Source organism: Thalassophryne amazonica, chromosome 11 (genome assembly GCF_902500255.1).
Source record: "Thalassophryne amazonica chromosome 11, fThaAma1.1, whole genome shotgun sequence".
NCBI lineage: Eukaryota > Metazoa > Chordata > Actinopteri > Batrachoidiformes > Batrachoididae > Thalassophryne > Thalassophryne amazonica.
Window position 1 is genome coordinate 27,030,650 of NC_047113.1, and position 72,089 is coordinate 27,102,738.

At 41.8% G+C, this 72,089-nt stretch overlaps 3 protein-coding genes across 4 annotated transcripts in view; 1 reads left to right on the plus strand and 2 right to left on the minus strand.

Moving 5' to 3' along the window:
• Positions 1–1,113: 1,113 nt before the first annotated feature.
• On the minus strand, positions 1,114–22,732 carry rad9a (RAD9 checkpoint clamp component A). 2 transcript variants are annotated; one of them, XM_034181165.1, is made up of 12 exons: positions 22,491–22,732; positions 22,305–22,375; positions 18,057–18,130; positions 17,880–17,928; positions 16,471–16,585; positions 16,193–16,292; positions 15,892–15,998; positions 13,248–13,354; positions 11,212–11,276; positions 10,984–11,079; positions 2,058–2,295; positions 1,114–1,743 (listed from the first exon to the last, which is right to left on the minus strand). In XM_034181165.1, exons 1-12 carry the CDS (start codon positions 22,522–22,524, stop codon positions 1,627–1,629), a joined length of 1,173 nt encoding a protein of 390 aa, XP_034037056.1. In that variant the 5' UTR covers positions 22,525–22,732; the 3' UTR covers positions 1,114–1,626. The 2 variants fall into 2 exon arrangements, with proteins under 2 accessions (XP_034037056.1, XP_034037057.1); XM_034181166.1 differs by lacking the exon at positions 18,057–18,130.
• Positions 22,733–26,088: 3,356 nt separating this feature from the next.
• On the plus strand, positions 26,089–54,164 carry zgc:113229 (uncharacterized protein LOC550612 homolog). The gene is made up of 7 exons (XM_034182148.1): positions 26,089–26,462; positions 26,599–27,559; positions 27,655–27,773; positions 44,314–44,785; positions 44,914–45,007; positions 45,135–45,322; positions 53,787–54,164. Exons 2-7 carry the CDS (start codon positions 26,633–26,635, stop codon positions 54,036–54,038), a joined length of 2,052 nt encoding a protein of 683 aa, XP_034038039.1. The 5' UTR covers positions 26,089–26,462; positions 26,599–26,632; the 3' UTR covers positions 54,039–54,164.
• Positions 54,165–60,693: 6,529 nt separating this feature from the next.
• Positions 60,694–72,089, minus strand: part of p2rx3a (purinergic receptor P2X, ligand-gated ion channel, 3a) — a 17,036-nt gene continuing 5,640 nt past the window's right edge. The window contains exons 7-12 of the mRNA XM_034181401.1: positions 72,076–72,089; positions 68,450–68,586; positions 68,265–68,358; positions 64,549–64,614; positions 64,383–64,460; positions 60,694–61,389 (exon numbers count right to left, since the gene is read on the minus strand). The exon at positions 72,076–72,089 is cut by the window's right edge and continues 128 nt beyond it. Of these exons, the coding sequence (XP_034037292.1) occupies positions 61,273–61,389; positions 64,383–64,460; positions 64,549–64,614; positions 68,265–68,358; positions 68,450–68,586; positions 72,076–72,089 (506 nt within the window). The 3' untranslated portion in view covers positions 60,694–61,272. The remainder of the gene's footprint in view (positions 61,390–64,382; positions 64,461–64,548; positions 64,615–68,264; positions 68,359–68,449; positions 68,587–72,075) is intronic.

A 72,089-nucleotide genomic window follows, 5' to 3' on the forward strand; every position in this document is an offset into this window, starting at 1 on the left:
GCAATCACATGCAAATAGAGGAAACACCTACAGAATTTCAGACAGACACAGAGACTGTTGACTCAAACAGTCCTTCAGCACAACACAGAGCAGTGAAACTCGAGGCTGAGCCTGAGGAAACAGCGAGCGCTATTCCAGAGAAGACGGCACCTGAAAAAGACACAGTGGATTACGAAGAAAGCGTGGAAAATGTGAAAGAAAACACAGGAGAAGGTGACGTCTTCATCATTTCTCAAACAACAGACAGGCCAGATCCTGCTGAAAAACCTCAGGTCCAAAACAAAGACGACTGTGATGTCGTAAAGTGTGAGGTCGAGCATATTAACAGCAAGCTAAAAACTGGACATGGCAGCAGCCAGTCCTCTGGTGACATCTGTGTCCGCAAGTCACCCAGGTCACGAGGGAAAAGGACAGCCCGTCGGCTCTCTGAAGATCTCTTCACTGCTCCTCAACACATCCACCATTCTCAATCTATCTGCAATTACACAAACAAAAATGAGCACAGCTCTGGAACTACAAATCAAAACCAAACTCACGCAGGTGATTCTCAGGATACAGAATCAGTTAAGACGAAACAAGAAATCAACCCAACAGTGCTTGCAGAAGGTAGCTCTGACCTGAGAGGAGCGCAAGAGAAACAGAGCCTGCTCGACCCCGCTAAACGTTTTGGTCTCTTCCGTAGGCTGAGAGAAGAGCAGCCCAAAAAGCCCAAAGGAACTCCAACACCCAAAATGCAGGTCCCCAAAATACTGATTCAGGACTTCAGTGATGTGGGTGTGATGGAGAAACCGGCTGAGGTGGCAGTTGGCGAAGAGAAAAAGAGCTCCAGGGAGAGGAGGAGGAGGCGAAGGGAACAAGAAAGACAGCAGAAAGAGAAGGAGAGGTTGAAAAAGAAGAGAGAGAAGGATCTGGAGAACCAAAAGGTGCAAGAACGGAGAAAACCACAGACAAGAGGAAAAAGTTTTCAGGTGCAAAGAGAAAGAAGCTGCACTGACGTGCACCACACTGACTTACAGACGCTTCGACATTCTGCTTCATACACCGAATCTTACTTCTGATGAATCTTTGTTATGCTTTAAATGTCTGAAGTGTAAATAATAAATGCTAACGTGCTATGAAAAAATAGCTTTGTTTTATTTGGAGCGATGACCACATGTTTAACAAACTTTACACAAAAAAAGCGCTTCATACTCATTTTTTCAAAATTCCATAATTTCAAGTCTCCATTAACATATTAAATTAAAAAAAAAGTGGAATAGTCTGGAGATGTTACGCCTGAGCCACACCGTAGACCAGGGGTGGCCAAGTTCGGTCCTCGAGAGCCACCTTCCTGACACTCTTAGTTGTCTCCCTGCTCCAACACACCTGAATCCAATGAAAGGCTCATTAAAAGTCTGCTAACGAGTCTTTCATTGGATTCAGGCATGTTGGAGCAGGGAGACAACTAAGAGTGTCAGGAAGGTGGCTCTCGAGGACCGAACTTGGCCAACCCTGCCATAGACCATTTTAAAAAAGTCCCGCTTGACAAAGTCACAACAAAATGTAGAGCAGGAGTTTGAGTTGTCCATTTCTGTACTTCAAACAACTCCAGACAGCACAGAGGAACACAAACACTCTCCTCATCCATCAGTCCGTTTGAGTCTCATCTTCACTGTCACTGGCCAGCACTTCCTGACTTGTCATGGGCTGAGTCGTCATCTGCGACGCTGGGGGCAGCACTGATCCAAAGAACAGGGAACAGAACTGTAGGATGGAACCAAGCAGTGTGGAGAGGCATGTATTAGACAAAGACTTTTTAAAAATCTTGATTGTAACACAAAAATCTGTTCATGCAAGCACAGGCACCATCAACACATTTGCCACAGGAGGAGTCAGTGAGAAGAAGCTGTGTGACAGATATTCTATTTTAACCTCAATCAAAAAGGAGGTCATTTGTGCAACTCGCAGTTAGCTTAACAGCCACTGCTACTCTCTATGTTCGCATCTTAGCTAGATGAATAATTCGACTTCCAAACCACAAGACCAACAATATGCTGTAATATAAAAGTTAGACTTGCTTTTTTATTTGGTGGTCCAACAGCATCAGCCATCTCGTCCTCATCCTCCCCTTCACTGGCAGGCCTTGTCCTATGATTGGCTACTGCAGATTGATTTGAATACACGGAATCAGAAAGCTGAGGTGTACACGGGTTGGAAACGAAAGGACCTGTTGCAATGCTTGTATCCATGGCGATAAGGTAGGAGTCCATGTCATCATTCATAAACTCATCAGGAGGTGGGGGTGTGCTGGACGCTCTGAGAGGCAGAAGGCACATTTGGGAGTGTGATTCAAGAATGAAAAACAAGATCAAATTTTTGGTCATATTTGTAAATTATACACGTGCACAAAAATACATACAGAAGGATAAACACAATGAAGCAATTAAAAACAGTCAAATTAAGAACAGACAACTGCCTACCAGCAGAAATATAATAATCCCCCCGGAGACTCTTAATCGGGAATAAACGGGTATAGATCATAGTTGGATGTTTTTTTGTGATGGCATACCAGCATCAAGCAAGAACGCATCAGTATTTACTGTGTGTAGACGTGACAACAAACACTGAATGAAAAGTGTAGATACCTGTGTGTGTGTGTGTGTATATATATATATATATACACAAGTACACATAAAGTGTTGGGAAGGTGTCGTAACACGGACCCACAACAGGGGGCGCTAATGAACGGACAATGGATAAGGAAAGGAGTAACAATTTAATGTTGCACAAGTACACAACGTAAAACAAACAAAGGTTCTGCCAATCACACACAAGAGGATTGCGGGCAGGCTCGAAGATAGGAGACCTCAGATGAACGAAGAGCCGGGACCCACACCGCTTCCACCACCAACGGCCTGAAGAACACCGAAGCCGCCAAGCCCCGAGTCCCCAGGTGGTCTCTGTCCTCCGTTGTCGGCCCTGGTACTGCTGGCAGAAAAAACAGAAGGTAGTGAGTGTGAATCCTCACACCCAGCAACCTTGATTATTGATTCTTGTGGAGGGAGAGCCTCCACCTCCAATCATACACACGTGCAGCTCCGAAAATCCAGTCAAGGAAATACCACCAGGAAAAAACAGCTGCAAAACAGATCAGATTATTTTTGACATATAAGTCAGCAGAGAGATTACCTTGTATTGTAGGAGATTTCTCGGCGAGGAGGTGGAGTCGCCACCCGGCCTTTATGGTGATGGTGATGATGAGATGATGAGTGACAGCTGGTGTTGAGGATGATTGACGGCTGTCACTCCCAGTGGTTCTGGCGCCCTCTTGTGCTTGAAGCCCGCACTCCAAGCAGGGCGCCATCCGGTGGTGGTGAGCCAGCAGTACCTCCTCTTCGGCGGCCCACACAACAATAAAGGCAATGTCTCCTTACCCAAAAATGTGCTACTTTGTATGTTGCATAATTGTATTGTGTACATTTCTCAGTTTAGAAAGACGTGACAAATGTTTGAAAAATGCATTAAAAGTGTCCAAAATTGGCATCACCCACAGTGCACTAAGGGCGTAGGAAGTGCTGAAAATCCCAGGCATTACTTGATCAGCATTTAAATTAAGATTTCACCTTAGAACACATTTTATTGCTATTCAGTGCTACTATCAAGTATTAAATAGTGTGTGGGACCACAGAGTATACCACAAACTAAAAGGTTACAGCTTCTGTTGGACAGCAGGACCACAGATTAACCAGGTGCTTCTCTGCTCATAATAAAAATTTTAAAAACAAGAACAATCAGAGATTTCTGATGTCTACCAATCCCGATCTGGATCACCTCCAAAATTCAGTGGAGTCTTCCCTAATATCTATCCGTGGTGCAAATTTGGTGAGAATCCATGAAGAAGTTTTTTGTTTAATGTAGTCCTTCAAAACCTATATAAGGTGAAATCTTGATCCAGAATCCATATCCGGATCATCTCCAAAATTTAATGGCGTCTTCCATGCCCTTATATCTATCTGTGGTGCAAATTTGGTGAGAATCCGTGGGGTGAATAAACATCAAAAGATGCTACGCTACAAACAACTACAGACTACGTAGGCTGGATCCTTATTCCCGTTCCTCGCCTCACCTCTTCTGTTGGAAAACCCTTCTGCATCATCAGCAGGTATCTCAGGGTCACAGGTGTTTCACCCCTTAACCTGTACACCTCGCCTGAGTGGGGCTGCGGAGCCTGACTAGCCTTCGCCTGCAGAAGGGTTCCAACTTTGGGCCCTCATTAGCCACAGCCACCTTGAGCTTGACTCCGCCATGCTGGCTATTTCCCTGATGGCTTGCTTCAACTGTTTCAACTCCAGACCCACTCTCTGGAGGAAGTAGCGCACCGATTTTGCTGGAAATCCACGGCAGCCTACGTCAATTGGGAAAAAAAGTTGTATGCCACCCCTTTAATGCTGCTTCATCCACCAAGTCCTGATACTTGGTCTTTTTTAGATGGTGGGACGTGGCTAGCCTCTCCTCCCAAGGCAGTCAGCTCTGCCACAATAATGGTTTTTGTTCTCCTAGACAGGAGGACCATATCTGGTCGAAGGGTAGTTACCACCACGTCCTGAGGGAAGACAAGTTTCCTCTTCATGTCCACGCTTAACTCCAAATCGAAAGCCTTCTGCAGGATGCAAGATAGGTTTTTGGCTGCTGTTCTGCTCTTAGGGACCTTGCCGCCCTCTCTTAGGAATTTTACGCCAATGGATGGCGGACTATGGTTGTTGTTCGTCTTAATCCTCTGGTTTTCCACCCACTTGGCGATCTCCATGACAACCTTGTCATGTCTCCACCTGTAGCGTCCTTCCGCTAATGCTTTAGGACAACCAGTCAAAATGTGGTTCAGAGTACAATAGGCCGCCCCACATTGCTTGCAAGAGGGGTCCTCCTCTGCACCCCAGATCTTTAGGTTGCTTGGGGTTGGCAGCAGATCAGACACTGCTCGTAGGAGGAAAGACAGCTTCCCCTGGTCAGTTTGCCATAGCTCCTTCCAGGACAGTTGACGCTCCAGTGCCTGGTCCCACTGGGTCCACCGGCCTTGGGAGGCTAGCCCTACTGCCTTCACCTGGCGATCCTCCTCTGCTGCCTGCCGGACCCTCTGCACCACCAGTCCTCTTTTGGCTTTCGCATTAACTTTACTCCATCTCTTGCCATCGTGGTTCCCAAGACCCAAACGGCCTTGACATACCACACCGACGATCTCCTGATGTCTCAAGTGTGCTTCTGCCTCAGTAACTGTCTGCTGAGGCCTCCACTTTCTGCCACACTTGATGTTCTTACTTGCGTACCTCACTTTCCCATCGTCAGATGAGCGGAGTGTGCTGACTGCTCTCACCTTGGTGGCTTTAAACTCTTCAGCCACCGATGTTACTGGTAGGGAGAGCTTTGAGGTCTTGCTATAGAGATTGACTGAGCTGAAAGATGGAGGGACGCCCAGCCATCTCCGCAGGAACTTGCTGCAGAGCCTTTCCATCCCCTCTACTTGAGACATGGGGAAGTCATAGAGCGAAAAGGGCCACTGTAGTCATGGTATCATCCCATATTGGAAGCACCACACCTTAAACCTCCCAGGCAGTTGGCTATTGTCAACCGCCTTCAGCCATGTGCACAGCTGGACTTTGGTGCTAATGAGGTTATCGCCGTCCTTAAGGGAACTGTCATAGGCCTTTCCAAGGCACCTGATTCCCTGCTCCTGAATCCTTGGGATATCCACACCTTGAATGCTAAAGGTATTTCCTTTCGGCTTCCCTTTCAGGATAGTAAGGCTCCTCAACTTCTCAGGCTTAAACTGCAGTCGGGCCCATGTCGCCATCCTTTCCAGTGCACTTAGGATCCATTGTGTTCCTTGGATTGATGGAGTCATGACCGTAACGTCGTCCATAAAGGCCCGGCAAGCAGGGTGTCTTATGCCATCATCTGCTTTCAGGCCCCTACACTGTGCCCCTCCAAACTCAAGCAATAGACTCATTGCAGCTATGAAGAGGGCCACTGAAATTGTGCATCCTGCCATTATGCCTTTCTCAAGCCTTTGCCATGAGGTGGTGAAATCATTCGTAGAGAACCTCATCCTTAGCGCGTCCAGATGTGACATGGTAAGCTCAACTACCTCTGCCAGTACACGGTAGTGGTCCAATGCCTTCTGGAATATCTGATGTGGAACACTTGGGTAGGCTTTGGCAAGGTCCAGCCATACAATGGAGAGGGTTTTGTTATTACTCTTGACCTCTTTAATAAGCTGGCTGATCGCTGCTGTATGTTCCAAGCAGCCGGAGTAACCTGGAACCCACCTTTTTGAACACTTGGGTCGATAAACTCGTTGGCAAGCAGTATGCTGTTAGCCTTTTGGCAATGATGGACCAAAATATCTTGCCCTCTACATCCAGCAGAGAAATCTCTCGGAACTGATCGAGCCTCTCCGAGTTTAACTCTTTGGGCACGAAGCATCCCTCAGCAAGTGTCCAGAGCCCAGGTTCCTGCTTTTTCTTCCACAGTGTCCTTAAGAGCTTTGCTAACCTCTTCAGAAGCTGTGGGCAGTTTTTATAGATTTTGTAGGTGGTACCTGATGGCCCTGGCGCTGATCCTGCTCGTGCTTTTTCAACTACCGCTCTTACTTCATCCACGGTGAAGTCTGCCATGTTGAAAGGGGTATGTGGCGAAAGAGCAGGCAGTGGGAAAGGGCATTCCCCCAGGGGGGCGTCTCTAAGGGGGTCGCCATGTGCAGCTGTCGTAGAATCTTCTACCTCTGCCTTCAAGCATTTCAGTGTCCCGCTCTTTTGTTTTCCTAGGAGCTCCGCTGTAAATTGGAAAGGGTTATTTACAAAGGCTTTCCTCTTTCTGCGCTTCTCCCTCTGCTTCTTGCGTAATATCTCCACTCTGTGGAGATGGACCAGGTTTTTCCGGACCTGTGCCCTGACTTCATTCAGGGCTGTCCTCTCCACTATGTTTGCTTCCCGCCATCTTTTCCTAAGTTTCTTCAACTCTCCTCGCAACTCTCTAATCTGTCTCTGCCTTCTGCTAGGGCGTGATGGTGGTCTAAGAACCTTCCCTTCATTCACGCCAAAAATGTTGTGGCATGCCTGGTACACCATTTGGACCATGGTCTCGATTTTGTGAAGTAGTTTATTTCTTAGGTAATCCTTTAAAGCTGATATAAAGTGAAATCTTGATCCAGAATCCAGATCACCTCCAAAATTCAATGGTGTCTTCCATGGCCTAATATCTATCTGTGGTGCAAATTTGGTGAGAATCCGCAAAGTAGTTTTTTTTTTTTTTTTTTACGTAATACTTTAAAGCCTATATAAAGTGAAATCTTGATCCAGAATCTGGATGTGGATCACCTCCAAAATTCAAAGGTGTCTTCATGGCCTAATATCTATCTGTGGTGAAAATTTTGTCAAAATCCATGCAGTAGTTTTGATATAATCCTGCTAACAGACAGACAGACAAAAAAATAAATGCTGATGATTTTATTACATCCTTGGTAGACATAATATGGGTAAATCAGAGGTCAGGATCCTCACTCCTAATGATCAGTTATCCACCCCTTCACAGAGATTCCTCTTCAAGCTCTATTTAGAACATCTTAGAATTTAGAATATCTTAGGAAAACATTTATTTCTGCCCACCAGATCCAGATGAATTGTTGGATTGAGATAATTTCATGCTGGCTGCTGTCAAATGCCTTGTTTTTTCCTATTTTCACAAGTAGGCATGTCACCCTCATTGAAGACAAAATTTCAAACTGTCACATCCACTCCCCCCAGCCCCCCCAAAAATCCTTAAAAAAATTTAAACTGGTCAAAAATCTGCAGATTTTGAAGGGAAACTGGCAACGAAATAAATGGCAGCACTTGTCTAGTCTATTAGCTATTGGGGGTCACAAATATAATTAATTTGAACATCTGATTCTCGGATACTACATACTGCCAAGGTCACAAGGGAAAAAGGAAAAAAAAAAAAAAAAAAATCACCCGTATTACTTGTCCCCTGGCCCATACTCTGAATTCTTAGATGAATTTGGTGAGTTCATCATTAACTTGTCAACTAGTGCAGATAACATTCTGATTATTAGTGACTTCAACATTCATATAAATAAGCCTTCTGATCCCCTCTGCAATTTGTGTAAATTATGGATGTAGTAGGATTCCAGCAATGCATTCAGGATTCGACGTACATTAGTGCAAATAACCTTAACCTTGAATTTGGTTCTCGCATGTGTTATTGCTGTCACAAATATTGACATCATGCCTTTTGCATCAGTGGTATCTGATCACTCACTTATGAGGTTTACAGTTCTGCTGCCATGTTTAGTGGAACAACAACCTTATTTATCACTACGGCGATGCATCAACTCCTCAACTATAACTGAACTCGAAGCGAGACTGCCTGATATCTTAGCTTCATGTTTGAAAAATGCCCAATCAGTAGACAGTCTTGTGGATAGTTCAAACTCAGCGCTCAAAGCTACACTTAACATGATTGCGCCACCTTTATTAAAACCATGCCCCTTAAAACAGTCACCTTGGTTCAATGATTACTTGCGTGACCTCAAGCATGAGGCTAGAGGTCTACAACAGAAATGGTGTAGTTCAAAATTAGAAGTATTCCTCCTTGCATGGCGTGATGCTAGCTTAGACTATAAACATGCACTGCTGGCTACAAAACAGACCTATTACTTTGATTTAATCAACGAAAACAAGCATAACTCAAAGTTCTTGTTCGTCACCATGGCAACACTTATTCATGGACAACCACCTGTAAGTCACTCTCCTTTTACAGCACAAGATTTCCTGGATTACTTTGAGAAGAAAATAGAAGACATTACGTTGAGCATATCCCAGCATGCCTTAACCCAGCCACTACACCATGCTATTGAGGTGGGCGCCATTACTGAGGTATTATCTAGCTTTACAGAATTTGATAGTCTCTCACTAGGCGTGGTGACGAAACTCGTAACATCTACAAAAAGTACAACCTGCTTATTTGATCCGATACCAACAAAACGGTTTAAGGACCTGTGGCCCACTCTTGGGCCAACTGTGCTGGAAATTATTAATCTCTCATTAACTTGTGGATCTGTTCCTAAATGTTTCAAATCTACAGTGATTAAACCATTACTTAAGAAATCTAATCTTGACCTAGTGTATTGAAAAACTATCTGCCGATAGCAAATCTATCATTTTGCTCTAAAATTCTGGAAAAGGTGGTTTCACAGCAGCTCATGATCTATCTTACTGAGAATAATCTTTTTGAGCCACTGCAGTCTGCTTTTAGAAAATATCATTCCACAGAGACAGGTCTCACTAAAGTAGTGAATGATCTTCTAAGCAGAGGGGGACTCAAATCCTGCAGTGCCAGTCGTGTCCCCCTGCTTAAGCCAGTACATGTCCAGGCCCATCTGAATTTTGCCAGAGAGCATATGGATGATCCAGAAGAGGACTGGGAGAATATCATGTGGTCAGATGAAACCAAAATATAACATTTTGGTGAAAACTCAACTCTTCGTGTTTAGAGGAAGAAGAATGCTGAGTTGCATTCCAAGAAACCCATATCTACTGTGAAGCATGGGGGTGGAAACATCATGCTTTGGGGCTGTTTTTCTGCAAAGGGGATAGGATAACTGATCCGTGTTAAGGGAAGAATGAATGTGGCCATGTATCATGAGATTTTAAGCCAAAGCCTCCTTCCTCAGTGAGAGCACTGAAGATGCAACGTGGCTGGGTCTTCCAGCATGACAATGATGCCAAACACACTGCTCGGGCAACAAAGGAGTGGCTCTGTAAAAAGCATTTCAATGTCCTGGAGTGGCCAAGCCAGTCTCCAGACCTCAACCACATAGAAAATTTGTTGAGGGAGTTGAAAGTCCGTGTTGCCCAGCGACAGCCCCAAAACATCACTCCTCTGGAGGAGATCTGCATGAAGGAATGGGCCAAAATACCAGCTACAGTGTGTGAAAACCTGGTGAAGACTTACAGGAAATGTTTGACCTCTGTCATTGCAAACAAAGATTATTTTACAAAGTATTCAGTTGAACTTTTATTCTTGACCAAATACTTATTTTCCACCATAATTTACAAATAAATTATTTAAAAATCCTACAATGTAATTTCCTGGATTTTTTTTTTCTCATTTTGTCTCTCACACTTGAAGTGTACCTACGATGAAAATTACAGACCTCTCTCATCTTTCTAAGTAGGAGAATTTGCACAATCAGGAGCTGACTAAATACTTTTTTGCCCCATTGTAAGTCCAGACTTAAGACGCACTTATTTTCCCTTTTGTATGGCTAGCATACTGGTATAGTATGTTACTATGCTTTTTACCCTTTTAAATTCATTAATTAGTAAAGAGAGCGGGCTGTGGCCTCAACTTTATCTAAAGTCTGGGTCTTTTAGTGAAGCTTACGGCTAGTGGTTGGCGATCACCTTAGTATTTTTTCTGTTTTTCTTGTTGCTTAATGCTGACAAATTATACTGTATTTGTTATTTTTCTGATGCCTCATTCTGTTTTTTCTCTCTGTTTAAAGTGCAGCTCCATTCAGAGATAGGAGTGGTGTCTTCTTCTGCAAGCCTCCCGTCCTGTGCACCAGCATGGATGCAAAAAAAAAATTCCTGTATATTCGTTTTGCCAGTTGTGTCGGTAGCATGGCCCAGGCAGAGGGTCGCCCCTTTGAGTCTGGTCTGCTTGAGGTTTCATCCTCAGAGGGAGTTTTTCCTTACCACTGTCACCTATGTGTTTGCTCTAGGGGTTAGTAAGGTTAGACCTTACTTGTGTGAAGCGCCTTCAGGCAACTTTGTTGTGATTTGGCACTATATAAATGAAATAAAATGAAACTGTTTACATGTGGAACAAAGATGATGAATGCCAAAACATCATCTTGACAAGTCTTTTTTTGTATTGACATGGGAGATTATGGTTTATAAACCGGATAACACTGGTGTCCATACACACAAGTTCTCTGGTTGTTACCTTCTGGTGTTTTCTTTATGGCTGGTATCATCAGAAAGTGTAGCGAGGACAAAGTTCACTTCCAGGACACTCTCTGTTATTGAAAGCACCACAGGACTGACACACACGCACGCACGCACGCACGCACGCACGCACACACACACACACACACACACACACAATATGTACACGTCATTACACATTTATGACAAGTAATTATCTGTATAGCATGTAGGTGACCATACTTACTTGCCTGGCTCATCAAAATATAAAGAAATGGGGAGGCCTGAGGACTCTGCAAACAAGAGAAAACCCTAGGGAAAAAAATTACACATCATTACATGTCAAACTTTGATAAAAAAACAAACAAGACAGACAGACAGACAAATACTTTATTAATCCCAAGGGAAATTGTGCATTATCTGTGCTCCAAGGATAAATAGAATTAAAAGACATAATAAAATGGAAGGAACAAAGCCCACCACAGAAATAAATAAATAATAACTAAAAACTAGCTGCTAAAACACATTCTCCCTCCTGCCCCTCCCAGCAGAGGCCTCATTAAGCAGCCTAATGGCACGCGGAACAAATGAGTTCCTCAGTCTCTCTGTAGAACATCTCAATGACCGAAATCTCAAGCTTACTGAACTTCTCTGGATGGAGAAGACAGAGAACAAACAAACAAACAAAACATGAAATGAAATCAACACATCCTAAAGTCCTGTTTATATGATTGCCGTAAAACATATTTTGATGACTGACCATGAGATGCAGTGGTTTGGCTTTACAGAAGGCAACATGTTAGGTATAGACACAATCATGCACAGAAAAGATTGGTGCATGCACAAGTTTTTTATATGAATGGATGGATCGTCCATAAATGATCTATCCACTGAATGTCCCAAACAATCTATTGATCCTCAAAAGGACTCCTCTAGTCGCTGAAGTTTTTTTGTGATAGAAAAGTAAAAGAGAAAGAAAGGTTCTCTCTGGGGTTCAAAAACTGTTAGCCACTGTGGCTATTTGTTAGCAATTTCAATTAGCTACATGGGATGTTTATGAGCTACACATTAATTCAAAAGAAAACAAAACTGCAAATATGCATGCATGCATGAGTGTAAATAAAAAAGACAGCTCATAAACTTTAATATAAACTGCTATAAAAAAAAAAAAAATCTTGGTGGCATTGCACCCCAGACATGTTTATTTTGACATTAGTTCTCTCTGTACTGCTCTGTAGTCGTGAGGCTCCTCTGTGCCTCACTCAGACTGTTTGATCTCTGTTGCTTCACCTATCGGTGTGACAGGTTGTAGTTGCAAGTGATAGTATTTTATTATACTGTGTTATATTGTGTATTATTCATGTTCCTGTTGTTATGTGTGTTCTCCAAAACATTTTGATGAACATTAATGTGGGGCCCTCATGTGACTTTGGGCTGCTGGTCTTCAGCCCAGTCATCTGTGTTTAATCCACCCCTGTTTCTGGTTACTGATTGGAGCTAATCCTTTCTACTCTTTACTCACGGGTGTGAAGCACCTTTTCACTCAGTATTTTGAGAAACTATGAGATATGTGAGGAATTAATCTGTATATTTTCTTTGCACAATTCCACGTGCTGCACTGTGGCTGAAAGCGCTCTGTGTCTACAACCACAGCCCATGTGCTCCATTGCGCATGAACTCACCCACATTACCAAGTGTGTTTGTGAGCTTGTAATAAATAAATAAATAAATGTGCAACATTTAATTGTTCCAATGACTGTATTTAACCAAACTGGTAAATAGTTATGCTGTGTTCTGTCTGTGAAAGTACACAGAGCTCTTTACACACAGAGAACGGCTCTCATCAACCATGAGAGTGACACATACACCTGTGTGCGTGTTTGTGTGTCTGTACTGTTGTCAGGTTTCTTTCCAGTTTCCATGCAGCTGCTCAATAACCACAAAGCTAACTTAATGAAACAAGTGTGTTAAACAGTTTAGCTCATTAAATATGCCCAAAGGTTCCAAAGATGATTTGTTGTCGAGGAGTCAACGTCGACTGTATTTACGCCTCTTTTGAAGTAGAAGGTGGCATGCAGGGAGCACACAGAATGTGACAAAAGAAGATGCAGAGGACAGGGTGAGATATAGACGGATGATCTCCTGCGGCGACCTCTAAAGGGAGCAGCCAAAAAAAAAAAAAAAAAAAAAAAAAGGAAGACTTTTCTTTCTCCGCTTTCTTACTCTTCTGGTAATCTATAGCTCTGCCTGCCTGTTTGCCTCTGTGTTCATCCATTGTCTTACCCGTAGCTCTTTCAGACAGAAGGTGATACTGGTGTGAGTTCGGACAGAAAAATGTTCAAACTCATCTGAAGCCAGGCACAGCTCTGTCAGCATAGCTTTTGACTGCTCTGTGAGGGAAAGAGGCAGAACAAATGAACAGTAAATGAAGGTGTGAGCAGAGAGACTGCTGCGCCTTCAACAGGATCTTCTTGCGTGTAGACTGGAATTTGTGGTTCCACCACATGAGGGCACCACTGGCTTCATGTTCATATCCTTAAGAGTGTGTAAACATGCAGAAATGTATTTTACAATATAATTTTTCAAAAACCGGCACTTGCATTTTACACAAGCCTAAAAATCATGTTGGTTAGCAAAAGAGTCAATTTATGGTTTTGATTTACTGGTAATTATAGTGCCAAACTTTCCACAGAAGAACATTTCCAATCATTGATGTTTATTGATTGCTAATGCTGTGTTTATTTTTTTTTTTTGTTATTATTTTTTTAACTTCCTGCCTGCTTGGGCTTCATAGTGGCTGACTGACATTGGCACACACTCTAAAGGGTGCACCATTTTGAAAAGTTCTAATGAAACTTTTAATAAGACAGAATACGTCTTGAGCCTAATATCTGTAGATGTGACCCTTAAAAATTCTACTCCAATAAAACAGGCGTGTACTCAATGATAAAATTATTTAAACAAACAGTGTAAAATTCTACAAATTAATAAAAATAATTAGTTCCAGCACTACAAAGCAATATTGCAGTGTGGACTGTTTTGATCTGTAAAAAAGCCTTAAAAAACAAAACAAACAAAAACAAAATACTAGAGCACCATGCTCATAAAGCGCAAACCTCCGCCAACACTAGTTGACAATTCCACAAAATTTTTACCTTGGAAAAAATTTTCAGATCAGATCTGGCTCAAACTTTGTCAGTCGATGAAAGATACCATCCTACATAACACTCTCAAATATGAAAGAAATTCAATCTTTTTTGAGAGTTATGAATTTTTTAAAATGTGTTCATTGTTAAAGGATAATGATTTTCCAAGGTTTTTCCTGACTTTGACTTTCGATCATGAAAATGGAATCATTTCTTGCCTATCAGGAGATGAATGTTAAGTAAAAATTTCATAACGATATACAGCAGTGTTCAGAATAATAGTAGTACTATGTGACTAAAAAGATTAATCCAGGTTTTGAGTATATTTCTTATTGTTACGTGGGAAACAAGGTACCAGTAGATTCAGTAATTCTCACAAATCCAACAAGACCAAGCATTCATGATATGCACACTCTTAAGGCTATGAAATTGGGCTATTAGTAAAAAAAAGTAGAAAAGGGGGTGTTCACAATAATAGTAGCATCTGCTGTTGATGCTACAAACTCAAAACTAGTATGTTCATACTACTTTTTTAGCAATCCTGTGAATCACTAAACTAGTATTTAGTTGTATAACCACAGTTTTTCATGATTTCTTCACATCTGCGAGGCATTAATTTTGTTGGTTTGGAACCAAGATTTTGCTCATTTACTAGTGTAAATGGGGTCATTGTCTTGTTGAAACACCCTTTTCAAGCGCATGTCCTCTTCAGCATAAGGCAACATGACCTCTTCAAGTATTTTGACATATCCAAACTGATCTACCTGGTATGCGATATATAGGGTCTTCTCACAAACTGTCTGCGGCCCTTGGACTCAAAAAGAACAATTTTACTCTCATCAGTCCACACAATATTCCTCCATTTCTCTTTAGGCCAGTTGATGTGTTCTATGGCAAATTGTAACCTCTTCTGCACATGTCTTTTATTTAACAGAGGGACTTTGCGGGGGATTCTTGCAAATAAATTAGCTTCAGACAGGCGTCTTCTAACTGTCACAGCACTTGCAGGTAACTCCAGACTGTCTTTGATCATTCTGGAGCTGATCAATGGGTGAGCCTTTGCCATTCTGGTTATTCTTCTATCCATTTTGATGGTTGTTTTCCGTTTTCTTCCACACGTCTCTGTTTTTTTTTGTCCATTTTAAAGCACTGGAGATCACTGTAGATGAACAGCCTATGATTTTTTGCACCTGCGTATAAGTTTTCCCCTCTCCAATCAACTTTTTAATCAAACTACACTGTTCTTCTGAACAATGTCTTGAACGTCCCATTTTCCTCAGGCTTTCAAAGAGAAAATCATGTTCAACAGGTGCTGGCTTCATCCTTAAATAGGGGCCACCTGATTCACACCTGTTTGTTCCACAAAATTGACGAACTCACTGACTGAATGCCACACTACTATTATTGTGAACACCCCCTTCTCTACTTTTTTGTACTAATAGCCCAATTTCATAGCCTTAAGAGTGTGCATATCATGAATGCTTGGTCTTGTTGGATTTGTGAGAATCTACTGAATCTACTGGTACCTTGTTTCCATGTAACAATAAGAAATATACTCAAAACCTGGATTAATCTTTTAAGTCACATAGCACTACTATTATTCTGAACACTACTGTATGAAAAAGTACGGGCTCCAGGCTGTTCACACACAAACAGGGGCGATAACATAACCTCCTCCAACTTTGCTGGCAGTGGTAAAACAAACAAACAAAAAAAAAACAAACAAACCTATAAGTGAATCAAGGTAATCATTAATATGGAAAGTTGATGTGGAAAATTACCTGCTTCTTCCTCCACATGGTTTCTGACCCACATTCGCTCATCACTCACAGACAGAGTCACCTCTTCCAACGATGGAGGAAATTGCATGACCATGTCCACTAGCAGCCTGAGTTCAGAAAAAAGTAATCTGTTAGAGGAGCAGGTGGACAGAACAGACACTGAAGAAAGCAAAACTCTGCACATGTAGGATACATGTAGGTGTTTAATGACGTGTTAAACTGATATTTGCCATGTAAATTCCTTATACAGACTGACAGCATTTTATTGCTTGTAAGAGACTGTGGACATATTTCTACAAACCTGGGCTGGGCATGGAATATGTTGGGACAGCTGTCCTTATCAAACACTGCCTGTAAGCTTTCACTGTCCTGGAAAGATAGGTTATGTGTCTTCAGCAACCCTGCAGAGGACATACACACATACATAAACAGAAGGATGCAGAAACACAATCACATCTTAAACTAAATTAATGTGTTGTAATAAATTAAACAATAAATCTGCCACGTTCAGGTCACTGAGAGTGAAAGACGGTAAAATGACCCATGTATTGTTGCTGGTGGATGTGATGAGGTCCATACCATGTTTACAGTGCAGGGTGAAGGTGAGGCGATTCTTCAGTTCATTCTGCTGTATGTGACACTTCTCCACTGTCTTCTCTAGAGATGCCAGAGGCCTAAACACTGCCTGCACACTCTGAGTCAGACAGAGCGGGACACGTGAACAGAATGTACAAGCACCTACATCCATTGTAATGGAAACTACACTGTATGACTGAGTGTCTGAGAGCTGTATCTCAGCTACAATTTGCTATGAGGCACAGGGGACACTTGAGTCTAAATTCAATCTGTTGTCTTGTGCTAAATCCTCAAATACCTATGCCCTTCCTAACGCAACTCCATATGTAGTACAAAGAGAATGATCATGGGGTAGCCTCAAACCAGACCCATAATTTGCTTAATTAGTGAAAGGATCTGATCCCCCTCCAATCCATGGCCATTTCCTCTTGGGCGAAAACAGGCCGGGCCAATCGCAACAGTTTATCTTATATGGTGCAAGGTTTGTGGAATGTCTTACTGAGGAGCGCCAACATCAGCAGGTCTTTTGTAAAGTGATTTTTGCTGCAATGCATTTTTTTATGACTACAAATGCTATAGACTTTCAGGTTTTTATGGCAAAAACAACTGCCATTCACCAGCATACCTACTCCACTTCTTGCTATCTTTGCATGTTTGTTGACACTAGTCCAGTTGTCGCTCTGCCTACGTCACATACTTCCCTGCTCTGATGGGTTCTATGTCTGTCTAATAGCATTCAGAGTCAGTTTGGTCTACATCCGTTGGTCCTGCCCTCTGGAAATGAAAAGTGAATGGAGATGTACCAGGCTAATTCCCAGTTTCAGAACTAGTCTGGCTGTCTCAGGTTAGGCAAGAGTGGCCTCAAATCAGGGACCTTTATGTTGGGAGGTAAGAGCACAAACTGCTTGCTCCAAGGTAGACAGATGTTTGACAAGGCAGCAAAATGTTAATAAAGAAATCCTTTGGAAACAAAATAATATCAACCCTGTCTTGCTCTTAGGTTCCTGGTCAGTGTTCCAACAGCATGGTATTGTTTGTGTCTAAATGTGCAGGGAATTTCAGCAAGTAATCTTAATTTTTCATTTCATGAATGTAACTTTTGCTGTATGAACTCTACTCCAGCATACAGATGTAAAGGGGGAAGTGCCAGCTCTGAAAAAAACTGTAAAATGATAACCACAACGGTACGCTATGGAGGCTGCAGAAAGCTTGTGTTTGACACTTAGTAGAGGAAGTCGACTCATATGCATTTATTAATCAGATGCTCATGAAAAGTCTTCAAGAAAACTTCAAACATACAGATGCATAGACTGCCTTATTTAAAATGACACATTTTTTTTAGATTATCATCGAAGATGATGTTATGCATTTGAGAGTCAGAAATTATGTAAGCCATCTTTCTCTTAGCACACCTTGATTGCCATCTTGCAACGAAAATTGTGCCCACTGGGGATGGTGTACCTGCACAAGAAAGGGAAGCAAAATACAGCTTAAGGCGAGAAGAAATGACACACACACACACACACACAAAAGGTGATTTTTTTTTTCTTTCAATGACTCGCCATGTCACACAATCACACATTCTGCACCTGCTGAAGAAAAGTGGTGCGAACAGGAAGCATGCATATGCCGACCGAGAGGAGTTCACAGACCGCAGGGCCAGCTACAGGAGAGAAAACAAAACAGACATCACTCTGATTCTGGGTCTTTATACGGGCTTCCTGTGTGTCTCAGAGAAGAGCTGCTGCTGCTGTGTCTACAAATCTCAAAGGTTTTGGATAAAAATACAACCCAAGTTGTCTCGTCTCAACTCTCTCAGCCTCTCAGGGCTGACTCTGACGATACGCTTCACAGACTTGCCTCAAATTTGTGCTTGGAGTTACATCCTTCACAGACAGGATGCCACAGACTTTGTATTCTAAATAGGATCAAGAAATTAATGAACAAACCATAATTCTCTGGGATGGCTAGATGACAAAAGCACCACTGAAAGCCCTACCGGATGTGACGTATCCTGGAATTGCCCAAACACAGAACCTGCGCACTCTATTTCTTTGTGACTGATTTATATCTCACTGTTCTATATTCATTTTGAGTTTTCATTTTGGAGTTTGATTTTGTACAGCGATACAATGATTTGCAAATCCTCTTTAACCATTATACAATTGAATACACCCCAAAGACAACATATTTAATGTTCAAACTGATTAAATTTATTGTTTTTGTGCAAATATTTGCTAATTTTGAAATGGATGCCTGCAACACGGTTCAAAAAAGCTGGGACAGTGGTATGTTTACCACTGTGTTACATCACCTTTTCTTCTAACAACACTCAATAACAGTTTGGGAACTGAGGACACTAATTGTTGAAGCTTTGTAGGTGGAATTCTTTCCCATTTTTGCATGATGTACGACTCAGTTGTTTAACAGTCCGGGGTCTCCGTTGTCGTATTTTGCGATTCATAATGCACCACACATTTTCAGTGGGCGACAGGTCTGGACTGCAGGCAAGCCAGTCTAGTACCTGCACTCTTTTACTACAAAGTCACGCTGTTGTAACATGTGCAGAATGTGGCTTGGCATTGTTTTGCTGAAATAAGCAGGGACGTCCCTGAAAAAGACGTTGCTTGGATGGCAGCATGTTTTGCTCCAAAACCTGGATGTACCTTTCAGCATTGATGGTGCCATCACAAATGTGTAAGCTGCCCATGCCATGGGCACTAACACACCCCCATACCATCACAGATGCTGGCTTTTGAACTTTGGGCTGGTAACAATCTGGATGGTATTTTTCCTCTTTTGTCCGGAGGACATGACATCCATGATTTCCAAAAACAATTTGAAATGTAGACTCACCAGACCACAGCACACATTTCCACTTTGCGTCTGTCCATTTCAAATGAGCTCAGGCCCAGAAAAGGTGGCGGCGTTTCTGGGTGTTGTTGATGTATGGCTTTTGCTTTGCATGGTAGAGTTTTAACTTGCACTTGTGGACGTAGCGACGAACTGTGTTAACTGACAATGGTTTCCTGAAGTGTTCCTGAGCCCACACGGTAAGATCCTTTACACAATGTCAATTTTTTATGCAGTGCTGCCTGAGGGATCGAAGGTCACGGGCATTCAATGTTGGTTTTCAGCCTTGCCGGTTACGTGTAGAAAGTTCTCCGGATTTCTTGAATCTTCTGATTATATTATGGACTGTAGATGATGGAATCCCTAAATTCAGTCTTTTGTTGCCCCGTCCCAACTTTTTTGAAACGTGTTGCAGGCATCCATTTCAAAATGAGCAAATATTCACACAAAAACAATAAAGTTTATCAGTTTGAACATTAAATATCTTGTCTTTGTGGTGTATTCAGTTGAATATAGGTTGAAGAGGATTTGCAAATCATTGTATTTTGTTTTTATTTACATTTCACACAACGTCCCAACTTCACTGAAATTGGGGTTGTAGTATGATTCACTTCAATTACCATGAACTTTGTTTTAACGTTATTACATTTTCAGATAACACTCAAAAAGTATGTACTGAAATGAAATTAAGTCTCATGTAATTTCAATCTCCATAATAAAGCACTGAAAGTATAATTCTCATCTAATGAAATTCCATCCTACGGAATATTTGTTGGCCTGATGTTCAGACACTGACTTCTGCAGCTACATGCAGGACTACAAGACAGATTATGTTTCTGACATGTACACCTAAGCGATGTGCATGTCGTCTTGCACCCACACACCAATAGCTCTGCACAAGCAGTAGGGACTGCTTCCATTGTCATGAGGATCACTTTCAGGTTGCCACTTTCATCAAGACACCACCCACTTTCCTCCAGAGTAGGCGATTCTGGTTTTGCTTGATTGGCCTTCAGGCATGCCATGGACTGGTAGTAGCTACAAAGTATGTGGAATGTCAATGCGTCATGAGTTGGAGGTAGCTTTTTATGCAATAGGCATATAATGAAAGCTTGTGTATGCAAAAGCTGGATACACAAAGTTTGTAAATAGTTCATTTGCACCCTTAATTCTTTTGTCATGTTGGTGTGAATATAACTACGAGTGGCTATGGATCCAGAACATACAAGTAAAACAGCATATTAGCATTACCATACTGCTTGACTGCAAATGTTGCCTTGAAGTTAAACAACTACTGCCTATATATAATGAGAAAGGAGGATTTGCAAGATATCTAACGCTCAGGTCAGACAACCAGAACCATTGTAGCTATACAGGTCATTCAGGAGAACATGTACATTTATAGGCATGTGAGGAACTGTTCATATCTAGTGGATGTGAAAGTGAAATACCACAGATACAAGTATAATCACCAATTGCATTGATTTCAGAGAATTGAATAACACAGCAGCGCCGAAAGTCACGTTTATGTGTTCTGTGAATGGAGATACTGCAAATGTTTGTCTTTCAATGTCTCCATTGTGAAATCCAAAATGACACCTAAAGCTTTGGTCCAGTTGCTCAGCTTCTTGCTTTTAAATAAAAGAGCATGAAAAACAGAACTAGGGTATCAATTTTTACACTTTTGTTACATTTTGGACGTTTTATTATTTATCTTCTGTATTATCATGAGATTCTTTTTAATCATAGTCGTATTTTTCCGTGAAGGGGTATCTTCATAATGTTGGTGTAACTAGTGCAGTGCCCAAAGGAAGACTGTATTCTGATACAGTCACTTGCCCAGTTCCGGATCATTGCCAGTTACGGATTACTGCTGTAGTTTTTGTGCCGCCGTTTCTCGTAATCAGCACGAATAAGGTAATACTTGGTACCAATGGAAAGATTGATGTTTTGTCTACAAACGACCACAAGCTCGACCGGATCCAGCCGTCCTTCTGATCAGCAGAGGAATCAAAACATCCCGGTGTCTGCGGTGTGCGTGTTTTTTCTGACTCACTCATTCCTGCAAGTTTTAAAGTAACGATCTCTAAAATGTAGCAAAGGTGAGTTAGCCGTTCGGTGTTTTTGGTTCTAGAGTGGGAAAATACTTACTTACTTGGGTAGAAAATGTCAGTGTGCTATGTCTTGCTGTTTAATTGCTGCACGCATTTATCTCCGACGCGAAAATTTGCCAGTTTCGGATCACTGAAGCAGCAGCCTCGTGTCTGTAGTTGTGAGTCATGTGTACTTTGGGGGTCATCTCGACATCATGAAAGGACATGAATGTGGGGGCTTTTACTTTTTAATTCGGGAGAAATCTCACCTCCACACTTCATTTTTCGCTCGTAAAAACGTATAACGGCGCTTTTCAAAACGAAGTAAATTCTCATTTAATAAGTATTATTTCTATCATTTTGTGTTCAAAACAAATTCTCGGGCACAGTGTGTATCATTCTGCATTAGAAGAGCTCCAGCCAGATGCCAGGAATGAACCCAAAGTGAGGCAGAGTGTCGTGATCCGGAACTGGCAAAAGTGATCCATTTCTGGCAAATGTTTGTGCCACACTTAATGTCGCTTCACACTTTAAGTAGAAGCGCTACTCCACCCAGACTTTTTCAGCTAAATAACAGCAGGACTTTAAAAAAGGTGATCCGGAACTGGGCAACCGTCTGTACTTTAATCCCCTATTGCTCTTGGTGTGTAGCGAGCGCCTTGTATGGCAGCACCCTGACATTGGGGTGAATGTGAGGCATAATGCAGTCCATTTAGAAAATTGGGAGCTTAAGTAGATTTTTCATGGACGGTCGTATGAGGCTGTGTTTGAAGATGGGATGTACAAAAAGGTGTATTTACTCTTACATAGTTTTAACAGACAGAGTGTATGTTTGCTAAGACATGACTGACAGTGAGATACAAAGAGTAACTGTGTGTGAGATCTGCTCACCCCTTCAGCCTGAGGCTCCACATAAAGTTCGTCACCTATCCTGGACAAAGAATGGATGGCTTTGGCCAGCACTACACACAGACACATACACACCAGTCAAAACTAAAGCAAGCAAGTACGTACGTGTATGTACACACAAACTACTGCTGTTTTGTCACTGTCCAAAATTCAGAAGATATTTGCTACCTTTCACGTTTCCACCTGTTACGACGCCGTCCATCTCTGCTAGTTTAGCTAGCAAAGCTAAACTTAGCCTAAACGAGCGGGAAGGTTCTAACAGCTTTCACATCAAACTGAAATCCTCCGCTTAGAACTGTACTCATATTCCGTTACAGAAGAGCTGATTTTGAAAACTATTAACTCCATTAGCTTCTACATGCACCGACTCCATGATTGTTTACGCCGCCATTACTCGCTTCCGCTCTGAAAACCAATCAGACGGACAAAAACGCAGATGGGCGGAGTTTAGCCTTTACGCCGCCGTGATGCTAGTCTTTAAAAAAAATGCAGCAGTAATAAAAAGTGCAGAAATAATGTAAGAAGAATGTAAAGTATAACATTATAAAATCCAACAAATGAACAAAAGATAAAACAAATTGAAAAAGGTTTATGTAAAAGTTCACATTTTTCATCAAAAATCATATTCATTAACATTAACAACGATTACACATTAGCTTGACATCTAAATGCTTCAAGATTATAACTGTAAGAGAATATCATGATCAGAGGATCTTTGCAAATCCTATTTTTAAACTGTGCAACATGTCAAGTCCATATGGTGACGCAATTTTTGCAATTTTGCCTCTATTCACCGCCACAATGGAGTCAGAGTGAGACCGTAACTGGATGAACAAAATATAGGGATTATTGTTGAGACAAATCATCACTTTTGAGAACTGCCTGCGATCAGATGTACGTCGGCTACTGTACTGTATTTTTTTAATGATTGATGCAAATGTAGTTTGACTTATTCAGTCACTTGGAAATGTATCTATTCCCTGACATGTTTAAAGAAAAGTAGCTACAAAGTTGATTTTTAAAAAAAATATATATTTACAATAATAATTCTTGCATTTAGTTGTTCAATTAATACGTTTGGGCTCTGAAAATGGAGGAGCTTGCAGAGATCTCAGTAGACCTGGGTTTAACTCTTGGTAACTCCACCTGTCTGTGTCCTTGGAGAAGATATTTTATCTACATTGTCCCAGTTCAACCATCTGTAAATGACTGCAAGCCTTGGCTGTAGAAATAACTGTGATGGGCTGATGTCATGTCCAGGGGGTGTCATTGACTGTCCTCCGCTTCATGCACAGCATCCTAGGATAAGCAAGGGCACCAGTGGGCCTTGGGTCATGCATAGGACTTACTTTTACTTCTCATATTTAGTTTTTCCTAATACGTATTTCCTTTGAAAACAGAGAGACGGTGTATAATATGTATAGTGTATAGTTAATGCGACATTTTTTAGACTCTAAACACATTGTACTGTGTATTGTGGTATTGTATTGTTATTTTATTGTATTGTACTCAACAAGCTCATCAGGAGAGCTGGCTCTGTCCTGGGGGTTGAGCTGGAGTCTGTGGTGGAGGTGTCAGAGAGGAGGATGCTGAGGAAACTACTCAGCATCCTGGACAACACCTCCTACTCCTTGTATGCCACACTGACGTCTTGTCAGAGCACCTTCAGCCATAGACTGAGACCACCGAGGTGCACCACAGATTGCCACAGGAGGGCTTTCCTACCTGTGGCAATCAGACTGTATAACCACCCCCCCCCCCCCCCCCCCTTTGAAGGATGAATACATAACAGAGCTATTCAGAGTTATTCGGTTATTCAGAGTAAATCTGTTGTACTTATTCTTTAAAAAGTTCACTGTTTACTGTTTCTGTACTCTGGCGAAATCATTTCCTTCAAGATAAATAAAGTTCAATTCAATTCAATTCAAATTTATTTATATAGCACATTTAAAACACAGCTGCAGCTGACCAAAGTGCTTCATATACCACTTAGCCAGTGTTGAAAGCCAGGGAGAAGAGATGGGTTTTCAGTCTGGATTTAAACTGTCGCACAGACTCTGAGGACCTGACAGTCAGCGGAAGATCGTTCCAGAGTCGTGGTGCTGCGACAGAAAAGGCTTTATCACCTCTAGATTTAAGCCTGGCTTTAGGAACAGCGAGGAGAAGCTGGTCAGCTGACCTCAGAGCCCTACATGGAGTGTACGGCTGCAAGAGCTCACTCAGATACATTGGGCCTATACAGTGCAGACACTTAAAAACAGTCAGCAAAACTTTATATTTAACACGAAAGCCAACAGGGAGCCAGTGTAAGGTGCAGAGCACAGGGGTGATGTGCTCATGCTTCTTTGTTTTAGTCAAAAGGCGGGCTGCAGCATTCTGTACTCTGCAGGCGCTGTAGGGAGCGCTGGTCCAGCCCAACGTAGAAAGCATTACAGTAATCCAGACGTGATGTTATAAATGCATGGATAGCTCTTTCAAAATCAACTTGAGTAAAAATAAGATTTAATTTTGGAAAGAGTCCTCAGCTGAAAGAAGCTGGCCCTGATGACAGAGCTGATGTGCTTATCAAATCTGAACAATGGGTCAACTATCACCCCTAGATTTTTTACAAAAGGGCGGCAAAAAGTGGACAGAGGACCAATAGCACTGTCTTGTCCTTGTAGAGGGTTACTTTGCCCGAACACTAAAATCTCAGTTTTATTTTTTATTAAGATTCAGAAAATTACCTCTCATCCAGACTTGTACATCATTCAGACAGTCTTGTAGTATTTTTACAGCAGCCAGGGTATCACAGGAAATTACAGGAAGGTAAATCTGAATGTCGTGTGCAAAACAATGAAAGTAGACATTGTGCTTTTTAAAAACAGACCCAAGAGGGATCATGTACAAAGCAAAGAGAAGTGGTGCTAAAATTGAGCCCTGGGGCATGCCATATTTAAGAGGAGACACAGAGGAAGAGCACATTAACAGAAAAACGTCTGTTGGAAAGATAGGACCAAAACCAATTTAGCGCAGAACCCTTAATACCTATGTGCGTCTCGAGGCGAATCACAAGGACACTGTGGTCCACTGTGTCAAAGGCTGCAGATAAATCTAAAAACAGAAGAACCGCAGAATTCCCAGCATCAACAGTTAAAAGAAGGTCATTAAAAACTTTTAAAAGGGCTGTTTCAGTGCTGTGTCTTAATTTAAAACCAGACTGAAACTTCTCCCCTATTTCATTAAGATCCAAGTTGATCTTATCTTACAGAAGTAACATTACAAAAATTAGGACACTGTCCAAATACTTATGGACCTGAGTGCATCTGGTGACCTCCAGTGGTATTTTGATTTCTACAAGACACAATAACTAGGTTTAACCTGAAGCTTAAGTGCAGTTTAAACTTCAGCCTCTAAGGACACAACTATGTGGTTACTTTTTGCAGGCAAAGTTCTTTGTTGTTGTTGTTGTTGTTTTTTATCATTTTGCTGGAGCTAAGGTCATGACACTAACAGTCCTAGCATTTTTGGTTTTAACCCATTTTGTCTTTCAGTTGCTGCTTTGTAGGAACAACACATATCTTCGAGTCTGTTCTCTAGAGTTTGCGAAAAGCTTTTATATTTGTCAGTCTAACACTAATGTAACAGCTGCATGCAGAAGTATTAGACGTTGGTCACAGCTGGCTGAACCAAGCAGGAGGGCAATGCAATGCTGGGCAAGACTAAATGCGTTACTGTCAGTGCACAGTTATCTCACCTCACTGGTCTTTCTTGTTGGTTTGCTTTGGCGTGTAAGATCAGTGGAACGCTGAAGTGCACCGTGTCTCCTCCTATCACTCATGACATAGGTTCCTGAAGAGGTGTGACTAACAGTCATACATTATGCATAGAAACTGCAGACATCTGGTGAGGGACAGAAACTTTAACAGAATGCGTCAAAGCAAAATAATCTCTGAGCAACGAGGAAGTCAGGTTGGTTTGAATTGTTCTTGGGCCAGAGGAAGAAAGATTGCAGCAAACCTTTAAAGATCATTAAGGAGAAAGGCACTGAAGTATCTGAAGTGGAACTTTTAATACCAGACACATGATCACGGAATACGATTTTGGCATGACAACACAAAAAAATCATGGGAGTCTTGATCACAAAAGCTGGACAAAATGGTAAGGTGACTGAGCAAAATTAAAGACAAGTTTCTGCTTTTGTGATTTCCAGTTTGTTTAAACCGTCGTATCACATAACAGTCTGACAGCCATCAGGTGCTATATGGTCTGAGTGAAAGCTTTGTACGACTTGTAGACTTGAAATACAGCAGACACACAACACTGCCTAGATGTTCCAGACACACACTTCCGGAGACAATCAGGCCTTGCTCCAGTCCATGCTGCAGAGGCTGAAGATCCAGCCAGCAAGAGAAAGCCAGGCCTCCCTGAACACACCTGTGCCCACCACAGCCCCATCAACATGTCTTCAAGACGGAGAGAGAGAAACTACAGACCCAAAGTCAGTTGACACAGTGACCGCAAGCCCTCAAAATGGCTTTGAATCAAAGGAAGAGAGGAGGTGGGGATTTGGTAGGAACGGCATTCCCTCAAAGTTGAATCAGGTGACAAAGGGGGAATCCGGTGATGAGCTCAGGACTCCTGGAGATGGCCAGGATGCATCCAGTCTCAACGGCAAAGGACAGCAAACAACTCGTAACTATGAATACAACAGGAGTGTTATTTCCTTCTCCTCCCAGAAAGACAACACTGACAGTGACAACGGTGGGAATGGCATCTTGGGAAACACTGCATTGCCAAAACCAACAGCTGAGCAGTTTCCTGTAGAATCCTTTAAGGATACCAGTGTGTCTGTCTTTGGAGGGAATTCTGTAGATTTCTCATTGGGGAAGAACATTTGTAGTGAAAAAGTTAATGTAACAACCATGGGACAGAATCAAGACCACAGCCAGACCTTTGCGCCCAGAGTCCACAGGTGGTCCCTCAATTCCAAAGACACAAGAAGCCAAGAGAACAAAGTGCACGCCGAAAACGGAGACATCAGAACTTTGGCAGAAAACAAAAATATGACAGTTGTCCCAGCTAGTCAAAAAACAACTCACAACAGTTGGAAACGGAAACAGCGATTATCTGAGACTAAGATGAAGAGATGGACTCAGAAAATTAAGGAGCGGTGGTGGGACAGACCTGGGAGTTTTTCCAAGAAAGGAAAAGAAGACAATGGGAAATTAGATGTCAACAATATGCCAGAAAATCAAGTGAGCAGTGCACTTACACATTACTCTTTAAAAAAAATAAATCATACATTTAATTGGCACAAGTGTATAGTCTGAATTGTTTGTGTCTTCCACAGAATTCACCTAAGAACCAACAGCTAATGGAGGAAAGGACTCCGCCTTCACTGGACACACGTGATCTCAGTGAAGCATCATCGGGACTTTCAGAGGAACTTGCAAACAATGGGGAAATCAGGTATTTAGCAAGAAAAATGTCCTAAAATGTAAAAAACACACAAACATGAGTTAGTGTGACTTTAAAAGACAATACACCGGGTTGTGTCGATTTTAAGCCTGTAAGAGTCACGCGTGAGGAATGTGAAGTATTTCTGAGATGTCTCCAAGCATACTTTTGATTAATTATTTATGCTGTGGTGTTTCTTGCTGTGCAATTTTCTGATCCGATGTGTCAAACACACCCTGTCAACGACAGCAGGTGTCATCTACCGGCGTCACACTCACTTTATTTTTGTGATTGTCAAAATACACCAGTAAACAGAACCACACACCGTTAGGTCTGGAAATACGTGGAGAATGGCCCAGTTCTTGAGAGGTTACCTATTGAGGTTATTTGCATGCAAGCTGGATGAATGGTGAAGGAATTGTGCCATTTTTACAGGATAAAACATGAACTGGACCAGCATGCCCGTGTGTTCAGCCGATATTGTTAATAATATGTGGTTGCATGTTGACAGTCAATGACGGGTGAAGGTCTGGTACCCAGAGACATCAGCAGGTGCTGCTGGTGCTCTGACAGACTTCCACTGCAGTCATCTTCAGTTCTTGTTTGTTCTTGGGGACTTTTGCCTTCAGCATTAAAACACATACTCATCCGGATGTGCCTGTCTGAACAAGCCTAGTGATGTTTCACTGTGCCAGCCTTCTTATTTAAACTAAAATATAAAAGAATAACTTTAAATTCCTTGAAAAGATGGTAACATGTCACAAAATAAGGCGTTATCTGGTCCTTACCCTTATTAGAATTCAAGATTTCAAAGTTGAATATGCAATAGTTTCTATGGAGTTACCAACGGAAATTTTGTAGACCCCACTGACTGACTGACTCCATCATGTCTGTAATTTTCCTGCTAATAACAGTGAAAATATCACATGAACTGTTTAGCGATCGCAGGCATTTTTATGCACAGGAGTTCCATTTTCAGAGGACATAAGTAACTGGGCAAAATAATGAGTTGTTTGTCTTTCGGCTACCACAATTCTTCAGGGTTGCCACAGCAAATCCAATACAGATCCACATTAGGATTTGGCACAAGTCTTACACTGGATGCTCTTCGTAATGCAACTCTATATTAGACCATGGGGTGAACAGTAACTATGCTTGGAAATTATTTTCATAGAGCACTTGTTTGGTCTACTTGGAAACACCCCAATTCACTCACACTTATCTTCAACTGTGGGAACCCCCGAGTTAATTAGCTGTAATGGTTAGAATTAGCACTGAAAAACTCCCCAATCAAAAAAGTTACCAATACCGCATTTTAAAATATGTGATTTTAAAATTTTAAAGGAAGTTCCTTTTTTAGAGGAGCATCGTGACTAGAAATGAGATTAGAATTTAGATTTATTTGGAAATACAACTTTTTTCTTTATTTCAGTCATAGCAATAAATTACATATCCATAGTACCTATCAAAGAAAACATGATACTAATTGGGGGGATTAATGATCTCTATCTGCATATTCAGAACATTTGGGGGGGATTAACGATCTCTATCTGCATATTCAGAACATCTATCTATCTATCTATCTATCTATCTATCTATCTATCTATCTATCTATCTATCTATCTATCTATCTATCTATCTATCTATCTATCTATCTATCTATCTATCTATCTATCTATCTATCTATCTATCTTCTGGAAAAGCTCCCAAAAGAGATATAAAAAGAACTCTTGGACAGACTTTAATCTCCAAATTTTATGCGCACGTGTTACAGTATAATACACCATAATACACATCAAAAACCCTACAATATTACAGCATTGGTTAATGAATGCAAAGAGTCAGCCTGGTTAATTGCATCTTTTACACCCATGAAACAACTGGTGCTCATTAAGGCGGTATTGAGAGTCCAGTAACATTGGTATACCTAAGGTTCGAATGTCTGTTTTTGCAAAAACAAAAAAGTAGCAAAGGTAACTCCTTTTTCATCATCACTATCATCAGACTCATCCAGATCATCAATGACCACATCATCATTTGGGACATTTTCACAGTCTATGTCTGGCACAGTCTGGCAATAGTCTATGCGTGGAAGTTCCTTCTCCAGACAACTGCATTTGGCTGTGCTGCACTTATTCTTTTTGCAGTAGCAGTTCACAAACTCCATTACACATTCAGGAACTGGATGCAGATCTGTCCAGCCAACTGAAATTTCTTCACTGTCCTCTGTTATGTGGTGTTGGTATCTGTAGATTTGCCAGAAGCGCACACTTCCCATCTTGAACATGCTGTACCTGGCCAAAATAATAGATTTCAATTACTATACTACATAGTGGTACACAAACAAAATTAGAACTACTTTGTCTTCTTCCAGCCATTTTCCAGTGTTCAATCCCTGGTGGGGGAATATTCATTCATTCATTTTCTGCTGTTTATCTATCTGGATCAAGGTGGTGTTGGCAGGAATATGGTGGGGGAATATAGTTTATGATATATTTTCAAATTTAAAAAATTCCCTTTTCAAATATAGGTATGTAATATATGTCAACATTTTGGTCTTAGGTGTTGTCTAAGAAAGTCAATCTGCTATCAAAATTATAGGAAGTCTGCATTTGAGTAAGTCAGGAGCCATGTAAAAATAGTTTGTATCGATTTTGCTAACTTAACAGATTAAATTTACTCATTTTCACTTAGGAGTTACAGCATATTTTTTTTCCTTATCTGTAAAGGCATTTTGATGTTGACCAGCAGAGTTCCCTATACGAAACAAACAGATATTAGACTAAACACCCACAGACCCTGGTCCCCCAGCCAAGCATAAATCAGGACCTACAGTAGTGTTCAGAATAATAGTGGTGCTATGTGACTAAAAAGATTAATCCAGGTTTTGAGTATATTTCTTATTGTTACATGGGAAACAAGGTACCAGTAGATTCAGTAGATTCTCACAAATCCAACAAGACCAAGCATTCATGATATGCACACTCTTAAGGCTATGAAATTGGGCTATTAGTAAAAAAAAAAGTAGAAAAGGGGGTGTTCACAATAATAGTAGCATCTGCTGTTGATGCTACAAACTCAAAACTATTATGTTCAAACTGCTTTTTAGCAATCCTGTGAATCACTAAACTAGTATTTAGTTGTATAACCACAGTTTTTCATGATTTTTTCATATCTGCGAGGCATTAATTTTGTTGGTTTGGAACCAAGATTTTGCTCGGTTACTAGTGTGCTTGGGGTCATTGTCTTGTTGAAACACCCATTTCAACGGCATGTCCTCTTCAGCATAAGGCAGCATGATCTCGTCAAGTATTTTGACATATCCAAACTGATCCATGATACCTGGTATGCGATATATAGGCCCAACACCATAGTAGGAGAAACATGCCCATATCATGATGCTTGCACCACCATGCTTCACTGTCTTCACTGTGAACTGTGGCTTGAATTCAGAGTTTGGGGGTCATCTCACAAACTGTCTGCGGCCCTTGAACCCAAAAAGAACAATTTTACTCTCATCAGTCCACAAAATATTCCTCCATTTCTCTTTAGGCCAGTTGATGTGTTCTTTGGTAAATTGTAACCTCTTCTACACATGTCTTTATTTAACAGAGGGACTTAGCGGGGGATTCTTGCAAATAAATTAGCTTCACACAGGCGTCTTCTAACTGTCACAGCACTTAAAGGTAATTACAGACTGTCTTTGATCATCCTGGAGCTGATCAATGGGTGAGCCTTTGCCATTCTGGTTATTCTTCTATCCATTTTGATGGTTGTTTTCCATTTTCTTCCACGTCTCTGGTTTTTTGTCCATTTTAAAGCATTTGAGATCATTGTAGATGAACAGCCTATAATTTTTTGCACCTGCATATACGTTTTCCCCTCTCCAATCAACTTTTTAATCAAACTACGCTGTTCTTCAGAACAATGTCTTGAACGTTCCATTTTCCTCAGGCTTTCAAAGAGAAAAGCATGTTAAACAGGTGCTGGCTTCATCCTTGAATAGGGGACACCTGAGTCACACCTGTTTGTTCCACAAAATTGACAAACTCACTGACTGAATGCCACACTACTATTATTGTGAACACCCCCTTTTCTACTTTTTTTTTTACTAATAGCCCAATTTCATAGCCTTACGAGTGTGCATATCATGAATGCTTGGTCTTGTTGGATTTGTGAGAATCTACTGAATCTACTGGTACCTTGTTTCCCATGTAACAATAGGAAATATACTCAAAACCTGGATTAATCTTTTTAGTCACATAGCACTACCATTATTCTGAACACTACTGTATACTCTGCTTCTCTGCTGAGCTTTGATGGGATCATCAGATGCACACAAAGCAAAATATGAGGATTCTTGTCAACACAAATCATCACTTACACCCACTTTTCCCAGTGAGCATCTTCTTAGTGAGCAACATCTTAGTGAGCATTTCTTTCACCATGTAGACAGATTTAAACAGATGTACCTTCTGGCAAACTGTAGCTGAACTTTCAGGTCTTCTTCCAAGACGGGTGCAGTTGAGAAGCGCTGTTTCAACTCCCTGAACGCGGCATCGCACCGATCCGACCAGGTGAAGGGAATCTTTGGTGAGGTCAGGGCTGTCAGGGGGCTAACTACCTGACTATAGCCCTTAATGAACCTCCTGTAAAAATTTGCGAAGCCGAGGAACTGTTGCAGCTTCCTACGGCTCGTAGCTTGGGGCCAGTCTCTCACCGCCGCGACCTTGGCCGGATCCGGGGCGACGGAGTTGGAGGAGATGATAAACCCCAGGAAGGACAAAGAGGTGCGGTGAAACTCACACTTCTCGCCCTTCACAAACAGCCGGTTCTCCAACAACCGCTGCAGGACCTGACGTATATGCCGTACATGAGTCTCAGGGTCTGGAGAAAAAATGAGTATATCGTCCAGATATACGAAGATGAATCGGTGCAGGAAGTCCCGCAAGACGTCATTTACCAAAGCTTGGAACGTCGCGGGGGCGTTAGTGAGGCCGAACGGCATGACCAGGTACTCAAAATGACCTAACGGGGTGTTGAATGCCGTCTTCCACTCGTCTCCCTTCCGGACCCGAACCAGGTGATATGCGTTTCTAAGATCCAGCTTTGTGAATATTTTGGCTCCATGCAGGGGGGGTGAATACCGAATCTAACAAAGGCAACGGGTATCGGTTGCGAACCGTGATCTCGTTCAGCCCCCGATAATCAATGCATGGACGAAGACCGCCATCTTTCTTGCCCACAAAAAAGAAACCTGCTCCCATCGGGGAGGTGGAGTTCCGGATCAGCCCGGCAGCTAAGGAGTCCCGGATGTAGGTCTCCATCGATTCGCGCTCAGGTCGTGAGAGGTTGTACAGCCTGCTGGACGGGAACTCCACGCCTGGAATCAAATCGATGGCACAATCGTATGGACGGTGCGGGGGAAGGGTGAGTGCCAGATCCTTGCTGAAGACGTCAGCAAGATCGTGGTACTCAACCGGCACCGCCGACAGATTGGGAGGGACTTTGACCTGCTCCTTAGCCTGGGAACCGGGAGGAACCGAGGATCCTAAACACACCTGATGGCAGGTCTCGCTCCACTGAACCACCACCCCGGACGGCCAATCAATCCGGGTATTGTGTTTTAACATCCATGGGAACCCCAGAATCACACGGGAGGTAGAGGGAGTCACAAAAAACTCCATCTCCTCCCGATGATTCCCTGACACCACCAGAGTTACTGGTAGTGTCCTGTGTGTGATTAAAGGGAGTAGGGTGCCATCCAGTGCTCGCACCTGCAATGGCGAAGGAAGCGCCACCAGAGGGAGCCCTACCTCCCTGGCCCATCTGCTGTCCAGCAGATTCCCTTCTGACCCTGTCTACCAGTGCTGGGGCCTGAAGGGTTAAATCCCCGCTAAGGATTGTAACTGGGAGTTGTGTGGAAATATGTGTGTGTCCCACGTGAATGTCTTGGCCCACCCTAAGCCCAGTTTCTAGGGGCGGGCGTTGGTCTTTTAACCGTTCGGGGCAGTCTCTCAATTGATGCTCAATTGAGCCGCAGACAAAGCACGCCCCGCGGGGAAGCCTCCTCTGTCTATTCGGTGGTCTGAATATGGCCCTGCTCGTGTCCATAGCTTCGGCAGCAGGGGGAGCTGTAGCCACACGGAGCGTAGAGGCCATGGAGCGTGGGAAGGGCGGACCTTTTTCGGACCCGGAAGGAAGAGGGACGGCGCGACGCTGGCCGAGATATCTTGTTGTGAAAGTGTAGTGACACGGACCCACAACAGGGGGCGCAAATGAACGGACAATAGGAGAAGTCAAATTTGAACACTTTACTGTTGTGAATGCCACAACTACACACAGCAGATTATAGAATGTATACAAAGTCAATCAAACAAGGTGTCGTGTGGGCAGGCTCGACGATAGGAGACGTCCGTCTGGAGAAGAACCGGAACCACACGATTTCCTCCACCACCGAACCAGGAGAATACTGGAGCCACCAGGTTCCGAGTCCCCCAGGTGGCCACCGTCTCCGCGTGTCGGATCTGGTACTGCTGGCGAAGAGCAAAAACAGTCAGGTGTGGGTGTGTGTACACCCCGTAACAAGTATGGTGGTTATTCCACCTCCACCTCTCATCCACACTCGTGCAGCTACTGTCAATCACTTATCTGGCGGGATGCAGAGCGAAGCAGTCGCGGCATACGCCGGTTCTTCAGGAAGACAGCTGCAACAATGTATTTACTGAAAACAACGTTAGTAACACTCAGGCTGAGAAAGTTACCTCCTTGGTAGAACGATATCTCGGCGACGTGGTGGAGGTGTCGTCCTGCTTTTATTAGGGGTGAGGCGCAGATGATTGGTGACAGCTGTCATAGCCGATGAGGGACAGCTGTCACCCCGGCCGCTCTTGTGGGGCAGCAGCGCCCTCTCGTGCCTGAAGCCCGCACTTCAGACAGGGCGCCCTCTGGTGGTGGGCCAGCAGTACCTCCTCTTCTGGCGGCCCACACAACAACTTGGAAATGTTCATGTATCCATCCCCTGACTTGTCTGAAGAAAACTGGCAAAAAACTGACTATTTATTATACCAAAGCCTTCCATTACTTTATGCAACCCATCATTGCGGCTTTTATGTTTTTTCAATTAATTTATATCAGGTTGTAGAGATTTGCTCTAAGTTTGAGTTTAAGGACGATCATTTTAGATTTTTTTTTGTATTTGAAATGGTATGAACAAAATAAAATGTGTGAAATACCAAGTGTTCCAATACTTTTGGAGAGCACTGTGTTGTGAAAGTGTCGTGACACGGACCCACAACAGGGGGCGTTAATGAACGGACAATGGATAAGCCAAAAGTAACAATTTAATGTTGTGAATCGCACAACGACGTACAGACAATAACAATATGGTGGACTGTCAATCATACACCAGGTGACGTGTGGGCAGGCTCGACGATAGAAGACGCCTGGCGAGAGAAGAGCCGGATCCCCACACAGCTTCCACCACCAACGGAGCTGAAGAACACCGGAGCCGCCAAGCCCTGCGCCCCAGGTGGCCGCTGTCTTCAGCAGTCAGACCCGGTACTGCTGGCAGAAAACAGAGACAGTCCTGATGAGTGTGAGTTCGCACACTCAGTAATCCCACAGTCAGTGTTTAGTTAGGAGGGAGCACCTCCACCTCCAATCACACACTCGTGCAGCTCCTGTTTCACCACTTATCTGGTTTGGGGTGTGAGGCGAAGCCGTCGCTGATCACACCAAACGCCAATCCCACAGATAAGGACACACCAGGAAAACGGCTGCAAAGAAGTTCAGATTATTACTCAATGTTTTGAGTCAGCAGAGAAAATTACCTGAATGGTAGCTGATTTCTCGGCGAGGAGGTGGAGTTGCAGTCCGGCCTTTATGGTGATGGTGATGAGATGAATGAGTGACAGCTGGTGCTGAGGATGAGTGACAGCTGTCACTCCCAGTGGCTCTGGCGCCCTCTCGTGCTTGAAGCCCGCACTCCAAGCAGGGCGCCATCTGGTGGTGGGCCAGCAGTACCTCCTCTTCAGCGGCCCACACAACAGGACCCCCCTCAACGGGCGCCTCCTGGCGCCCGACCAGGCTTGTCCGGGTGCCGGGCATAGAATTCGGCCAGGAGGGCCGGGTCCAGGATGAAGCTCCTCTTCACCCAGGAGCGTTCTTCGGGTCCATATCCTTCCCAGTCCACCAAATACTGGAACCCCCGGCCCTTTCGACGAACGTCCAGGAGTCGGCGCACAGTCCAAGCCGGCTCCCCGTCGATGATCCGGGCAGGCGGCGGCGCCGGTCCGGGGGCACAGAGGGGAGAGGTGTGGCAGGGTTTGAGTCTGGAGACATGGAATAGTGGATGTATCCGCAGTGAAGCTGGCAGCTTCAGCTTCACTGCGGCTGGACTGAGGACCTTCACGATGAAGGGTGAAGGGTCCTATAAATCTGTCCTTCAGCTTCTGGGATTCCGTTTGCAGAGGTATGTCCTTTGTGGATAACCAAACCGCCTGCCCGGGCTGGTATGCAGGGGCCGGGGAACGCCGGCGGTCTGCATGGGCCTTAGCCCTCGTCTGGGCTCTGAGCAGGGCAGAGCGGGCGGTACGCCACACCCGACGGCAATTCCTCAGATGGGCCTGGACCGAGGGCACCCCGACCTCTCCCTCCACTAACGATAACAATGGGGGCTGGTACCCCAAACACACCTCAAACGGGGAGAGGCTGGTGGCAGATGAAACTTGGCTATTATGAGCGTACTCGATCCAGGCCAGATGGTCACTCCAGGCCGTCGGGTGCGCGGAGGTCACGCAGCGGAGGGCCTGCTCCAGTTCCTGGTTCGTCCGCTCTGCCTGCCCGTTCGTCTGGGGGTGGTACCCAGACGAGAGACTGAGGGTGGCCCCCAGTTCCCTGCAGAAACTCCTCCAGACCTGGGAGGAGAACTGAGGACCACGATCTGAGACAATGTCTGCTGGATTCCCATGCAGACGCACAACGTGGTGGACCAGGAGGTCTGCAGTCTCCTGGGCCGTCGGGAGCTTCGGGAGGGCCACGAAGTGGGCCGCCTTGGAGAACCGGTCCACTATCGTTAAGATGGTGGTGTTGCCCTGGGACGGCGGGAGGCCCGTAACAAAGTCCAGGCCGATATGAGACCAGGGGCGACGAGGCACAGGCAGAGGCTGGAGGAGGCCTTGGGCCTTGCGATGGTCGGCTTTGCCCCTGGCACAGGTGGTGCAGGCCTGGACATACTCCCGGACGTCGGCTTCCATAGACGCCCACCAGAAGCGCTGCCGGACCACTGCCACGGTCCTTCGCACCCCTGGGTGACAAGAGAGCTTGGAACCGTGACAGAAGTCAAGGACCGCAGCCCTGGCCTCTGGTGGGACGTACAGTTTGTCCTTCGGACCTGTCCCCAGGTCCGGGCTCCGTGTCAGGGCCTCCCGGACGGTCTTCTCCATGTCCCATGTAAGGGTGGCCACGACAGTGGACTCGGGGATGATGGTTTCAGGGGGGTCTGACAGCTCGGTCTTGACCTCCTCTTCATGCACCCGGGACAGGGTGTCAGATCGTTGGTTCTTTGTCCCGGGGCGGTAGGTGATCCGGAAGTCAAAACGCCCGAAGAACAGCGACCAGCGGGCTTGCCTGGGGTTCAGACGCTTCGTGGTCCGGATGTACTCCAGGTTCCGATGGTCCGTGAAAACCGTGAATGGTACCGATGCTCCCTCCAACAGGTGTCTCCACTCCTCAAGAGCCTCCTTCACCGCAAGAAGTTCCCGATTGCCGACGTCATAGTTCTGTTCAGCTGGGGTCAACCTGCGGGAAAAGTAGGCACATGGATGGAGAACCTTGTCGGACTCCCCGCTCTGGGACAGCACGGCTCCTATCCCTGAGTCAGAGGCATCCACTTCAACAACAAACTGGCGCTTGGGATCGGGCTGCACCAGAACCGGTGCAGTCGAGAACCGGCGTTTCAACTCCCTAAACGCAGCTTCGCACCGATCCGACCAGGTGAAGGGGACTTTTGTGGAGGTCAGGGCTGTCAGGGGGCTAACTACCTGACTGTAGCCCTTGATGAACCTCCGGTAGAAATTTGCAAAACCGAGGAACTGTTGTAGTTTCCTACGGTTCGTTGGTTGGGGCCAATCTCTCACCGCCGCAACCTTGGCCGGATCAGGGGCGACGGAGTTGGAGGAGATTATGAACCCCAAGAAGGACAAAGAAGTGCGGTGGAACTCACACTTCTCGCCCTTCACAAACAGCTGGTTCTCCAACAACCGCTGTAGGACCTGACGTACATGCTTGACATGGGTCTCAGGATCCGGAGAAAAGATGAGTATATCGTCTAGATATACGAAGACAAACCGATGCAGGAAGTCCCGCAAGACGTCATTAACCAATGCTTGGAACGTCGCGGGCGCATTGGTGAGGCCGAACGGCATGACCAGGTACTCAAAGTGACCTAACGGGGTGTTAAATGCCGTCTTCCACTCGTCTCCCTCCCGGATCCGAACCAGATGATAAGCATTCCTAAGATCCAATTTCGTGAAAATTTGGGCTCCATGCAGGGGTGTGAACACTGAATCCAACAGAGGTAACGGGTATCGGTTGCGACCTGTGATCTCGTTCAGCCCTCTGTCATCAATGCATGGACAAAGTCCGCCGTCCTTCTTGCCCACAAAAAAGAAACCAGCACCCATCAGGGAGGTGGAGTTCCGGATCAACCCGACAGCTAACGAGTCCCGGATGTAGGTCTCCATTGATTCGCGTTCTGGACGTGAGAGGTTGTACAGCCTGCTGGACGGGTACTCAGCGCCCGGTATCAAATCAATGGCACAATCGTACAGACAGTGCGGGGGCAGCGTGAGTGCCAGATCCTTGCTGAAGACGTCAGCAAGGTCGTGGTACTCGGCCGGCACCGCCGCCAGATTGGGGGGGACTAAAACCTCCTCTTTAGCTGTCACACTGGGTGGAACCGAGGATCCTAAACACTCCCGGTGGCAGGTTTCGCTCCACTGAACCACAACCCCAGACGGCCAATCAATCCAGGAATTGTGTTTTAACACCCATGGAAAACCCAAAATGACTCGGGAGGTAGAAGGTGTTACATAAAACACAATCTCCTCCCTGTGATTCCCAGACACCACCAACGTCACTGGCTGTGTCTGGTGTGTGATTAGTGGAAGAAGGGTGCCATCTAGCGCCCGCACCGACAATGGTGACGGTAAGGCCACTAGAGGGAGCCCAACCTCCTTTGCCCATCTGTTATCCAGCAGATTCCCCTCCGACCCCGTGTCCACCAGTGCTGGGGCGTGAAGGGTTAGATCCCCACTCAGGATCATGACTGGGATTCGTGCAGATCGTCGGGGTTTCCCCACGTGGGTGTTGTGACCCACCCTTAGCCCAGTCTCTAAGGATGAGTGCTGCTGTTTTGACCGTTTGGGGCATTCTCTCTGTGTGTGCTCGGTAGAGCTGCAGAGAAAACACTCTCCACGGATCAGCCTCCTTTGTCTCTGATCTGATCGTTTTTTGGCCCTGCTTGTTTCCATAGCAACGTCAGCAGGGGGAGCTGTTGTCACATGGAGAGCCCTGGCAGTGGAGCGTGGGGAAGTCGGCTTCCTTTCGGACCCGGGAGGAAGAGGGATGGCTTGTACCTGACCACGCCCCTCGTCTCGCTCCCGTCGGTGTTCCGTTAATCGGTTGTCTAACCGTATAACCAAGTCGATAAGCCCATCTAAATCCCGCGCCTCGTCCTTCGCCACTAGGTGCTCCTTAAGGACCAGGGACAGTACTGTTTCTGGCACACGGTCAGCAGGAGGAGGTGCTGCAGCAGTGCTCTGAGCACGCGCTTCCACCTGGGCAGTGAAAGCCTCCATCCTACGATTGAGAACACTGCTCTGCTCGGTAACTAAGTCCAACCGAGCGGTAAAGGCGGTTAAGATGTGCTGCAGCTCACCCAACACGCCTCCTGCTGGCGCCTGTGCACCTCGCTCTTCCATTGGCTGTTCAAGCGATGGTTGACGCCCCTCGGGATCCATGACGTTGGCCGAGAAATCCTGTTGTGAAAGTGTCGTGACACGGACCCACAACAGGGGGCGTTAATGAACGGACAATGGATAAGCCAAAAGTAACAATTTAATGTTGTGAATCGCACAACAACGTACAGACAATAACAATATGGTGGACTGTCAATCATACACCAGGTGACGTGTGGGCAGGCTCGACGATAGAAGACGCCTAGCGAGAGAAGAGCCGGATCCCCACACAGCTTCCACCACCAATGGAGCTGAAGAACACCGGAGCCGCCAAGCCCTGCGCCCCAGGTGGCCGCTGTCTTCAGCAGTCAGACCCGGTACTGCTGGCAGAAAACAGAGACAGTCCTGATGAGTGTGAGTTCGCACACTCAGTAATCCCACAGTCAGTGTTTAGTTAGGAGGGAGCACCTCCACCTCCAATCACACACTCGTGCAGCTCCTGTTTCACCACTTATCTGGTTTGGGGTGTGAGGCGAAGCCGTCGCTGATCACACCAAACGCCAATCCCACAGATAAGGACACACCAGGAAAACGGCTGCAAAGAAGTTCAGATTATTACTCAATGTTTTGAGTCAGCAGAGAAAATTACCTGAATGGTAGCTGATTTCTCGGCGAGGAGGTGGAGTTGCAGTCCGGCCTTTATGGTGATGGTGATGAGATGAATGAGTGACAGCTGGTGCTGAGGATGAGTGACAGCTGTTACTCCCAATGGCTCCGGCGCCCTCTCGTGCTTGAAGCCCGCACTCCAAGCAGGGCGTCATCTGGTGGTGGTGGGCCAGCAGTACCTCCTCTTCAGCGGCCCACACAACACACTGTATTCAATGTATTCATATCCTGTTGTGTGTGAAGAAAACTGATTCTAAAAGGGATGCTTTTAATTTTTAAATCATTCTTATGTTTAATTTGTCCAGTTATTCGTGTCTCTGAAAATGGGGTGACTGTGTAAAAATGGCTGTAATTCCTAAATGGCTAATATGATATTGTTGGTGAACCCCTTGTATTACAGCTACCAGACAAACATGCTTATTTACAGCACTGTGGTGGTGGTGCTGTACAAAGGCAAAATTACAGATATTTTGCCACTATTTAAAGACCTGCCTGTGTTTCTTAGAAGGTGTTCCTTGAATGTGTTTTTCTTCATCAAGGAAAAAATGATCCTAAAATCCACCAAACATGTTCATCTTTGGTCTTACACACACTTAGCAGCACATTCTTTCTGTGTAAGAATGCTCCAAATAGTTGGTTTAGCCACACCTAGTCTTTGCACAACTCTATGACGGATTTGATTTGGTTTCTTTGTCTAATGTTTGCTTGTTTTCACTGGTGATGTCAGTTCTTTAGACTTCATGTTGACAGGAACAACCTTTCACATAAAAGTTAACCTTTTATATACTTATTCATTTGTAAATAGATGAATAAGGTAAAAACACCTGGCTATGAACCAAGCGAGCAGCCAGTTGTCCAAGTATATTTGGATCGCTTAACAAACAAGAAACAAGAGGGGCGAAAAAAGTGATGTACTGTAAACAGCTTCAATGAAAGCTGAAAGTCTACAATTTAGGTTTATATTCATACTTATTTCAACTTCAGTGTACATTGACATGATTTTGGCTTTGTTGGCTAGTAAGGTATGCTAGGCTAGTTAACAGCTAAATTAACGGTAGCTCATCTAGCTATAGTTAGCTTACTTTCGAGATTTGCACTTTTATTTTACATCATGTGGATTTTTAATGGTTTTTCAGTTTAAAGGGTTCTTTAATAGATATCAATAGATAGTATCTAAGTTTGGGGTTTCCATTAGAAAGCATGTAGAGTATGGAATTTGTCTTCCTATAGTAGCATTCCATAACCTAGCTAGCAGGGTGAACTTTAGATAGAAACTGAAAACATATTACATCATAGCTTCTGTTTCTATAATAACATAAGATTTATAGCTTAGCCTACTAGCTATATTTAGTTTTACTACAAATCTACAGATAAGGTAGATGTATACTACAACCCCTGGCAAAAATGATGGAATCACCGGCCTCAGAGGATGTTCATTCAGTTGTTTAATTTTGTAGAAAAAAAGCAGATCACAGACATGACACAAAACTAAAGTCATTTCAAATGGCAACTTTCTGGCTTTAAGAAACACTATAAGAAATCAAGAAAAAAAGATTGTGACAGTCAGTAACGGTTACTTTTTTAGACCAAGCAGAGGAAAAAAATATGGAATCACTCAATTCTGAGGAAAAAATTATGGAATCACCCTGTAAATTTTCATCCACCAGATTAACACCTGCATCAAATCAGATCTGCTCATTGACATTGACCCTATGCCATGACATTGACCCTATGTGTCTTTTTGCAAGCAATGTTTTTGCAGTTTTTGCTCTATGGCAAGATGCATTATCATCTTGAAAAATGATTTCATCATCCCCAAACATCCTTTCAGTTGTCCAAAATATCAACATAAACTTGTGCATTTATTGATGATGTAATGACAGCCATCTCCCCAGTGCCTTTACCTGACATGCAGCCCCATATCATCAATGACTGTGGAAATTTACATGTTCTCTTCAGGCAGTCATCTTTATAAATCTCATTGGAAAGGCACCAAACAAAAGTTCCAGCATCATCACCTTGCCCAATGCAGATTCGAGATTCATCACTGAATATGACTTTCATCCAGTCATCCACAGTCCACGATTGCTTTTCCTTAGCCCATTGTAACCTTGTTTTTTTCTGTTTAGGTGTTAATGATGCCTTTTGTTTAGCTTTTCTGTATGTAAATCCCATTTCCTTTAGGCGGTTTCTTACAGTTCGGTCACAGACATTGACTCCAGTTTCTTCCCATTCGTTCCTCATTTGTTTTGTTGTACATTTTTCGATTTTTGAGACATATTGCTTTAAGTTTTCTGTCTTGACGCTCTGATGTCTTCCTTGGTCTACCAGTATGTTTGCCTTTAACAACCTTCCCATGTTGTTTGTATTTGGTCCAGAGTTTAGACACAGTTGACTGTGAACAACCAACATCTTTTGCAACATTGCGTGATGATTTACTCTCTTTTAAGAGTTTGATAATCCTCTCCTTTGTTTCAATTGACATCTCTCGTGTTGGAGCCATGATTCATGTCAGTCCACTTGGTGCAACAGCTCTCCAAGGTGTGTTCACTCCTTTTTAGATGCAGACTAACGAGCAGATCTGATATGATGCAGGTGTTAGTTTTGGGGATGAAAATTTACAGGGTGATTCCATAATTTTTCCTCAGAATTGAGTGATTCCATATTTTTTTCCTATGCTTGGTCTAAAAAAGTAACCGTTACTGACTGCCACAATCTTTTTTTCTTGATTTCTTATAGTGTTTCTTAAAGCCAGAAAGTTGCCATTTGAAATGACTTTAGTTTTGTGTCATGTCTGTGATCTGCTTTTTTTCTACAAAATTGAACAACTGAATGAACATCCTCCGAGGCCGGTGATTCCATAATTTTTGCCAGGGGTTGTACAATCTTCTCCTGTATGAACATTTTGGTTTCAGGAGCTAACTCCTATAATATTATGTAGTAACTATATTTCTTGTATATGCTGTTTACTACCCAGATTGTGTAAATGTCACTTAAATACATGCTGTCCATATTTTTGAGCTGCTTAGGTGGGTAGGGAAAGTTCCCATGGGATAAAAAAGCTTTTTAACCTACCATCCCTGGTTCTCAAGACAAGGGACCTAAATGGCTCTACCATTTTTTTTTTTTTTTTTTTTTTAGATATTTAAATGTACCTTAGTATACTCTAGTGGAGTTCCACCTTAGATTTGGAATGTATAATAGAAGATATACCTTACTGAATTTCCATGAAAGAAAGAAAGAAAGAAAGAAAGAAAGAAAGAAAGAAAGAAAGAAAGAAAGAAAGAAAGAAAGAAAGAAATCAATCATATCTACTGTAGGCTCTGAGGCTCAGTTTTTCAGTTTATTTAGTTTATATAGCACCAAATCACAACAAAGCTGCCTCAAGGCACTTCACACAAGTAAGGTCTAACCTTATCAACCCCTAGAGCAAGCACACAGGCAACAGATGTAAGGAAAACTCCCTCTGATGATACTGTGGAAGAAATCTCAAGCAGACCAGACTCAGAGGGGTGACTCACTGCTTAAGCCATTCTACCGAAAAGGTTTACAATACAGAACATAACACAACAACTGATTGGAGTCCAATGATGGTGCTGGTGCTCATCTCTGAATTCTGCAATGTGAAGTGGATGAAAGTCTAGAATTCCCCATTGATGGGACGCCAGCCCAGAGGTTACTTGCCTGGCTATAGCTGGTGCCTGTTTACAGATGGGTTTAACTGGGACTATGCAGACTGAGTGTTTTGTCTAAAGATACAGACAGAAAGTATGAATGGATCTCAAGGTACTCAAAACAGTAGAAATTTGATACACACCTTTAAAAAAACTTTATTAACATCTAAGTATTATATCAATGTCTATGAAGAGAAATGTCTGGAAGATTAGCCAAGGTCTATTTTAAATAAATCTTTTGTTTTGTCACAGACCTATAAGTGATTCTGAGTTTGGCCTGGGGTCCTTCAGTTTATTAGAGGAGATCGTCACAGGTCAAGAGTGGGCTAAATTCTTAAAACCGACCCTATCTGATGAATCAACCGATCAGAAGCCGTCGGAGGAGACAGCAATCCAATTCAGCACAACACCTAATGCTCAGGAACACGATCGTGGTGAATCATTACTGAATATGAACCAAGACGGAGATGGAACCTACCAGTGGAGCTTCAGTGGGGGCACAAAATCACAATTCTCAGGTTTTGCTAATGCCCCAGTATCACCTGCTGCTTTCTTACCTGTCAACATGGAAACTTCAGAAGCAAAGAAACCTGCAGTTCAGGGTGCAAACTGTGAAACTGACCAATCAGAGCCGATGGAACATAGCCGTACCCAATCAGTCACAGAACCAGACAACATTGGGATAAGGCATCTCACAACTCCAAAGAAGAGTTCCTACAAAAAGGTTAGTTACACTTCATCATCAACTCCATATGGTGAAAACTAAACCCATAAACAAAAGATTATGTTAGAATTGACATTCCACTTTTGGAGGTCTTGTAAGGTGATCATGCTGTTATCTTTTACTTGTAGCCTGTACATATCCCGGACAATTCAGTGCTGAAGAGTAGAATCCAGCAGAACAGAAAGAGAGTGTATGAAGCACAGAACATGGAGACAGAAAATGGTTAGAACACCTGAATACTATGCACAAGAACATTTTCAGTTACAAATGGTTCAATGTTTTCACTTGTAGGTGACATGTGGAGTGTGTTTTTCTTTTTTTTAATCAAAATTTCTGTTTTGTGTCATAGAGGAATCCATTTCTCCAGTGAGCACAAAGGGCAACCGTGTGATTGATGAGACACGAGATCCCCCAAAGCCTTCACTTCCCCCGTCCTCCCCATCATATCCTAATTATTGTATGCCTCCACCTCGGAGTGTCCTGAAACACTCCATATCCCAGGATTATTCATCTTCAATGGAAACGGTGTCAAAAAAGGTAAGATTACTGTGTGTATGCCAGTGCCACCATGTGGCGTGTATAACTGCTGCAGTGACATCGATTTGAAGCAACTTCTGCCTAGTTTTCTTTTTTTGCTTGGGGTTGCTGCCACACATCTGCAAGTTGATTTGCCACAAGATTTGCACTGGATACCCTTCATATGACACGAAGAATGGGCACACATGGTCTTAAATGAGGAACTTTCTGTTGTAGACACAAGTGTACTAACCACTTTGCTGCCGCACTGCCTCTGTAGGGAAATAAGATTACAAAGCAGAAATAAGTCCAGAAACTATTTGTCTGCAGAGTATGAGCATGTATTTGGGATTACACCTGCTTCTTTTTAAGTAAATTCTCACTCATTACTCACTCATCTTCAACCGCTTATCCAGGATCGGGTGGTGGGGGCAGCAGCTCCAGCAGGAGACCCCAGACTTCCCTTTCCTGGGCCACATTAACCACCTCTGAATGGTGGATACAGAAGCATTCCCAGGCCAGTGTGGAGATAGAATCTGTCCAGAGGCGCCCAGGGGGCAACCTTACCAGATACCTGAACCACCTCAGCTGGCTCCTTTTAAAGCCTTTCTACTCTGAGCTCCTCATGAATGAAGGAGAAGATAAGGCTTCTCACCTTATCTCTAAAGGAGACACCAGCCACCCTCCTATAGGAAGCCCATTTCAGCCGCTTGGACCCACGACCTAGTTATTTCAGGCATGACCCAACCCTCATGATCACAGGTGAGAGTAGGAACAAAGATTGACCAGTAGATCGAGAGCTTTGCCTTTTGGCTCAGCTCCCTTTTCATCACAACAGTACGGTAGAGCGAAGTACCTGCTGCACGGATTCTCCGGTCTAGCTCACACCCCATTGTATCCTCACTCATGAACAAAACCCTGAGGTAGGCTTCATAGATAATTGGCAAAGCTTCTGGGGAAAACCTGGTCTTGTTAGGAGAGACGGCATCCATCCCACTTTAGATGGAGCAGCTCTCATTTCTAGAAATCTGGCCAATTTTCTTAAATCCTCCAAACCGTGACTATCCAGGGTTGGGACCAGGAAGCAGAGTTGTAGTCTTACACACCTCTCTGCAGCTTCTCTCCCCCTGCCATCCCCTCATTACCCCATCCCCGTAGAGACGGTGCCTGCTCCCAGACCACCAATAACCAGCAAAAATCTATTTAAGCATAAAAATTCAAAAAGAAAAAATAATATAGCACCTTCAACTGCACCACAGACTAAAACAGTTGAATGTGGTCTATTAAACATTAGGTCTCTCTCTTCTAAGTCCCTGTTAGTAAATGATATAATAATTGATCAACATATTGATTTATTCTGCCTTACAGAAACCTGGTTACAGCAGGATGAATATGTTAGTTTAAATGAGTCAACACCCCCGAGTCACACTAACTGCCAGAACGCTCGTAGCACGGTTCGAGGCGGAGGATTAGCAGCAGTCTTCCATTCCAGCTTATTAATTAATCAAAAACCCAGACAGAGCTTTAATTCATTTGAAAGCTTGACTCTTAGTCTTGTCCATCCAAATTGGAAGTCCCAAAAACCAGTTTTATTTGTTGTTATCTATCGTCCTCCTGGTCGTTACTGTGAGTTTCTCTGTGAATTTTCAGACCTTTTGTCTGACTTAGTGCTTAGCTCAGATAAGATAATTATAGTGGGCGATTTTAACATCCACACAGATGCTGGGAATGACAGCCTCAACACTGCATTTAATCTACACTCAACAAAAATATAAACGCAACACTTTTGGTTTTGCTCCCATTTTGTATGAGATGAACTCAAAGATCTAAAACTTTTTCCACATACACAATATCACCATTTCCCTCAAATATTGTTCACAAACCAGTCTAAATCTGTGATAGTGAGCACTGCTCCTTTGCTGAGATAATCCATCCCATCTCACAGGTGTGCCATACCAAGATGCTGATTAGACACCATGATTAGTGCACAGGTGTGCCTTAGACTGCCCACAATAAAAGGCCACTCTGAAAGGTGCAGTTTTATCACACAGCACAATGCCACAGATGTCGCAAGATTTGAGGGAGCGTGCAATTGGCATGCTGACAGCAGGAATGTCAACCAGAGCTATTGCTCGTGTATTGAATGTTCATTTCTCTACCATAAGCCGTCTCCAAAGGCGTTTCAGAGAATTTGGCAGTACATCCAACCAGCCTCACAACCGCAGACCACATGTAACCACACCAGCCCAGGACCTCCACATCCAGCATGTTCACCTCCAAGATCGTCTGAGACCAGCCACTCAGACAGCTGCTGAAACAATCGGTTTGCATAACCAAAGAATTTCTGCACAAACTGTCAGAAACTGTCTCAGGGAAGCTCATCTGCATGCTCGTCGTCCCCATCGGGGTCTCGACCTGACTCCAGTTCGTCGTCGTAACCGACTTGAGTGGGCAAATGCTCACATTCGCTGGCATTTGGCACGTTGGAGAGGTGTTCTCTTCATGGATGATGCGAAGGAGATGTGTTGCACTGCATGAGGCAAATGGTGGTCACACCAGATACTGACTGGTATCCCCCCCCAATAAAACAAAACTGTACCTTTCAGAGTGGCCTTTTATTGTGGACAGTCTAAGGCACACCTGTGCACTAATCATGGTGTCTAATCAGCATCTTGATATGGCACACCTGTGAGGTGGGATGGATTATCTCAGCAAAGGAGAAGTGCTCACTATCACAGATTTAGACTGGTTTGTGAACAATATTTGAGGGAAATGGTGATATTGTGTATGTGGAAAAAGTTTTAGATCTTTGAGTTCATCTCATACAAAATGGGAGCAAAACCAAAAGTGTTGCGTTTATATTTTTGTTGAGTACTCAATTGGCTTTGCTCAAAATGTAAATGAGTCCACCCACCACTTTAATCATATCTTAGATCTTGTTCTGACTTATGGTATGGAAATTGAAGACTTAACAGTATTCCCTGAAAACTCCCTTCTGTCTGATCATTTCTTAATAACATTTACATTTACTCTGATGGACTACCCAGCAGTGGGGAATAAGTTTCATTACACTAGAAGTCTTTCAGAAAGCGCTGTAACTAGGTTTAAGGATATGATTCCTTCTTTATGTTCTCTAATGCCATATACCAACACAGTGCAGAGTAGCTACCTAAACTCTGTAAGTGAGATAGAGTATCTCGTCAATAGTTTTACATCCTCATTGAAGACAACTTTGGATGCTGTAGCTCCTCTGAAAAAGAGAGCTTTAAATCAGAAGTGCCTGACTCCATGGTATAACTCACAAACTCGCAGCTTAAAGCAGATAACCCATAAGTTGGAGAGGAAATGGCGTCTCACTAATTTAGAAGATCTTCACTTAGCCTGGAAAAAGAGTCTGTTGCTCTATAAAAAAAGCCCTCCGTAAAGCTAGGACATCTTACTACTCATCACTAATTGAAGAAAATAAGAACAACCCCAGGTTTCTTTTCAGCACTGTAGTCAGGCTGACAAAGAGTCAGAGCTCTATTGAGCCGAGTATTCCTTTAACTAGTAATGACTTCATGACTTTCTTTGCTAATAAAATTTTAACTATTAGAGAAAAAATTAGTCATAACCATCCCAAAGACGTATCGTTATCTTTGGCTGCTTTCAGTGATGCCGGTATTTGGTTAGACTCTTTCTCTCAGATTGTTCTGTCTGAGTTATTTTCATTAGTTACTTCATCCAAACCATCAACATGTCTATTAGACCCCATTCCTACCAGGCTGCTCAAGGAAGCCCTACCATTATTTAATGCTTCGATCTTAAATATGATCAATCTATCTTTATTAGTTGGCTATGTACCACAGGCTTTTAAGGTGGCAGTAATTAAACCATTACTTAAAAAGCCATCACTTGACCCAGCTATCTTAGCTAATTATAGGCCAATCTCCAACCTTCCTTTTCTCTCAAAAATTCTTGAAAGGGTAGTTGTAAAACAGCTAACTGATCATCTGCAGAGGAATGGTCTATTTGAAGAGTTTCAGTCAGGTTTTAGAATTCATCATAGTACAGAAACAGCATTAGTGAAGGTTACAAATGATCTTCTTGTGGCCTCAGATAGTGGACTCATCTCTGTGCTTGTTCTGTTAGACCTCAGTGCTGCTTTTGATACTGTTGACCATAAAATTTTATTACAGCGATTAGAGCATGCCATAGGTATTAAAGGCACTGCGCTGCGGTGGTTTGAATCATATTTATCTAATAGATTACAATTTGTTCATGTAAATGGGGAATCTTCTTCACAGACTAAGGTTAATTATGGAGTTCCACAAGGTTCTGTGCTAGGACCAATTTTATTCACTTTATACATGCTTCCCTTAGGCAGTATTATTAGACGGCATTGCTTAAATTTTCATTGTTACGCACATGATACCCAGCTTTATCTATCCATGAAGCCAGAGGACACACACCAATTAGCTAAACTGCAGGATTGTCTTACAGACATAAGGACATGGATGACCTCTAATTTCCTGCTTTTAAACTCAGATAAAACTGAAGTTATTGTACTTGGCCCCACAAATCTTAGAAACATGGTGTCTAACCAGATCCTTACTCTGGATGGCATTACCCTGACCTCTAGTAATACTGTGAGAAATCTTGGAGTCATTTTTGATCAGGATATGTCATTCAAAGCGCATATTAAACAAATATGTAAGACTGCTTTTTTGCATTTACGCAATATCTCTAAAATTAGAAAGGTCTTGTCTCAGAGTGATGCTGAAAAACTAATTCATGCATTTATTTCCTCTAGGCTGGACTATTGTAATTCATTATTATCAGGTTGTCCTAAAATTTCCCTGAAAAGCCTTCAGTTAATTCAAAATGCTGCAGCTAGAGTACTGACGGGGACTAGAAGGAGAGAGCATATCTCACCCATATTGGCCTCTCTTCATTGGCTTCCTGTTAATTGTAGAATAGAATTTAAAACTCTTCTTCTTACTTATAAGGTTTTGAATAATCAGGTCCCATCTTATCTTAGGGACCTCATAGTACCATATCACCCCAATAGAGCGCTTCGCTCTCAGACTGCAGGCTTACTTGTAGTTCCTAGGGTTTGTAAGAGTAGAATGGGAGGCAGAGCCTTCAGCTTTCAGGCTCCTCTCCTGTGGAACCAGCTCCCAATTCGGATCAGGGAGACAGACACCCTCTCTACTTTTAAGATTAGGCTTAAAACTTTCCTTTTTGCTAAAGCTTATAGTTAGGGCTGGATCAGGTGACCCTGAACCATCCCTTGGTTATGCTGCTATAGACTTAGACAGCTGGGGGGTTCCCATGATGCACTGAGTGTTTATTTCTCTTTTTGCTCTGTATGCACCACTCTGCATTTAATCATTAGTGATTGATCTCTGCTCCCCTCCACAGCATGTCTTTTTCCTGGTTCTCTCCCTCAGCCCCAACCAGTCCCAGCAGAAGACTGCCCCTCCCTGAGCCTGGTTCTGCTGGAGGTTTCTTCCTGTTAAAAGGGAGTTTTTCCTTCCCACTGTCGCCAAGTGCTTGCTCACAGGGGGTCGTTTTGACCATTGGGGTTTTTACGTAATTATTGTATGGCCTTGCCTTACAATATAAAGCGCCTTGGGGCAACTGTTTGTTGTGATTTGGCGCTATATAAATAAAATTGATGATTGATGATGAGGTACTTCAACTCCTTCACTTGGGACAAGACCTCATTCCCAACCTGGAGTAGGCAATCCATCAGTGTAAGTAAATGGTAAATAAATGGACTGCATTAATATAGAGCTTTTTCCATCTGCATTAGACCCTCAAAGCGCTTTACAATAATGCCTCACATTCACCCCATTGTCAGGGTGCTGCCATACAAGGTGCTCACGAGAGCAACTAGGGTATTAAGGACCTTGTCTAAGGGCCCTTAGTGATATTCCGGTCAGGCTGGGATTTGAACTGAGGATCCTCTGGTAGTTTACTTTATGTAAGTAAATTACTTGATTGATTGATTGATTGATAGATAGATAGATAGATAGATAGATAGATAGATAGATAGATAGATAGATAGATAGATAGATAGATAGATAGATAGATAGATAGATAGATAGATAGATAGATAGATAGATAGATAGATAGATAGATAGATAGATAGATAGATAGATAGATAGATAGATAGATAGATAGATAGATAGATAGATAGATAGATAGATAGATAGATAGATAGATAGATAGATAGATAGATAGATAGATAGATAGATAGTAGATAGATAGATAGATAGATAGATAGATAGATAGATAGATAGATAGATAGATAGATAGATAGATAGATAGATAGATAGATAGATAGATAGATAGATAGATAGATAGATAGATAGATAGATAGATAGATAGATAGATAGATAGATAGATAGATAGATAGATAGATAGATAGATAGATAGATAGATAGATAGATAGATAGATAGATAGATAGATAGATAGATAGATAGATAGATAGATAGATAGATAGATAGATAGATAGATAGATAGATAGATAGATAGATAGATAGATAGATAGATAGATAGATAGATAGATAGATAGATAGATAGATAGATAGATAGATAGATAGATAGATAGATAGATAGATAGATAGATAGATAGATAGATAGATAGATAGATAGATAGATAGATAGATAGATAGATAGATAGATAGATAGATAGATAGATAGATAGATAGATAGATAGATAGATAGATAGATAGATAGATAGATAGATAGATAGATAGATAGATAGATAGATAGATAGATAGATAGATAGATAGATAGATAGATAGATAGATAGATAGATAGATAGATAGATAGATAGATAGATAGATAGATAGATAGATAGATAGATAGATAGATAGATAGATAGATAGATAGATAGATAGATAGATAGATAGATAGATAGATAGATAGATAGATAGATAGATAGATAGATAGATAGATAGATAGATAGATAGATAGATAGATAGATAGATAGATAGATAGATAGATAGATAGATAGATAGATAGATAGATAGATAGATAGATAGATAGATAGATAGATAGATAGATAGATAGATAGATAGATAGATAGATAGATAGATAGATAGATAGATAGATAGATAGATAGATAGATAGATAGATAGATAGATAGATAGATAGATAGATAGATAGATAGATAGATAGATAGATAGATAGATAGATAGATAGATAGATAGATAGATAGATAGATAGATAGATAGATAGATAGATAGATAGATAGATAGATAGATAGATAGATAGATAGATAGATAGATAGATAGATAGATAGATAGATAGATAGATAGATAGATAGATAGATAGATAGATAGATAGATAGATAGATAGATAGATAGATAGATAGATAGATAGATAGATAGATAGATAGATAGATAGATAGATAGATAGATAGATAGATAGATAGATAGATAGATAGATAGATAGATAGATAGATAGATAGATAGATAGATAGATAGATAGATAGATAGATAGATAGATAGATAGATACTCTATTTGCTATTTGTACTTGCACGCAAGGTTTGGGTATTGGAATTCTTGTGCACAGTTTATGAGTAAACAAATATAAAGGTACAAAAGTATAAAAGGTATAACAGTATAAAAAGGATACATAAAAGGTAATAACAATAATAATAATAATAAATCAATGATGAGAATAACAACAATAATAATAATAATAAAAAACTTCAAAGTGCTTTACATTACCAGTTTGACATAAAAGCACCATGGTTCGAAACATACACACACACACACACACACACACACACACACACACACACACACACACACACACACACACACACACACACACACACACACACACACACACACGAATAAAAATTAAAATCATAAAAACAGACTAACATCAAAACCAAAAAAAAAAAGACAATGTAAACATAAAATACTCAAACAAAATTAGTTAAAATAAGAAATTCTTATTGTGACAATTCTTATATAGCGAGTCCCCTCGGCTGCTCCCTTGTTTGCACTCGGGGTCGCCACAGCAAATCTGGATCTGCATATTGAATTGGCACAAGATTTACGCTGGATGCCCTTCCTGACCACAGAAAAGAAGTGTTTTAAGATTGACTTTAAAGAACTGAACAGAACTTGACCTTCTCACCGTCAGTGACAGGTTATTCCACAAGATTGGAGAGTGATAACGAAAGACTCTACATCCTGCCAATTTCTCCTTAATTTCAGGAACACAGAATAGGTCTGTGTCCTGAAAGCGCAAAGTATTGGGACATAAGGCATAATAATTGCCACAAGAAGTTATTACTCTTGTGAATCACCTTGAGGCAGCATTGTTGTGATTAGGTACAATATAAATAAAATAAATTGAAAATGAATTGAAGATAAGAGGGATAAGAGGTACTTTCGTCCCAAATGTAACTGGGAAATATATCTAACATCTGTCCTGTCCGTCTTTCCTGTTTGCTTCTTTGACATTCTCTTGATCAGAGGCGAGTTGAGGAGAACCGGCGGGTTCGTTTCTCAGAGGAAGTGGTCAGCATTGAGCCCGCTGAGCTGGATATGGATGGCACCGGCTCAGAGGACGACTCTGGAGCAGATGATGACTCTGTGATAGAGGAGGAGAGTGAGGAGGAACTACACACAGGCACCGAGGAGCTGGCACCAGCGCGCCGGACGGCTCTCCCTGCCTGGATACAGGCTCTGAAGAGGAAAAACCCAGGGAGAAAATGGAGATACTGACTGTAACATTATTTTTAAGTCAATAAAAAAAAAAAAAAAAAATTATATATCAAGCATCCCTTCACCTTGTAATACAACCCCAATTCTAATGAAGTTGGGACGTTGTGAAAAATGTAAATAAAAACAGAATACAATGATTTGCAAATCCTCTTCAAGCTATATTCAATTGAATACACCACAAAGACAAGATATTTAATGTTCAAACTGATAAACTTTTTTGTTTTTGTGCAAATATTTGCTCATTTTGAAAAGGATGCCTGCAACACGTTTCAAAAAACAGATAAACAGAATCTGACCTTTGTCACCATTTTTGCTGTTTTTACCTCATAACTCCAGAACATTCAGTCCTAGATAGTCCAAACTATACCTTTTTTGGAATTGGTATGATCAGACAGGTAGTGTGGTATAGTTTTCAACATGATTGGAGCATTTTAAAATTTTGATCCTTGTGTAATTCTTTATTGACCCCTGTAGCTCATTAGAGGTCACCTCCAGGATGGTTCCATACCTGAAAATAAACATTAGTTAATTTAGAACATGTGGTACAAATTTCATGCTTTTATCACAAAATGCACAATTGCTTTGGAAATTGTAGTTAAGCTGCTCCACGATGTGACTAATAGCTAAAGAGCACATCAGCAGGAGTTACTCAGAGAAAAGTAATTCATTTAAAGTAGCTCAAAATTCAGAGATTCACACTGGTGACAAGTCAAGTTTCTCATTTTCAGCCCAGTGTCAAGTATTTTAAGAGGCTTTTTCTTTCTGCATCCACCAGTTTAAATTTGGTGGCAAAGCTGCTGAATCAAGGCACTGATATTATTTATCATGTATTATTGATTTATCTGTGACAGAGTAATTGTACCTGTGGGCATGAAGGCTGTAAGCGCTATGACAGTCTTACATTGAAACCCAATGACCTTGACTTTCACCCAAATGATTGACCTCTGGCAGATTTTACAAGTGCAATCCACCATGGTGTGGGCCACATTTGGTCCAAATCTGGTTGAAAAATCAAATTCTTTGACCTTTGCCCAAATGAATTCTTCATAACAATTTGAGGCTCAGCCTTCATTCACATACGTACGTTTGGTAGAAATCAGTAAATGGATCTAATAGGCATGACCTTTGCCCCGATGATTAGTCTTTGGCAGGTTTGACTGTGCCTGCGCAATTACAGAACCAACCTCCGTATGTTTGCCATGTTTGGTGCAAATCAGAGTGGAAAATAAATACATAAATACATGCATACATAAAATTGTGACTTTCAACCCCAGTGACCTTGAACTTTTCCAAATCAAACCCTTTAACAGCAATTCCAGGCTCAAACTTCACCCACATATGTTTAGTCCAAATCAGGTGAAGGACTTAGGAGGAGCAGATAAAATCAATCAAATCATGGTATAGTCATGCTGCTCCTTATTCACTCTGAATTTCACACATTGGACCAGAACAGACAATATGGTCCACTGTCTGCATCCCTGACTCACTTTCCATAATCTGTTGCTTGGTAGTTGCTGCCTGTCTGATCCTGGCAGCAACTGTTGGTGTTCATTCTGGGAATTAAACCCTGAGGAGGAAAGAGCCACAGATTAGAACTAATGCTCCAGTATTTCTTTCTGTCAGAGTAATCATCATCAGCCTCTCTTTTCACTTCACAGCCAGCACGGAAGCACATTATCAGCCAGTTTAAATGTCTGTGCACTGCTGTGTTTCCTCTGTGTGGATGCACCGTCTGGCAACATGTTGGACATAGTATGGAGGGAAATATACACAATATATGACAATTAAGGGTCCTTGGGGTGGGGGTGGGGCTTGCAATACCATCATTTCTCTGCTTGATCCATTCTTCATTAAAAAAAAAAAATTGAAATACCGCGCAAAAATCTTGAGCATGATTATAAAAAGGTTCATAAAGCAAATACAGCAAAAATATTAATGACAGCTTTTTCAATATCAAATGAGACAGATACAACATTCATTCATTTTCTATACCCACTTACTCCAGTATGCTCAAAACAAAGTAAAACTTTAAACCAGGTTAGGAGCACTCAAAGAGCAACACCCCCAAATTGAACATTCGACACAGACCTCGAGTTTGGACTTTCAAGGTCAAAAGGACATGCAACATGCATGTGTGTTCAGTAGTAACCACGAGTGTATCTTTAACCCAGTGGAACCAAACCTTTTTCCTTGGAGCCCTCACACAAATGCTCACATTTAAACGCACACCGACGGCAAAACAATAAAGATTCTTTCAATAATTATTTGTTTTTTTTGGTGATGGTGGGGGACCCACTTTAACACATATATAACTTTAATTATAACCCCCCCACCCAATTTTCCCACTTTTATTTATCCAAATGAAAAGTGATTTTGTTGTTGTTTAGTAGTGATTGTCCAGTGAGTGAGTTATTATGACTTTGTGTAAAATTTGCATGTCTGATTTGACAACCACAGAGCATAGTAGCGAAGCTTGAATCTTCGAATGGACTGGGTTGCTTGACGCTTCAAATCGCAGAAGCTTCCTCAGCTAAAATTCTTGCTCTGGTAGTCTGACTTCTGTCTTGACTCTCTACAAGAGTCTTGACTCTCAAGAGTCAAGACTCTTGTAGAGCAAGCAACCCAGTCCAGTCGAAGATTCAAGCTTCTCTACTATGGAAACCACCTGGACAACTGAGAACCTTCACAGAAACCACAGAGCAGAGAAAACGTCACACCCACTGTTGATCCCTAGTGACCCCTCGAGGGGCCAAAGGAGCCAACCCCAGGTTTGGAACCAGGGTTTTAAATAATTCCTCAAACAGCCATTGTACAAAATATAACCCCTAAGCATTGGTTCCCCATGTTGATCGTGGTCCATGACCTTAAATATTAGACTTAAATCTATTCACTTTGTCCTTGACTGGCCATCAATTATTTCACGTTTGGTCCAAATTCGATGAAAACTGTTTCTATATCTCTTAATGTAATGGTTTCAGGTGAACTATCCCAAGAACAACATACAGATCAGTTTATGGTTTATTATTTGTTGTTTGTCGTCTTTGTAGAATCATGCTGTACACTTTTAAAGAAATCAGGTGCTTCTTTATCCGAAAAGGTCTGCAAATGTCTTTAACATAAGACAAGTGGACAAAGTTCTCTTTACACTGCTTTTTAAAAATTTACAAATTTATGTTTTTGGTCTTTTACTGATATATTTATGAAGAAAAATAATCAAGACCACATGTCCATGCTCAAGACTTTTGCACAGCTCAGCGTATCAGTGTATTTAATCAGGTCAAATGGACCAAGTAGTTGAATAAGATATACAAAAAAAACTACTCAAATTTGTTTTTTGTTGTTGTTGTTGTTGTTGTTTTCTTTAACAAAAATATAGCTAGTTCTTATAGATGCAAAAATGTCTTTATTATTCTGATTTTGTATAACAGTTTGTAAAAATGTTTCTACTTGAAGTGTTATGCAAATAAATTATTATTGTCATTCTTGTTATTATTGATATTTAATATCCAAACAACTACTAAATTCTGCACATGAACATGTTTGATTATTTCATTTTTTTTTTTTTTACAAAACCTTTTTCATTGTGGCCACAGACAACACTGTCAGAGACACAACAGACACCGAGTACTTTAAGATGCTGTGTATCATATTCTGTCTTTTTCCATTACAAGCATTTGTAAGATTAAATTAGTGCATCAATTCTAATGACTAACTGCTGTCAGTTCCTCTGCGGCTTCACTTCGCAATCAGCTGTCTTGTCTTGCAAATTTCTGTCTGAGCCGTTAAGAGGCCCTTTAGCGCGTCTGTTAGAGGCCTGGTCAGAGTGAATGAAGGAAGTGACAGACCGACAAGAAAGACAACATTCGACGTGTGCACCATCATTTTAATCAGGTGATATTCAAACCAGAGACAAAAAATAAAATAAAATAAAAAATACAAATAAAATAGAATCAAGATGACAATTCCATTTTGTGCCATTAAAAAAGAAAATGACATGAATCCATTAGTCTACGGAGTGACCTCTCCTCCTGTGCATCTTCAAGCAGTTGTGGATGAACGGTCCATTTATAAACCTCAAATCACACACACACACACTCATCGATCCTCTTGCCACCTCGTCTATAATACACACAGATTATTATGGACTGTGTTTAAAAGAGGCTCTCGGTGCTACCACTTTGTGTAGGAAAGGAACTACGGGTGCAGGGCATCCAGAAAGTATTCACAGCGCTGCACTTTTTCCACATTTTGACCCAAGGCCAAAATATGGTCATCCGGTATTGCGAAGACTTTGTATCCGTCTGTCTGTGCTCAGCATAACTCCAGTCCTATTACTGCCAGGGGCTTCAAATTCACAGGGAACATTCCTGGGACACAGACCTTGGACAAGTTTAAAGATGGCTAACCTTGACCTATTTTAAGAGGTCAAAAGGTCACATTCTGCTTACTATTTTCATGTTCAGCCGACTGTATTTTAGCATTGCATTATATTTTATATTACAGCCATATTCCAATCAAAACCTATTTCATCTATTTTGGAATAAGGCTGTGCCATAGCAAAATGTGGAAAAAGTGAAGCGCCGTGAATACAACTGCATATCTGCATGTACCGTTTCTTTGCATCACTTGTACGGTTTGTTTTCAAAATTGCTGCTCATTTATACAACAGTACGGTGGCTGTGAGAGGCCACAACACTGTGAAATTAAGACAATGCTTGCAAATGCAGAAATTGCTGAAAACTACAAGTAAAAACAAAACCTGCATCAGTTCAACAACAGATAATCACATCAAAAAAAGTCATGCAAATTAAGAAAAGGCTTGCAAACATAGAACACATGAATGTAACCCTAAAGCACATGCCACAGTTCAATATGATAACATGTCTGCTGCAAAATAACAACACACACAAAAACAGATGTGATGTAAAAAGCTACACCACAGCACAAGTGCTAACAACACAAATGACGGTTCCTGCAGGACTTTTAACTGACGGACCATTTATTGCATCATGGTCTGTTATCATTATCTCTACTGGTTAGCAGCAGTGAGTAAGTTTATTGATTACTTCATTGATGATTTTAGACTTGAATGAATGAATGTGTTTATTTGGCACACACACATACTTAACAAAAGATCTTGTAAAACAAAAACTCAAACAATTTCACAGTTTTGTGTGGCCAAAAGGGTGCAGGCATAAGCAAAAAAAAAAAAAAATATATATATATAATATATATATATATATATATATATATGTTTCCTTTAAATCTCCATTTTCAACTGCATTGTTCTCCATAAAAAAAAATACTTACTGGGTTTTGCATCTGAACTCTTCATATATACTCGTAACAACAAATACCAAAAAAGAAAAAATCAAGCACAGGCAATATAGTCATCAGTGAACTAAAAGTTCTCAACACAACAGAACAAACAATAGTGCACAACACACAATCAAAAAAAACAATAACAAACTCAGTTAAACCTATTTTTTCATACTATAACAAGTAATTAGGGCAGCACGGTGGCTTAGTGGTTAGCACTGTTGCCTCACAGTGAGCAGGTCGTGGGTTCAATTCCCGTGGCCTTTCTGTGTGTAGTTTGCATGTTCTCCCCGTGTGTGCGTGGGTTTCCTCCGGGTGCTCCAGTTTCCTCCCACATCCAAAGACATGCGGGTTAGGTGGATTGGAGTCTTTAAATTGTCCGTAGGTGTGTGTGTGGGTGTGTCTGTGCTTGTTTGTCTGTTTGTGGCCCTGCGACAGACTAGCGTCCTGTCCAGGGTGTACCCCACCTCGCACTCTATGACTGCTGGGATAGGCTCCAACCCCCCGCGACCCTTAATTGGACTAAGCGGTAGATGAATAAATGAATGAATAACAAGTAATTATATTGTTTTTATAAAGTCTTTTTAAGCCAACTACACTGAAAAAGAGAATGTTTGAACCAACTTAAAAAAGTGTTACAATGAAAAGTTGAAAGTTAAATCAACTGTAACTTACAAACTTAAGTTCAAACAACTTAATTCATTCAGGGTGTTACAAATTGGAACATTTTTTTAAGTTGGTTCAAACATTCTCTTTTTTCAGTGTAAGGTACCAGATAATTTAATGCTATCAGAACAGTTATTTCAATTATTTACACCTTTTACGGAAACACAATGACTTTTTACCGTAGTTCGAGTCTTTAATTTATCAAATAATAATGTTCCTCTCACATTATAGCTGGACTCTCTCATTTTAAACAGATCCTGGACATGTTGAGGTAGAAGTTTTTTTTTAACTTCATACATGATTTGTATTGTGATATAATCATCAATTCACAGAATTTAAAAATATGTAAACAGACAAATAGTGGGTTTGTTGGCTCACGATATGGTTTATTATTGATAACCCTTATAGCTTTTTTAAGCTTTATTTTCATATTTTCTGATTTTATTTGCAATGCATTGAACAGCAGAAGTCAAAGGTCATCTGAGCACAAACCTGTTTTTGTATTGAGAGTACTTCCATTGTGTTGTGGAGCTTTGCAGCACGTCTGAGACACATTATCCACTCAAATCACTTCATGTGCTGTATGTTATGTTTGTGTTGTCTTACAAGACTTTTGCTGATGCAACTTCCCTGTATTTGAAGTGACGCAGGTGGTTTTTCTTGCTGTATTTGTAAGTGATTTCTGGCATTTGCTCATGCTGTCTTAAGTTGGAAGTGTTATGGCCTCTCTCAGCCACCGCACGGAGCAGCCTGGAGAGTAGAAGAGGCCAGATTCAGCAGTAAGGTGGCAGCTGACAAACCGCACAGGACGGCAGTAGGTTATATAGGTTTACACTTTAATGTCGGAAGGATGCTATAAAATCTTAACAACTCTGAATTAAATAACAGCTCCAATTAGTCTGTTTTCCTCTGAGTGTGGAGGAGCTGGTTCATCGTTTGTAACGTTCCTCAAGGGAGCAACCAGGAGGCTCCACTGAGTCGGTTACTGTTACGCTTTACAAGCTCATAAATATTTTCTTCTTATGCCCACAACATGTTGTGAAACTGTAGCGCGAGCAGCATTAAAGTCCATCATCAGTTAACTAACTCTAGTTTGTGTACTCGTAAAGGCGCCGAGCTAAAAGTGTCTGCGTGATCCTGACGGGTAGAAAAAGGCTTAAGGAGTCTCTTGCTAGACAATAATGGTGTGAAAGAGAGAAAAATGGAGGTCCGTCTTCTCAGCTGGACTGTTACGGTTCTGCTCAGCCAGCTATTCAGCGGAGAGAGAAATGGCACCAGAATCATAGCAGCTCTTCATACCTGGTTTGAGTGACAGCTCGCTACCTGGGCTTGGAGCGAGGGAAGCTTCTATCTGAGCCTGTGACACCTGAGAGAGAAAGAGCGACACAGTGAAGGAACAAAGAGCCAAAATCAAACTAAGACAAAGTAATTTACACTGCTACCTTTGTACTGACTAATACACTCAGGTCTGTAAGTATTTGGACAGTGACAACTTTTTTTTAATGTTTTGGCAAACTGTCATGGGTGTCAATTGTGGCTTCCCTCACTTGTCTGCCATTTTTATAGTCACCCAGTTTTTGAGAACTGCCTACTTCAGCCAGGTTTTCCATTCAATACCATACTGTTTGTACTATGTTAATGACAGATATAAATTAAGTCTGAGACATATTCAGTGACATGAAAATTTTCATGAGTCCATCCGCTGACTTGTCACAAGAAAACTGGCTGTAATTGCATGGAAAAGTGTGTTAAAGGAACACTTTTATTATTTTATTATACTGCTCAAAATAACTAAAGGCACATTTTTAAATCAGAGTATAGCATCAAGTCAGTGGGATACTGATCTGGTCAGGTAAGTAGCAGAGGAGCTTGTTAATCAGTTTCAGCTGTTTTGGTGTTAATGAAATTAACAACAGGTGCACTGGAGGGGCAACAATGAGATGACACCCAAAACAGGAATGGTTTTACAGGTGGAGGCCACTGGCATTTCTTCCCTCCTCATCTTTTATGAGTGATTTTTCACTACATTTGCATTTGGTTAGCGTCAGTGTCAGTACTGGTAGTGGTGCGGTACCTGGACCCTATAGAGGTTGCACGGGTAGTCCAACTCCTCCTGGATGGCACATCAATACGTGCCATTGCCAGAAGGTTTGCTGTGTCTCCAAGCACAGTCTTAAGAACATGGAGGAGATTCCAGGATATAGACAGTTAATCTAGGAGAAGGTCCTTAAACCATCAGCAGGACCAGTATCTGCTCCTTTGTGCAAGGAGGAACAGGATGAGCACTGCGAGAGTCCTACAAAATGATCTCCAGCAGGCCACTGATGTGAATGTCTCTGACCAAACAATCAGAAACAGACTTCATGAGGCGGCCTGAGGGCCTGACATCCTGTAGTGGGCTGTGTGGTCACTGGCCGGTACCATGGAGCTCAAGTGGCATTTGCCATAGAACACTAGAATTGGCAGGTCTGCCACTGGTGCCCTGTGCTTGTCATAGATGAGACCAAGTACAACCTGAAAACATGTGACAGACGTGAACGGGTCTGTGGACACCATGGAGAACATTATTCTGCCTGCAACATCATTCAGCATGACTGGCTTGGTGGTGGGTCAGTGATGGTCTGTGGAGGCAAATCCCTGGAAGGACACACAGACCTCTACAGTCTAGACAGTCTAGATTGGGGGAGGTGATGGTCTAGTGGTTAAGGTGTTGGGCTTGAGACCAGAAGATCCTGGGTTCAAATCCCCACCTGACTGGAAAATCACTAAGGGCCCTTGGGCAAGGTCTTTAATCCCCTATTGCTCCCGGTGTGTAGTGAGCACCTTGTATGGCAGCACCCTGACATCGGGGTGAATGTGAGGCATAATTGTAAAGCACTTTGAGCGTCTGATGCAAATGGAAAAGCACTATATAAATGCAGTCCATTTAGACAACGGTACCCTGACTGCTATTAGGTATCAGGATGAAATCCTTGGACCCTTTGTCAGACACTATTCTGGTGCAGTGGGTCCTGGGTTTCTCCTGGTTCACAACAATGTCCGGCCTCATGTGGCAAGAGTATGCAGGCAATCCAAAAGAACACCTCTGGGTTTCGACTAATCCTTAATTGTATTCTACCTGGGGTAAATTAATTTGATTGGACATGAACTGGAAAGGCACACACCTGTCTACATATAAGGTCCCACAGTTGACAGTGCATGTCAGAGCACAAACCAAGCATGAAGTCAAAGGAATTGTTCGTAGACCTCCGAGACAGAATTGTCTTGAGGTGAAAATCTGAGGAAGGGTACAGAAACATTTGTGCTGCTTTAAAGGTCCCAATGAGCACAGTGGACGCCATCATCTGTAAATGAAAGAAGTTCTGAGCCACCAGGACTCTTTCTAGTGCAAGCCACCTGTCTAAAGTGAGCAATTGGGGGAGAAGGGCCTTAGTCAGGGAGGTGACCAAGAACCAATGGTCACTCTGTCAGAACTCAAGCATTCCTTTGTGGACAGAGGAGAACGTTCCAGAAGAACAACCATCTCTGCAGCAACTCTCCAATCAGGCCTGTATGTTAGGGTGGCCAGGCACATAGTAAAAGGCACAGACCATGAGAAACAAAATTCTCTGCTCTGATGGGACAAAGATTGAACTCTATGGCATGAATGCCAGGCGTCATGTTTGGTGTAAACCAGGCACCATCCATACAGTGAAGCATGTTGGTGGCAACATCATGCTGTGGGGATGTTTTTCAGTGGCAGGAACTAGGAGACTAGTCAGGATTGAGTGAAAGATGGATGCAGCAATATACAGAGACATCCTGGATGAAAACCTTTCCAGAGCGCTCTTGACCTCAAGACTGGGGCAACTTTTCATCTTTCAGCAAGACAATGACCCTAAGCACACAGCCAAGATATCAAACTTCAGGACAACTCTGTGAATGTCCTTGAGTGGCCCAGCCAGAGCCCAAACCTGAATCCGATTGAACCTGATGGAGTTTGAGAGGTGCTGCAAAGAGGAATGGGCAAAACTGCCCAAAGATATGTGCACCAAGCTTGTGGCATCATGTTCTAGAAGAATTGAGGCTGTAATTTCTGCCAAAGGTGCATCAATAAAGTATTGAGTAAAGGGTGTACATGTGATTTCTTTATGTAGCACCCTTTCCACCACACCAGTCGGTAAAATACAGGGTGCTGAAACTGCAAGAAATGCGTATACGAAATGCTATAATTCCAAAATGGTTAATGTGATGTAAAAACTTAAAGTCTCCACTACAAGCATATGTTGCTTCATTTTGATGGTGTACTGAAGGAAAATTCCAAAAAATGATGTCACTGTCAAAACCCCACCCTTTTTTCCCTTCTTTTTTAAGGATTACCTCTTCAAACTTCTTGGCTTTGTACTGATCTGCTCCTTTCAAGAAGTTCAGTAAGATGATGTCACATAGAATTGTGCCCTAGCAACACATAAAGTGTTAAATTGAAGGCTAACAGCAACAATAAACACAACTTGTCATCATCTGATGTTTGTTCAGGTGTTCTTACCAGTCCCACTGAGGTAACAGCAGCCACCAGGTTGATCAGAGTTGGAATGGTGTTGAACTTTCCTGCCTGTTAGAACAGGAAGAGATGGAATACATGAGACCAGTCCTTATAGAGCAGGGGTAGGCAACCTGTTCCAGAAAGAGCCATGAGGGTGCAGGTTTTCTTTGCAGCCACTGACTCCACCAGGTGATTTTAGTGATTAATATCACTTTGAGCAGATGGAATCAGTTAATCAGTGAAATCACCTGGTGGAGTCAGTGGCTGCAAAGAAAACCTGCACCCTCATGGCTCTTTCTGGAACAGGTTGCCTACCCCTGTTATAGAGGAACAAAACTTTCAGTGTTAACGCAGCTCACCGAAAATGAACATTCTTCCTGAATTTATACAGTGGCTATGCCATTTCAAATTACAAAGCTTATCAAGCTTCTCAAAAAAAAAATAAAATAAAATAAAATCTAAAATTTTCTTCCTGAAACAAACTCAAAGCAAATTGCTGCAATTTGACATAAATTAATTAAAAATATAAAAGCCAAGATGATGGGTTGCACAAGTAATGGGCCCCTTTGGTATAATACCTATAAATAATCAGTTTAATTGCCAGTTTTCTTCAGACAAGTCAGGGGATGGATACATGAACATTTTCAAGTCACTGAGTATATCTTGGAATTTATTTACATAAATTATGAAGAAATACAAACAGTATGACACTCTATGGTAAATCTGTATGGAGTAGATACTCCTCAAAAACTGAGTGACTGTGCAAGAAGGAGAAGAGTGAGGAAAGCCACCAAGACACCCAGACAACCTAAAAGAAGTTATAGACTTCTGTGGCTGTGATTGGAGAAATTGTGTATCGTGCATGTTTTGCATTTTGTATCCCCAGTTATACAGCTTCATGATGAAGTGGTATAGAGGAGGATTTTCTTTCACCAAAACATCAAATCTAGGCTTACATCTCAGATGTACTTTCTGGCAAATTGTAGCTGAACTTTCAGGCCTTCTTTTTAAGAAAACCCTCAGACGGAGCCTGACTCGTGCAATGACGTGTAACTGTGCACCACAGAAAGGCACAGCTGCCTGTGTTATGATGGAGACAATAGTTCACATTATTTACGTCGCCCATGGGAAGGAATGGACAAATATCTGTACTATAAGGTCTATTGTGGATATAACATCTTGTTCAGATTTGCGCCGGCATGCGCGCATTAGTGCACAGAGCTTTCGGTTTGATAGCCAATGTTCACATTCACTGTACATGACAATAATTCATAATTATTATCATGATGACGTGTGCCACATACATTACAACAGTTCCTTTGTGCTCCAGGGTGGGATGCGGGGAGCAGGGTTTGTGGGAACAGATCTATCTTGAGGAACCCTCATATGTGCTCAAAACGTTTCAGATCCCTTTTTTTCCCACCATCGGAAGATGTAAATTGTGGTTAGATGGTTCTCAGATTACACATGGACCGCCGTCGGATAGGTGTCCCATCTCGACCGTGCCAGGAGAGTTGTGAACATGTGCTTTACACTCGGGGTCACCGGCCGATTTTGACCAACTGAGGCGACTTCTGCAGAAGTCAACTCATTTTGGAACTGAAATCTGACACGTTTCAGATGTGTGCCAATTCATAAGTCTGACGCCATTCTGCGTGATTTCGGCTATGTGTGGCGGGGTTTTAAAGACTGATGCAAATTAAGTCATACACAGTGATTTGGAAATATTCATGTATCCATCCCCTGACTTGTCGAAATAAAACTGTCAAATAAACTGATTATTTATGTGCGTTATACCAAAGAAGACCATCACTTATGCAACCCATCATCTTGGCTTTGATATTTTTATTTAATTTATATCAAGTTGCAGAGATTTGCTTTAAGTTTGAATATAAGGGGGATGATTTTAGAAATTTTAATACAGAGAAGCCTGAATTACTTTTTGTATTTGAAACGGCATAAACAAATTAAAATGTATAAAATCCCATAGGGGCTAAATGCAGTTTCAAGGCACTGTATAACATGGCATCATAACTGTTAAATATCAAGGAATACAAATGGGACTTATAGTATGTTACAGTAGTGTTCAGAATAATAGTAGTGTTATGTGACTAAAAAGATTAATCCAGGTTTTGAGTATATTTCTTATTGTTACATGAGAAACAAGGTACCAGTAGATTCAGTAGATTCTCACAAATCCAACAAGACCAAGCATTCATGATATGCACACTCTTAAGGCTATGAAATTGGGCTATTAGTAAAAAAAAAAAGTAGAAAAGTGGGTGTTCACAATAATAGTAGTGTGGCATTCAGTCAGTGTGTTTGTCAATTTTGTGGAACAAACAGATGTGAATCAGGTGTCCCCTATTTAAGGATGAAGCCAGCACCTGTTGAACATGCTTTTCTCTTTGAAAGCCTGAGGAAAATGGGATGTTCAAGACATTGTTCAAAAGAACAGCGTAGTTTGATTAAAAAGTTGATTGGAGAGGGGAAAACTTATACGCAGGTGCAAAAAATAATAGGCTGTTCATCTACAATGATCTCCAATGCTTTAAAATGGACAAAAAACCAGAGGTGTGTGGAAGAAAACGGAAAACAACCATCAAAATGGATAGAAGAATAACCAGAATGGCAAAGGCTCACCCAATGATCATCTCCAGGATGATCAAAGACAGTCTGGAGTTACCTGTAAGTGCTGTGACAGTTAGAAGATGCCTGTGTGAAGCTAATTTATTTGCAAGAATCCCCCGCAAAATCCCTCTGTTAAATAAAAGACGTGCAGAAGATGTTACAATTTGCCAAAGAACACATCAACTGGCCTAAAGAGAAATGGAGGAATATTTTGTGGACTGATGAGAGTAAAATTGTTCTTTTTGGGTCCAAGAGCCGCAGACAGTTTGTGAAATGACCCCCAAACTCTGACTTCAAGTCACAGTTCACAGTGAAGACAATGAAGCATGGTGGTGCAAGCATCATGATATGGGCATGTTTCTCCTACTATGGTGCTGGGCCTATATATCGCATACCAGGTATCATGGATCAGTTTGGATGTGTCAGAATACTTGAAGAGGTCATGTTGCCTTATGCTGAAGAGGACATGCCCTTGAAATGGGTGTTTCAACAAGACAATGACCCCAAGCACACTAGTAATGTGAAGAAATCATGAAAAATTGTGGTTATACAATTAAATACTAGTTTAGTGATTCACAGGATTGCTAAAAAGCAGTTTGAACATAATAGTTTTGAGTTTGTAGCATCAACAGCAGATGCTACTATTATTGTGAACGCCCCCTTTTCTACTTTTTTTTACTAATAGCCCAATTTCATAGCCTTAAGAGTGTGCATATCATGAATGTTTGGTCTTGTTGGATTTGTGAGAATCTACTGAATCTACTGGTACCTTGTTTCCCATGTAACAATAATAAATATACTCAAAACCTGGATTAATCTTTTTAGTCACATAGCACTACTATTATTCTGAACACTACTGTATGAAGGTAACAGAGAGAAGTACGTACATAGACCTTACTTGTGTTAAGCGCCTTGAGGCAACTTTCTTCTGATTTGGCGCTATATAAATGAAAATAAATTGAAATTGACAAGGCCAATTTTCAGTTTTTTTTTTCCCCTTCCTGACCTTTTTTCCCCATTTTGATTGGCCAGCTTTCTGAAATTTGTGTTAAATATTTCACTAAATGTCATATTTGTGCAGAACTCACATTGCCTGTCACCATGACGTCAAAGCGGATGGCAAACGCTTTGTGGAGTGTCCGAAACTCTGTCCCATTCTCAGTCTTGAAATATTTAGCAAACCTGCGAATTAAGAAATCAAAGAAAGAAAAGTGTTAAACTGAAGAATGTGACAACAGATGGAGAGAAAAGTCACTGACAGCAGCATCGGTACCTGAAGTTGTAGCCCTTGGAGACGGCATTCTTAGCAAACGGTGTGTCCAGTCGTGTAAAAGCATATCTGGGTACACATTTTTCAATATCCAGGTCCAGGTTACACTTCCACACAATGTTTATTCCAATTTCTCCACCCTGAGGGGCACACGCACACACTCAATACCTGCAGTAATACGGAAAATTAAAGGGGAAGTTTCACATTGTTGAACCTGGAGTCTTTGTTTTTACAGTTATTATTTCCCCACTCAGGACAAAAGTGGCCCTAATTAGTTCAGTATTTAGTTTCAGCATGAAAACAGTCACGAGCTAGAGAGCTTTATAATGTAAGCGCATGCTTCTTGTTGCTACTAAGCAGGATAAAATATCATTAGATGTGTTTGGAAGCATGGAACTGATATTTACGGATGTACATGTGCATATTCATCTCAGGAAATGTCAAGAAAAGTATTTTAAAGACACTGATTCGAGAGGCAGCTCCTTATATTTGTGTTCATCTGTGGTGGTCCTGCAGCTCTCCACACAATCCAACTTTGATGAGCTGCATCTTCTTGTTTCTTATTAAGGAAATAGTGAAGTCTGTTTATACACTCATGGACGAATATTTAGATAATTTACATGAGTGTTTATATTTACAGTAGTGTTCAGAATAATAGTAGTGCTATGTGACTAAAAAGATTAATCCAGGTTTTGAGTATATTTCTTATTGTTACATGGGAAACAAGGTACCAGTAGATTCAGTAGATTCTCACAAATCTTTAAAATTTAAAAAAAAAAAAAAAAAAAAAAAAAAAGCAGAGACACGTGGAAGAAAATGGAAAACAACCATCAAAATGGATAGAAGAATAACCAGAATGGCAAAGGCTCACCCAATGATCAGCTCCAGGATGATCAAAGACAGTCTGGAGTTACCTTTAAGTGCTGTGACAGTTAGAAGATGCCTGTGTGAAGCTAATTTATTTGCAAAAATCCCCCGCAAAGTCCCTCTGTTAAATAAAGACGTGTACAAGAGGTTACAATTTACCAAAGAACACATCAACTGGCCTAAAGAGAAATGGAGGAATATTTTGTGGACTGATGAGCGTAAAATTGTTCTTTTTGGGTTCAAGGGCCGCAGACAGTTTGTGAGACGACCCCCAAACTCTGAATTCAAGCCACAGTTCACAGTGAAGACAGTGAAGCATGGTGGTGCAAGCATCATGATATGGGCATGTTTCTCCTACTATGGTGTTGGGCCTATATATCGCATACCAGGTATCATGGATCAGTTTGGATATGTCAAAATACTTGAAGAGGTCATGTTGCCTTATGCAGATGTAAAGAAATCATGAAAAACTGTGGTTATACAACTAAATACTAGTTTAGTGATGTACCAGATAGTAGTGTCTAGTAGTGTCAACAGCAGATGCTACTATTATTGTGAACACCCCCTTTTCTACTTTTTTTTTACTAATAGCCCAATTTCATAGCCTTAAGAGTGTGCATATCATGAATGCTTGGTCTTGAAGGCAGTTCTGTGGTGTCGTGGATACAGTAACGTGCACTAAGGCTGATTACTCAAACACCATACGGTGTATGGTATAATCCCACATAGATGATATTCTGAAGGCTCTATTAGAATCCACAGGGTGACTACACAAAATCACAGCATGGAAGAGGAGTCAAGACATTTAAAATTTTATAAAGCAAATTCAGATTTGAAAATAATACATAGTGGAATGTAAATACAAACTATATGTGCACTGAAATAATGTGACATTATCTCTTGTTTATATTAATGTTCTCTTTCCTTCACAATGCAGTAGTATTTAGTTTTAGTGCATAATGTGCACCTTTGTATTTAGGTTTTATAAAATGAAGCAAAAGGAGTGTATATACACCAATAATTAGGGTAATCTCTCTGAAACGCTCCATGTAGCAGCAAGACAACAGTCTGCTACTGAAGGCTACAGCTCTTAATCTGGATCTGTACGCTCAAAATTACCTAAACATTTTGGCCATTACTTTCTACATAGACTTCACACATCATTTTTGTCCCGAGTGAAAAGTTGAACCTAAAAATCTGGGTTCAATAATGTTGAGCTCTTCTTTTAAAATTAGTTATTTTGGGCAAAATATGACTTCAAGTTTGTTTACTGTGAAGTGCATCTCAAAAAAATTGAGATGCACTTCACAGTAAACAAATACTGTAAAATAATCTTTTTTTTAAATCAGTTATTTCAGAAATTGAAATTTTTATTTGGACTCACTATATACAAACTGAAATATTTCAAGCATTTTTTTTAATTTTAATTTTGATGATTAGGGTTGACAGCTCAAAAAAATTGAAAATTGATGACCGCCCCACCTGCAAAAAGATCTCTAAATATTACAATATTTCATAACATTAATTCAAAAAAGGACTTATAATACATAAAATTTCATGCTTCCATTAAATTATATATATATATATATATATATATATATATATATATATATATATATATACAATTAGTTATTCTTGAAATTAAATATTCTATAACTGTAAATGAAATGAAATATCTAGGATTGATTCTTGAACCGCAACTAAAATTTGATGAACACATAAAGAAAATATCCAAAACAATACAAAGAAATATAAATTGTTTTAGACTTATCAGGCACTTCATTCCAAACCAGGCGGCCCTGCTGTACATGCATGGGATGATATTCTCTCATATTACCTATTGCATGACAGCATGGGCCCAGGCAGCTCCCCCAGACACAAAGCGCATTGGTTCACGTTACAATCAAGCAATCAAAATTATGGACAGAAAACCAATCCGTCATCATCACTGTCAAATCCTCCACAAACATAACTTATTGAGTTTTGACAGTTTTAGCAATTTCTGTTTTCTAAAATTATTTTTTAAATGCTACCACAATTTGGCTCCAGAACCACTTAGGGAATTTATGGGGAGACCAAACAGCAGCAGGACAACAAGAGGTAGCTTAAATTATAACTGTACCATCCCCAAGTGCAGAACCTCGTTTGGACAGTCAGCCTTTTCTTACAAAAGCTGTAAACTCTGGAACTCACTGCCCACAGATATTAAGGCTGTCAGCGAGTTGAAAATGTTCACCTTTAAACTTAAATCTTGGCTTAAATCAAACCAAAACTGTACCCACCAGTAAAGATATGAGAGTGAATGAATGAGATGAGTGAGATGAGAGTTTGAATTGCACTGTTCTATTTATTATAGATGTTCAAATGTAAATTAATATGTTTTTAGGTCATGTTAGAGTAGAAAAGCCTAACCAGGGACGGGAGTTGTAAATTAGCACTTGTTGCTATACTCTGTATGCATCACATCAGCTGCAAGCTTTGATTTGTAGCTATGTCTGACTGTATTGTCCCTGTCAAATAAACTAATAAATAAATAAATAAATAACATTTTGAGATATGGCTTTTCCTATATCTGTAGTTATAGACAATAATTTACCCATAATTATCAAAATAAAAATATGTTTGAACCATAATGCATTTACAATACACAAAATTTTCACTTTCTGAAATAAGTGAAAATATTGAACTTTTTACCGTGATATTCTAAGTTTTGGTGCTGTGGGCAAAAGACAAAAGAAAATGAGGGTGAAGGACGGTAAGACCTTGGTAGCAAGGT

Coding starts and splice junctions, on each gene's coding strand:
- rad9a (XM_034181165.1), bottom strand. CDS start 22,524: ATGGACGGCGTCGTAACAGGTGGAAACGTGAAAG. Junction 17,929..18,056: donor GCACCACTTTTCTTCAGCAG/GTGCAGAATGTG, acceptor TTTCTTGTGCAG/GTACACCATCCCCAGTGGGC. Junction 11,277..13,247: donor TCTGTCTGAAAGAGCTACGG/GTAAGACAATGG, acceptor TTTTTTCCCTAG/GGTTTTCTCTTGTTTGCAGA.
- zgc:113229 (XM_034182148.1), top strand. CDS start 26,633: ATGTTCCAGACACACACTTCCGGAGACAATCAGGCCTTGCTCCAGTCC. Junction 27,560..27,654: donor ACAATATGCCAGAAAATCAA/GTGAGCAGTGCA, acceptor TGTCTTCCACAG/AATTCACCTAAGAACCAACA. Junction 27,774..44,313: donor GCAAACAATGGGGAAATCAG/GTATTTAGCAAG, acceptor GTTTTGTCACAG/ACCTATAAGTGATTCTGAGT.